This window comes from Poromitra crassiceps (genome assembly GCF_964638095.1).
Source record: "Poromitra crassiceps genome assembly, chromosome: 2".
NCBI classification, from domain to species: Eukaryota; Metazoa; Chordata; class Actinopteri; order Beryciformes; family Melamphaidae; genus Poromitra; species Poromitra crassiceps.
This window is the reverse complement of record NC_139624.1, coordinates 38,370,154-38,431,101: the sequence shown is the minus strand read 5'-3', so window position 1 is coordinate 38,431,101 and position 60,948 is coordinate 38,370,154. Positions and strand designations below refer to the sequence as shown.

The window sequence follows — 60,948 nt, the reverse complement described above, 5'->3', positions numbered from 1 at the left end:
AGCACAGAAAACATCCCAGAAGGGGGAGGGGCCTCACTCACTTGTTAACTAACCAATTAAGACAGAAAATAGCTCAAAAGAGTGGGAATTTAGTACATGGACAATCAGCTGAAATGGAATGTCCATGTGGATCACCTATGTGCCAAATTGGCACAACGTTTGCACTTTCTGCGCAGACTCAGGCTCTTTGGTGTGAGCAAGAAAGTCATGTCCACTTTCTATGATGCAGTGCTAGGTAGCATTATCAGATATGGCATGGCTGCCTGGTTCGGGACACTGTGAGCGGGATTTGAGCTGTCCAGCTCAAATCCAAAATAGTAAAAATGGAAAAAACTGCCATGAAGGTAATTGGTAGAAAAGACTCACCTTCTCTTCAGGTAATTTTTGAGAAAGCAGTGCTCAGCCTGGCAAATAGGGTGCTGTCTGATCCTTCACACATTCTGACTTCAGAGTACGAGCTGCTACCTTCAGGCAGACGCTATAGGGCGATTCGTTGCAAGAGCAACAGGTTTAAGTTTTCTTTTCTTCCAACTTCTATAGGTCTACTGAACAATCATCACATTGTTCATAGCACTTAGTGGAGTGGAGACTTTTATGATGGTTATTGTACATCTGCATTGCTCTTAATTGTGATACTTTTATTACCATACTGGTGATTGTGCACTTATATTCCGGTCCTATGATGTACTATTGTATGGTTACTTGGTGTGACCTGTGATTAGTACTCATGAATATGCTTCTACTTGTATTTATTTTCTAATTTATTGAATTTGCTCCCTACTATGGTTAAGCTGACTCTAGGTCAGCTATACCTACAGTGTGAGTGACTGTTGCTTCAATTGAATGTACAAACGCTGCTATTATGTGTCGTCTGTATCTGTTTTAAAAACGCTCATGTGAACTATTGCACTTTGCCCATGACAAATTTCCCTCGGGACAATAAAGTATATCTCATCTCACAGTCTGACAATCTTTATTGAGCAGCTTCACTGGAACATTAAGGTTAAGTTTATTGGACCAGAGAGCACAGTTGCTCTAATCATTGAGGAAGGGAAAGTAACACTCGGTCACGCTTAGAGAGTATCAGTCATATGCCTGTCTTACCACAGTCTGGAAAACAGCTTCAGTTTTTTTCTCTCTTTTTCTTACAGAAATGTATTCTCAGCTGTGCTTTGCCATGTGAACCAACCAAAAATGTCCAACCTATAGTGTATTTAACTGTGATTCCAGGGGTGATTGAGGATCCTCACTCAGATGCCAAAAATATAAGACATGATCCGACCAACCCCCCCCCATCGGACCACACACACACACACACACACACACACACACACACACACACACACACACACACACACACACACACACACACACACACACACACACACACACACACACACACACACACACACACAGCCATCACCACCACCCGCCCCCTCCCAGTTACTACCTGCATTTCACCCCCTTAGGTCAAGGGTCGTGGTCTCAGTGTTGACAATCTCTCGCGAACACGTCAACTAACCACCACCAAATGGCAAATGGCATTTGTTCAACCACACACATAAACATACACACATACAGGGTATAAACACAGGCTCAATGTACCACAGGGGTTCTCAACCTTTCGTAACTTAAGGCCCACTTCTGATTGTAAAACAAATGATTCCATGGACCACCTTTCCAAATAAACGAGAGAGAAAAACATGACCCAAAAAAAAAAAAAAATTGAAATTGAAATTGAAATTATGTTTTTTATGTGAATTCTTGAGCACATTTAACTCATTGAGTGCCAGCCACTTTTGGAGAACGGACGCTCCCAGTGCCAGAGTTTCAGAGCGTTTTCAGTGATTTCTCAAGGCCCACAGAATATTGTGTGATATTACTATGTAAACACTGAACACGCCCAAAGAACGATGAGACTCTCTTCTATCATCAGCAAAAAAAAGTTTATTGATATCATTTTCCGTTCTTTAGTTATCAGCCGGAGAATATAGGTTGATTTCAGCAAAAACAGACGTTTCCATCTAGAAGCTGAGATAAACAGCCTTTTGTGAAATGAAGCATTTCAAGCAAATCACTGACACTGAAGCTAATATTTTCTGACCTGAAACATCTGAACAGTAATTTCCTTCAATAAAACAGCACCCCCACCCCCCTCAACTCCAAACTCCTCCTCCGTGGGAGTGTCTCTGGTGGCTCTGCTCACTCTGCTGGCTGCTGCGTGTGTCAGGCGAGTCTCTGCTGCCTGCTATGGCAGGCTCTGCTGCCTGCGGATCCATGTTCGGATGGCGGCCGCTCGTCGGGGGAGTCTGGATGGGGCTCGCTGAGTTCGTCTGCGTTTCTGGGGTTTCGGTTGTGAGCTGGGATGAAGCTGCGTCCGATTATAGGCTTTCTGCTGCGCGTTTCAAAGTGCGCTGCACCCAGTCTATTTTCGGAGCGCTCAGCCTTGTGCGCCGGCTCCCAGCGCGACACTGAAAAGCCAAACCATTCTCATGAGAATGGTTTGGCTTTGGTTTTATTTTCTGGTGGCTAATCGTGTGGAGAAACTATGCAGCAGAGACAGAGGGCCTCATTTGTGGGAGCGGATTGGCTGCTGTTCGCAGCTAACGTTAACTCCAGCCAGAGCAATCTGTGCCGCTCTGGCTCATGCATCGGTTTCTCTTTCATCCCGGGGCTTTTTCTGCTGTTTTTCCTCAACTTTCTCTAATCTGGAGAGCACTGTCGCCACCTAATGGGTCCGTAAAATAGGTTATACACCTTCAATAGCTACAATATTTTTACAGGAGATGCAGGAGGCTTTGATCCACGTCCCACCGTCAAAAAACGCATTTGACGCCGATCGACGTCATTGGCACTCTACGTTACTATTCGCTTTGACGCCGATCGACGTCATTGGCACTCAATGAGTTAACCAGCAAAAAACGGTAAATTTAATTTTCTTCCAGTACCACTAAGACAGATTGCCACTTTTGTTCCCATGCAAAAGAAGTACCGTATACAGACTCCACTTATTTTGCCTGTTGCTGATCATTTTTTGTCCTGCACCTGCTAATCAAGTGGATGTGCATGCTTTACTTTTTATTTGCCAGTGCTCCTTTCTGTCATTTGAACCTGTAAAGAGGGTGTTTACAGTAATATAATACATTGTGTATTTATTATGTATATGTGCTCAGTGAAACTTCATGTGCCATTTGTTCTGTAGTTCACAGGCCGATGAAAACACGAGGATGCTGACGTCTGACCTTCCTCTACTCTCTGAAACACATCAATACATCAGCTAATGTTTGATGGAAGCTTATTGAAGAGTCAGGTAGAGAGGCAAACATTTCTGGGAGAAGTGGAGTTATTATTGGGATGATGAAACAGACCCTCTCTTCCCACCCAGGTGTCAAACTATCCTGTCTCCTCACTGCAGGGCAAGAATGTAAGGATTTTGGGTGCTAGACTGATGGCATGTGCAGTAACTACTAGCCTATATGTTAGGCATTTAGGTTGCACTCTATATAGGCTACAAGGACACTTTGAAAGGGACACATGGCAGTCGATGGATCAGACCTGTGGCATTCTGGTCATGGGACAGTCTCACTAAGCATCAGGCCACCAGGGTCCCAGAAGTGAACACTAGAGTTAGACACACAGACAGGTGCTGTGCCCAACATAATCTGTAACAAAATGAGCCACCTGCTCTCTCATAAGACGGTTGCTCATGCTAACATGCTATTTTTATTTCTTAACATGCCTTTTGATGGATGCTGTGATCTAAGGCGAATGACTCTATGGATGTACAAATTAACGCATACAATTGTGTTATGTTATGTTGCCCCAGTGGTTATTGAACCCAGAGGCGGACTGGGATTCTAATTCAGGCCGGGCATTAGATAGCAAGCAGGCCAGGCCGATACGGGCCGTCGCGCGTGCCGGCGTCCGTAGGGCGGCGGCGAAAAATTTGGGCCATTTGAAGCCCAATTTGAGCCGTTTGAAGCCCAATTTGGGCTGTTTGAAGCCAGATTTGAGCTGTTTGAAGCCCGATTTGGGCCGTTTTCCTTTCCTTTCCTTTCCTTTCCTTTCCTTTCCTTTCCTTTCTTTTCTTTTCCTTTCCTTTCCTTTCCTTTCCTTTCCTTTCCTTTCTTTTCCTTTCCTTTCCTTTCCTTTCCTTTCCTTTCCCTTCCTTTCCTTTCCTAGTTGTTTGTTGAAGCCTAAAAAAGTGTCTAGTTAGTCTTATTCAGAAACTCTCTTAATCATCATATAATTTCTAACAGCCTTGTTCCTGCTCACCAGTGAATAAGCCAACCAGTGCATGAAACTATAACTTATTTTCTAAGCTCCCCAATGGCAAGTGTTTGATTGATTGATTGATTGATTGATAACTTTATTGATTCAATAAGAGCAGAATTGTGCAAGACAATACAACAAAAATATTGATCAAAAGGAATAAAACACAATAAAGCCCAAGGGCTTGTTTCCATTGTGGTCCTTTGTGTGGGACAAGTGGAGTGAATATGTGTGCAGGTGTGAGCGCGTGTGTGCGCGGGCAACAAACACAAACAATGAAACATTTAACAACACAACCATACACTCAAAGACTGATTAGTCATTGACTGAATGGTTAATTTCACCAGCTAATTTATGTAGGTTTGTAGCAACCACAGCAGTTTGAGTCTAGCTGCCAATGTGATACATGGAGGTGGCAGACTTACATGTTCTTCAAAAGAAATGTCAAATGAGACTATAGCCTACAGGCCATAGTGTGACTGCTATCTGTTTGCACTGTGTATGTTTTGTGCTTGTGGTTGTACCATGTGAGTCAGGTAGTCTCAAATGTCGCTTTATTACTTTGTTGTTCCTACCTGTTTTGTTCTCTGTTCTGTTATGCATTGTAGATGCTATATAACTTTTTATGTACTTGATTATAGCTTTTTCCACTTGCCTTCTCCATTATTCCCATTATCCAAGTTATTCCCATTATCAGAGTAAATTTCGTATGACACTATAAAATATAAATGCTTTGATAGTGCAGCATAAAAAATAATTCAGAGTAAGTAAATTCCTGTTCCATAACCCTAAACCCTAACCCTCAATCTGCAGGCACCAACATCAACACCAGCTCAATAACAGTCTGAGCTCCACAGACATGGCCTGGCCAAACATTGTGCTACCCTCTGAAGGCAGTGAGTGCACGCTCCATAACTTCACACCCAGGTGTGCCTTCCTCCACTGCTCCAAGTCAAACTTGGCACAGGACGATCATAACAAGACGATTCAGTCCGAGACAAATAACAAAGTGCAGAGTGCATCCATGTCCACAGATCGGCCCCTCTGCCTCTTTCCTCTCGTCTCCTCTGGACTCGTCTCCTAACTGACACTGGATCATGTTTTTGTAAAGGCATTCTCACTTTCACTCTCTTTTCTCCAAAGTTGCTATACCCTTGGATGTGTATTTGCCTTGATCTAGACATTAATCATCACATCAAGGGATCTTGTGGTGAGGCGGCTCCACTGAAGGGATGTCCAGGTACTGTCTTTTTTGTTTCTGCGTTGGGTCAGAGTTTGGGTTGGCCATAGAGAGTTTGTTTTCGGTTGGCAAGGGGTCTAACATCTTAAGGTTATGGTTGGCATAGTTTGAGGACATAAAATCCATGTCAGGATTTCTGGGGTGTTTGTGGTTTATGGTTGGCAAGGTGGACGTGTGTCTAGTTAGGATGGGCAAGATGGAAGAGATGAGTTCACATCATGGTTTTGAGCTCTAGTTTGTGGTTTAGGTTGGCATGGGAAGGACAGTGAGGGAGAGAATGAGGAAGTGAAACCATGCCAGGCTTGACAGATTGGACGGCAGTTGGTGGGACTGTGCTTGAGTCATGAGAGAAAAAAAACTCATGATTCATGTTACAATTGGCAAACAAGAACAGTCTTGTGGGACAGTGGATAGTGAGGATCTCCGATCTCAGATCAGATCTGACAGCTGGGTCTGATGAAGAGCCTGTGAAATGATGTTTGCCCTCTTCGTGGCAGGCTTTTGATGGTGTCCAGCACTGAGGCTGGCACAATAATGCCACGGCTTCAGTGAAAAGACTTGAGAAGCTTTTCCATTATTATTGTGTATTTATTTAAATTTAATTTATTTATATACATGCAAAGTAAAGAAACTATGGTAAAGAGTCAGACATTTAGAAACAACAGCTGTTCGTCACTGTGCCTCTATAGCTTGGGGACATCAGTTAGCTCTATACTATCGTTGCATATCTCTTTATGTTCAGTCAACATTTTATTTTGAATATCTTGAGAGGATCAAATTCCATTGCTCATGGAAGTTTCATTATATTCTTCCTTCCCCAGTGGAAAGGACATTATCTACTGTAGTAGCAATGAAACCTGTTAGCATTTTACAGAGAAATATTGTGTTTGATTGGGGCTGTTTGTTTGTTTGTTTGTTTTTTTCATTCAGTGTCTCTTCAGCCAAGGGAAAGGATGGTTTCAATCCCACAGAAGAGCAGAGGCTGTGTGTTGCTGCTTCTCTCACTTGCCCCATCCCTCCTTACCCATCTGACTCTCTCTCTCTCCTCAGTTCTCATCCTCTCTCTTTGGCCTTCTCTCGCACTTTCTGTCCCGAGTACAATGACCGCTGCCACCGCCCCTCCCATCGGCAACACAACCATATCAACTTTAAACCGTGCACCTACCAGCCCCACCTCTTTCACTACTCCTGCAATCCAAAAATCGTCCACCTTCACACAAACTCCAACCTACACTTCTCTTACTGCCATCTCCCTGACTTCTTCAACAAAAACTTCTGTTACAACTCTATATGCCCCCAAATTGCTACCCGCTACCTCCAAAACATCAGCTTCACTTCTCACAGGTCTTCCCATTACCACACCCACAGCTTCTACAAAAACCCTCACCCCCCCTCGTCTTTGTAAATCAGCCTATCTGTATCCCAACCCAGTCCGTTGTCGCCCCAGACCTCGCCATCCTCCTCGTCCCCCTAAACATGCTCCTCCTCCTCGACACTTCAAACCTTTCTCTCTTAAAACCCCTCTTCAAAAACCCATTTCCCCTCATCCCAACAAGTTGCTGGCCCTTCCTTGCAAATTTATGACTCTACCCCTCAAAACCACGCAAGCGCCCCTGCGCAAAGTCTCCCCATCTCCTCTGTCCAAAATATCACTGTCTCCCTCTACAACTGTTCCTCCTTACCCTGTCAAACCTCCTGAATGCACAGATGCACTTCTGCCTCCTGTTGGCAAAACTTCACCATCTCCTTCCTCATCATCAACTTCACCATTTCCTCCCTCTAGCTCAACCTCACCACCTCCTCTTCCCACAAGCTCGCCGTCTTCCTCTCTACCTCCAACCGCTTCCCCTCAGCCCACGATACCTCCTCAACAAACCCACCGGGTTTCCTCTCCTGCTGCGACATCTCCTCTTCCCACAACGTTGCAGCCTTTCACCTCTGAAACATCACCGCCTCCTCTTGCCAAAACCTCACCTACCGCTCTCCCCAAAACCTCTTCATCGCCGCCTGAAACAACAACCCCTTTTCAGCCCAGACTACCTCCACCTCCTCCTCTCCCCCACACCACAGGTCCGCTGTTTGAGCACCAGCCGTTCTTCGTCAGCTGGAACATCCCTGACCTGGTGTGTAACAGGTACAACATCTCACTGGACACCTCACCCTTCAAAGGAGTGGCCACACCTGCTAAGGTAAGATGAAACAAAGCTTCGGAATGGAGTTTAACCTTCTGTCATCCACAGAATATTTGACTATTTCAGCACCACCCTGCATCACATTCAAATATAGAGACATAGTCAAATGTTAGAGCTGCCCAACACAGCCGTGACTCGCCGCCTCTGGAAACTCTGGAAACCTGTGTGCAAATTTTTAAACTACCATTGCCGATATAAAATGAAGACAGATTCAGCAACTAACTCTATCCCGACCCCATTAGCTGCATTGGATTTGGATTTATCTTTGCTATTTGGGATTACTTTGGAAAACGAAGTACTAATAAAACATTAAAAAAAAAAAAAAAGTAAGTAGAAAATATAGCCGCAAGCGGCGATGGGCGGGGTTCAAGCCTTGCGCAGATGACAAAGCTTCTGATTCTGACTAGGACATCCTCCTTGATATATCTGACAAGTTTTGCGATCATTGGACAAACAGGTGTGGAGTTACAGCCTTTTTTGTGTTAAGCCACGCCCATTTCTGGCGTTTATGGCGCCCCCTTTTGGCCGAATTGCACAAGATTTGACACGCATGGTCTGGGATGGTCTCCGAAGATCCCCAGCAAGTTTCGTGAAGATTCCTTAATCGGTCATAATGTTATGACAATTTAGCTGTGAGGCCACGCCCTCTCACAACTTTAACGATCAATATCTCTGAAACTAAAGGAGATTTCAAAGGTTTCAAAAAGGCAGTTTGTAGAGCTTGCTCCAGAGAGGCTTCCTGGCGATTCTGGTGCAAATCGGTCCAACGGTCTAGGAGGAGATGTCAAAAATGTGTTTTCCAAACTTTTCCAAATATCTCAAAAACTTTCCAGACGGACATTGAGGGTCCTTATGGCAAACTTGTAGAGCAGGTTCACCTGAACATCTGGGAAAAAAAAGTTTGAAAATCGGACCAACGGCGTGGAAGTTATGGCCTTTAACGTAAAACCGTCGATTATAGCGCCACCTTCAGGCCGATTCGAAAAATCTTTCTTGAGCAGCTACCTGCCAACATTATCTGTCATTGGGCCAAATCTCAGGTCTCTGCCATTTACCAACTCACGGGAATTTGCGTCGGGGCAGATGAAAAAGAATAATAATAATAAACCGGCACAAAAACAATAGGGTTTCAGCCCCTTCAGGGCTTGAACCCCTAAATAGTTAAAAAATGATGTCCTCACATAAGGTCACTGGTGCAATTTTTCCGTTAACACAATAAAGTCACCAACTTGTAATACAGTATTTCTCTTTAGTTGAATGCCTATCATGGCTGTGCAAAAATAAAATGTCTGCAGAAAAACATCCTCCAGAGGTTGCCTGTTATCCGATACAGCAATTTTTCAGCTGCTGTCAGATCAACATGCCCTGGAAACACAAAAAACACATAAAAATATGTATGATTTATAGTATTTATTATTTATATTTATAATTGATATGTATTGTTTATATTTATATTTTATACCACACCCAATAACTATTTAGACTCTTGTAAACTATTATAGTGTCTTCCCTTATCTCCCCAAACAATGTTTTCTCACTTACATCTTCAGCTCGGAAAATGGAAATATTAATTAATACACAGGACAAGATGTTACTATCCCTTGTGCCAAAATCCGAGGAAAAACACATTTAGAAGCCCAATCCAGAATAAAACAAGCTAACAGGCTAACAAACTAATAAACAAGACACAAATCACCAGTTACCTACCCTAGCCAACAGCAGTATGAAGCATGTCATTGGGGTTTTCAAGTGGGCACCTTCCTTCACCGACGTTTCGTTAAGTTAGGCCCACGACACCTCAAGAAGGCTTAACGGTGTAATCCAGCGTCCTGGAAACACCCCCCTCCATGCTACCACCGCACAACTGCATATTACCTCACTATCTAAACCTAGCTATCCAGGTCGGTTCGGTATGACATTCCTGACTACACCACCACTGTCAATGATTCAGCCCTGTTGATGCGGACCGTTAATCATGACCAACAACAAATAATCCCTAACTACACCACCACTGTCAATGATTCAGCCCTGTTGATGCGGACCGTTAATCATGACCAACAACAAACAATCCCTAACTACACCACCACCGTCAATGATTCAGCCCTGTTGATGCGGACCGTTAATCATGACCAACAACAAACAATCAATCTAACCTTAGCGAGCTCCCCAGCTAGCATGTTTCCTCCTTATCCACAGCCATTCACTTGCTCGTTCTGCTGCCTGAGACATGTTGCTAACCGCAAGTTTCAGGCTCCGTCCCCGAATGCCCAACTCAGTTAGTAAGGCAATAACGGACTTTGCCACAAAACCACGGCAGCCCACCTCTACAGGCCGCACTCGAGCCCTCCAACCTCGCTGCTCTGCCTCTGCTGCCATTTCAGCATACCTAGCTTTCTTGCGCTCATAAGCCTCCTCAACTCGATCTTCCCACGGGACTGTGAGTTCGATAAAATAAACTCTCTTCTCTACCTCAGACCACAGTAACAAGTCCGGACGTAGCCGGGTGCTAACTATATATGCTGGGATGACTAGCTGTTCATTCAAGTCAACTCTCATTTCCCAGGCTCCACCTACACTTAGCTGCCCTAACTTGTGCCTGACCTTAATTGGTCTAATCTTTTCTCCCTCACGTACAAATTTGATCTGTCTAGTCTCTTTGCTAGCAACTAGAGAATTTACTTCTAGCCGCTTTTCCTCAACTGCAGCTGCCAAACATTTCAACACCTGGTTGTGACGCCAGGTGTATCACCCCTGGGAGAGACTGACCTTACACCCTGACAGTATATGCCTCAATGTACATACACTAGAACACAACGGGCAGGCACCATCCTCGCCCAACCACTGATTTAAGTTCTGGGGAGATGGCAGCACATCATAAGTAGCCCCTAGAATAAATCTAGATTCTAATCTAGAAAGATTAACCCACTGTCCTCGCACAAGTGCTTCAACTTATGAAAGATTAACCCACTGTCCTCGCACAAGTGCTTCAACTTAGGAAAGATTAACCCACCGTCCTCGCACAAGTGCTTCAACTTAGGAAAGATTAACCCACTGTCCTCGCACAAGTGCTTCAACTTTAGCAACACTGTACTTTGTTACTAATGCAAAAAAAAATCAAACCTGCATGCCTTTACAAACTTCAAAGAGTCCTATAAGCATAAATCAACAAGTTTCATCCATACAATTTGATCAGGTTTATTACCTTGGCCATGTTTGTCTCGGGAGTGCTGGTAGCAGGATTTGGTTGATATGCTAGCCATCTTGTATTGACAGGAAGTCGATTTTTCTTCTTCTACTATGACAAAATTGTAGCTTAGGTGTCCCCAAGTTTAGGACAAGGTCTGAGTTCAGCAGAAATAAGTATTATAGTGTAGAAACGCCAAAATGTGATGTCCTCGCAGGAACCCCGGGGGACTTAGGAGGCTATGGCTTATTTCTTGCCTGAAATATTTTCTGAAACACATTTGGGTGAACTATTTTCATAATATAAAAGGTTTGCAAATGAGCCGCCATGTTTCTATTGAAATCCGTGGGGCAGACAGGCCAGCGAGTGACAGTGTCCGCCTAATCAGGTGCAGCAAGGAACCAATATTGAAGCACACCTATCCAACGTCCAATACTGGGAAGCAACATGAACTCTCGCGCCCAAAAATGGCCTTGTGAGAATTTACCATTAGTCTTCTGCTGCTGCATGGCCATTGAGAAGCTCCAGATCAGCAGGTGGTTAAGAGCTTTGATCCTTGGCACCTCAACTGAAGGAAGAAAAAGTGTTCCCCACCTGTATTAATGAAGGATTCTGTTTATCCTGCAAAGAACAAGGAATCTGCTTCTTGTGCACCAATTTCATGCAACAAATTCTCAGGTTGTCGCCTCTTTTGCTTTTGCTTTGTAGTTTCATAGATTCAATCAGTGTCTCGTCATAGACGCGTATTTAATGGATCAGTGTGGGGTAAATTCTCCAGTTCTTCCAATGCAGCAGAGTTAGCATTTAGCTGCTAGCCCAGCCCAGGCAGACAGGATCAGGGATTCAACCCCTGCAGTGAACGCAACATCTGAACAGACGTCTATGTACCTGCTTTTGAATCCCCAATCCTGTAGTGTAGAGCTGCAGCACCGTCCTTTGGTGAGTCAGCCCATTGAGATATATGGGGGGTTTTACCCGTAGTAACATTTTGTGGGCATTCCCACACAGACCGACTGTATCTATTGCTAAGAAGAATATCCTTCAGTTACTCAACAATTTTATTTCTTCCTGAAAGTATCTTTACTATATCCATCTGTAATTGTAAGTTTGATTAACTGCATCATCTTGTTCCCTCTGTAGGTACCAGGCCAGTTCCTGTCTCTGTTCTACACAGACCGCCTGGGTCTTTACCCACATGTAGACCATTCTGGCAGGAAACACTTCTATGGTGGCATCCCTCAGAGAGGTAACCTGAAGGCCAGTATGAACAAGGCTAGAGCAGATATTAACTACTATATTCCATCCAGGTGAGACCCTCGAAAATTCACTTGATTCTTTGTTTGTCATTCTTTTTTCTTTTGGCCTGAGGTGTTTGACGCTGATTTTTAATTTCCTTTTCATCCCTCTTGTCTCCTCCATTCCCTCTTGCCTCTTCTCTTCTTCTCCCCCAGGACCACCCGTGGTCTGGCCGTGATAGACTGGGAGGAGTGGCGCCCCATATGGGACAGAAACTGGGGCACGAAGAGAATCTACCAGGCCTTGTCAGTGGCCCACGCCATGGAGATAGACCACTCCCTCACAGCACAGCAGGCCACAGCAAAAGCCAAGCAGCAGTTCCAGGTCAGAACAGACTGATGAAACTAATTAGTGAGTGACAGCTGTGAAATGTTTGATTGATGATGGACAACTCTCCCCTTCCCTCAACCCACTCCTTTTCCCTTATTTTATTCTTGTCACCTTATTTATGCTTTGCTTGTCAGTTATGCCTTCCTTTCTACCCTACCATCCATCTTTCCTCACTTGTATCTTATTTTCCTTCCTTTGCTTGTAATTTGCTTAGTACCCTCCATCCATCCATCCCTTTCTTTCTTTCTTTCTTTCTTTCTTTCTTTCTTTCTTTCTTTCTTTCTTTCTTTCTTTCTTTCTTCCTTCCTTCCTTCCACGCTAGGTGGCAGCCAGGAGCTTCATGTCGAGGATCTTGGCTCTGGGCAGAGCTATGAGACCCAACTATCTCTGGGGGTTTTACCTGTTCCCTAACTGCTACAACTACGGCTGGCAGGAGCCGGGGTACACAGGCCAGTGTTCCAAGGAGGTGAGGGGGCAGAACGATGAGCTGCTATGGCTGTGGGAGGCCAGCACAGCCCTCTACCCCTCTGTCTACCTGCAGGTAGGGATGTTCATCTACCCTCTGTCTACCTGCAGGTAGGGATGTTCTTCCCTCATCTTTAATATTCAGAGATAAAGCCATTATTACCATGAATACCATTAATTTACAAACACACAATGGAACAGATAAGATAAGATAAGATCAGATAATCCTTTATTTGTCCCACAAGGGGAAATTTCAGTGCTACAGCAGCAAGTGGACAGGGTTAAAAAAGAGACAGCAACATAATAGCACGTATAGTCAACAACAGTAAAAACAGAATATAACAATTACACAAGTAAAAAATGCATTAAAAAGTAAAAAAAATTACATTAAAAATTAGATTAAAAAGTGCTGGATAAAAATGCATTTAGTAGCCAATTGAGCCAAATGAGAGCAGCAATTTAAACCATTGTTCACTCAGGAGAGATAAGGCCATGATAATCTCCGCCCCCCTTCCCCCCCTCACATGCAGTCATCATTTTTCAAGCGTTGGATTTCAGATTATAGTGATGTGTTTCCTGCACCCTTTCACTGTCCCAGGCCTCTCTGGCAGGCAGCCACACTGCTGCCCTATTGGTGAGAAACCGTGTCCAGGAGGCTCTGAGGGTGTCGGCCCTGCCCAGACGCACTGGCACTCCATCAGTGTTTGTTTACACCCGACCCGTCTTCATCGATCAGAACAGACGCTTCCTCAGCCAGGTAAATAAGATGGGCTACAGGTAAATTCATTATTTGAACAGCTATACAATGAATGTGCAAAGGGACAACTTCCTGCTATTGAGTTACTGTACACAATTGTATACTCATTGTATAGCAAATACCAAGTGATTACAAGCATGTGGAGATTTTTTTAGATTCAATAATAGACACAATAAAGCTGTATTCTTAATTAATAAAAAAATATCAAAAAAATCGAATTGCCACAAAACTAAAAAACCTTCTCTGTTTCTCTTTATTTAATAAGATAAATCAATAAGGGATGGATGGCACATGGATTCACTCATCAGTGATAATGATGATATGCTGCATAATGCTATACTGTAAAATGGTATGCCGTATGAATTTTAGACATAGCCATGGAATTGGCAACATTGATGATGGGGAATTTAACACCTAACAACTATCATCACCTCTTGCTGATCTTACTCACATAATCCAAGACTCCAAATGGATTACATCCTTTGACACAAGCATTGATGAACACCCAGCCACTTGACAAGATTAGATTGATCAGGTTACTCCTTCATCTCAGCAGTGAGGGTTTCTATCCTGAGGTCCAATGAGAGGAGTTTGGTTTCTTGATGTAAGAACACCCTGGTCCCTGTGGTTGTATTCCTCACCTGTCGAAGTGACCCTGTCCTCACCCCCTGCCATGTGTGTGTGATGTGTTGATGGGGAGGCAGCGTCTGCACAGTAGGCTATGTGCCCAATGTCCATAATAGCTGTTTGTGTCTATGTATGGTGTTTGTGAATGCCTGTGGTTATTTCTCTGTGCAGGCTTGTGTGTGTGTGTGTGTGTGTGTGTGTGTGTGTGTGTGTGTGTGTGCGTGTGTGTGTGTGTGTGTGTGTGTGTGTGGTTGTGTGTGTGTGTGTGTGTGTGTGTGTGTGTGTGTGCGTGCGTGCGTGCGTGCGTGCGTGCGTGTGTGTGTGTGTGTGTGTGTGTGTGTGTGGATACACTCTTGCAGCATGTATTTACTTTCTTTTATATGTTTTGTTTATACTGTACATATTGTACAAGTGTCAGGAATGTGGAGACGGGCAACCTCTTCCTTTGACACCACATACTGCATGTGTTGTTTAGGCTACAGAAACAAGCTCGGTGTGGGGCGGGAGACAGGCACTTGCGGGAAGAAAAAGTCTGAGACGTGGGGACTGGAGCAAAGACGCATGGCGGCCACCGGGAGCTTCGCGCTGCGTGCTGTTGGGTTGGAGCCGTAGTGGAGGCTGTTGGAGTATAGTAGTGATGGCCGTTGGAGCTGGAACCATGGTGGGAGCTGTTGTGGCAAGAGCTGTCATGACGGCAGATAGACCCTTCTCACGGGGGCCATTTTGTGTCGAAATTGGGCAAAACACTAATGAGCGTTTCCAACTTCCAATCATGGAAATTGGAAACCCTCATTAGTGTGTTGCTTGCACCTGTGTTTACCCTGCCATTACGACACAAAATGGCCCCCGTGAGAAAGGTCTATTGAGCTGCTGCAGTGGTTGGCGACATGTCGTCCTGGTGGAAGCTGAAACCATTGAGGCGAGTGCTGCCGTGGTGGCTTTCAGGGGCGGAACCGGGTGTGATGCCATGTGCAGGCAGCTCTGTTGCACTCTCTTTGTCTCAAAGGAAACATGGTCCGGAGGTGGTGTCGAGTCGAACAGCAACTCACCAGGCAGGACCACTACTGAACTCCAGCTATAATATTCCATAATCCTCTGCCTGCAATTGTGATTCATGTCCACAAGAGTCCGCTATTAGCCCAGTTACTATATTGTACTGGGCGCCAGTACAATATACACATTTTTGTTGTTGTGTGTTGTGCACACCCATGTACGCTATGGAAACAATAATGGTTCTTCTGAGTGTTATGGTCCAGCTCTGAGACGATAGCAAATAAGGGAAGCATACGTGAGGGATATATAATCAATTTCAGAATCCAAACATTTGCGGTTCTCTGGACTGACTCTGTAAAACTGCTGTTTTATGGGTTTTGCATCTCCTATTTCAATATCGTGTTCCATCACGTGTACAAGATGGCACATCTCCAAACAAACTTAGATACTACGTATAAGCTCTACCAACTTTGTGCGCTGTGTTTCAGACAAGTGACCTAGAGCCCTGCATTCTGGCCTGAGCCTGAGGGGGCCCGGGGGCGATTTTCACATCATAGGGCCGGGGCCGGGCCTGCCTGTTTTTAGTTTTTTTTGGTTTGAACTGACACATTGTGGTGTTCAAAGTGTTTTAATGCACTTTTTTTGTATAGTGTTGATTTGATAGGCTATAGGCTATCCGAAAGTGATCAAACACATAAGGTTTGGGGGGAGGGAAGAGAGCCGGGGTCGGGCTCGGGCCCGAAATTCTGACAAGCCGTAGGGCTCGCATGGGGCTCGGGCCCCAACATGTAGGACCCGGGCAGGGCTAGGGCCTAGATTTGAGGCCTGTGCAGGGCTCTAAAGTGACCCACAACACTGTCTAGATCTAGAAGTACCTCAGAATCTTTAAGCCAACCTGAGTATTAACAATGCTGAGTCAATAGGCAAACCATCCTAACAAAATGCTTCACCAGATGGAACTGTGTTACCAACAGACACAGGTGAGGCACAGTCTACAGGTGTGCTCTGCTCCTGAGACCCACAGGCATAATAATGGTTCTAACAGGTTTACATGACACAGTTGGTGATGTTATCAACATTCTGGACAAAGAGATAATCTCTTTGCTGTTTCACTCGGTATATGGCCCCCAGAATTTATCTTGGAATGGTGAACCGACAATAGGCAATAAAGCCTAAACTTGGTTGCCTGGGCTGAAAATACACCGACCAGCTCCATGGTTACAGTATACAGCATAGTCATTTATTTTGCTCCTGTGCAGAAGACACATTTTCCTTCAACTCTGTAGTGGAGTAAAGTTGCTGCCTGAAACGATTTACATAATCAAATTGTGAGGTGGCTCAACCTCTTTCCAGTCATTTTGCACAAACCAATTTGTTTGGATTAAACCCCGTACTCACCTGTGTTACCTCTCTTGCTGCTAGCAATAGCCATGGTAAACTATCCTCCTAAACAGCACTCATTTGCACATGTCAACAACTTCAATGTTTGGGGTGGAAACGTTCCAGCGCCCTTGGCTTTGCGCGTGATACGGAGAGGACTGGTTGTGCTTGACATTGAGCTGTTTTAATACCTGAGCAAACATGAGAGGAAAAATGTGACCCCTGGGCACTCTGGAAGGTTTATGGTCTACTAAAGATGGAGATAAACTGACTGAGAGCGCACACAGCTGACTGCTGTAAGCGTGCGTAATGGATACGCAGCTGGGTATCTGGTGCTCTGACACAACCGCCAACCAATACATCGAACCAGACCTTGACCTAGTGCTCAAATGCCTGGCTAATAGCCGGAACAGGATACAGAGGGGCCACTTTTGAGTTTGATTTGGCTCACTAGTTAGCTGACAGGTGTGGCATGCCTTGATGTAAGTGGCAACGCTTTTCTTAAAGAGTCAAAAGAAATGCCTCAGAATAGGATTGTATGTTTTACCAATACCCATGTGCTCCGACTCATCATGAGAAATGTGAAACACCAAATCACAAAATTATAAATAGGATCTCCAATGAAACCCCGAGGTGGTATCGGTGCCGCTTATTCCGGAGGAATTAACCAGAAACGCACGGCGTGGAAGGAGGGGAAGAGGCAGAAGAGCGGGGCAGAGGAAAAACGAAGCAAGGAGGGAACGTAGAAGATTCAAGCCAAGTCTCCCCTCTCTGATCATGGGCAACGTAAGATCGTTAGCGAATAAGATGGAGGAATTAACAGGTCTGGCGAGGACACAGAGAGAATTTCGGGAGTGCAGCTTAATGTGCTTCACGGAATCCTGGCTAAACAAAGATATCCCGGACTTTAATGCATCAATTGATGGATTCCAGACGATACGAGCAGATCGGGACAGCACCCTGTGTGGTAAGAAGAAAGGAGGTGGGCTTGCCATTCTCGTAAACAACAGATGGTGCAACCCGGCTCATATCAGCATTAAAGAACGCTTGTGCTCACCGGACACTGAGCTTTTAGCTGTAGGACTACGGCCATATTATTTACCAAGGGAGTTCTCTCATGTGATTGTTGTGGCGATTTACATCCCCCCTTCCGCTAATCCGACATCAGCGTGTGACACTATCCACAACGCCATTGCTGGTCTACAGACTAAGCATCCGAGTGCATTGGTACTGATATCGGGGGATTTTAATCACGTGACTATGACAAAGACACTGCCTAACTTTAAACAGTACGTGAGCTGTAGCACTAGGGGCGACAGAACTATAGACTTGATGTATGCTAACGTGAAGGATGCCTACTCCTCGTCACCCCTCCCCCCGCTTGGCCGCTCCGACCACAATCTAGTCTCCCTCAGATCCAGATATACCCAGATGGTGAAAACACTGCCTGTGACCTCTAGGACAGTGAGGGTATGGTCAGAGGAAGGAGCGGAGGCTCTTGGAGCCTGTTTTGAGATAACAGACTGGCAGGCACTCTGTGACCCACATGGGGGGGATATCGATGGGATCTCTGAGTGCATTACGGACTACATTAACTTTTGTGTGGATTGCAACATACCCACAAAGGAAATAAAATGTTTCCCGAATAATAAGCTCTGGGTAACTAAAGACATCAAGGCCATCCTGAACGCCAAGAAAAGGGCATTTAGGTCGGGGGATAGAGATAGGATCAGAGCCATCCAGGGGGAGCTGAAAGCGAGCATTAAAGTGGCTAAAGAGTGCTACAGGTCGAAGCTTGAGGCAAAGCTCCAGCAAAACAGCATGAGGGAGGTGTGGAGAGGTGTGAAAGCCATTACTGGCTTTAACAAAGCGGTGGGTGGGGGGGGTGGAGGGGGGGGGTTGATCGGGCCAACGAATTGAATTTGTTTTTCAATAGATTTGATACGGCTGGCCCGGGGGCCCCCTCCCCCGACTCCCCTGACTGCAGTATACAAACAGCAGCCCCCGCCACACGGCTCCCCCCCCCCTCTCTCTGGCCCCGGCTGATGGCCCACCTCCCCCCCCCCCTCATCCTCCAGGCCATACCCTGTCTCCCAGTGACGAGCCCTCCCCCCCGAAGGGCTTCAGAGCTGATGATGCCACCCCCCCCCCCCCACCCACGCTGACCATCACAGCTGTCCAGGTGAAGAATCAGCTGTTGAGACTACACACAAGGAAAGCAGCCGGCCCGGATGGCGTCAGCCCCATGGTGCTCAAAGCCTGTGCCCCCCAGCTGTGTGATGTGCTACAGCTGATCTTCAACAAGAGCCTGAGTCTCCAAAAGGTCCCCGTGATGTGGAAAATGTCCTGTATCGTTCCTGTACCGAAAAAGCCAAGACCCAGTGGCTCCAACGACTACAGGCCGGTAGCTTTGACGTCCCACATCATGAAGACCCTGGAGAAAATCGTCCTGGAGCAGCTCAGGCCTATGGTCAAACCATCCCTTGACCCCCTCCAGTTCGCCTACCAGCCCCGACTGGGAGTGGAGGATGCTGTCATCTACCTTACCAACCGCGCCTACGCCCACCTTGACAACCCGGCCAGCACTGTGAGAGTCATGTTCTTCGACTTCTGCAGTGCTTTCAACAACATCAGGCCGGCTCTACTGGGTGAGAAGCTGACAGCGATGCGAGTGGATGCCCCCCTGGTGGCCTGGATTGTGGACTACCTGTCTGGCAGACCACAGTATGTGCGCCTGCAGAACTGTGTGTCAGACAGAGTGGTCAGCAATACGGGAGCACCACAGGGGACGGTCTTCTCTCCCTTCTTCTTTACCATCTACACCACAGACTTCACCTACCAGACAGAGTCTTGCCACCTTCAGAAGTTCTCTGATGACTCTGCGATAGTGGGATGTATCAAAGATGGCGACGATGATGAGTATCGGGATGTGGTGGCCAACTTTGTCACATGGTGTGAGCTGAACCACCTGCAGCTCAACGTGTCAAAGACAAAGGAGCTAGTGGTGGACCTGAGGAGGGTCAAGGCTCCGGTGACCCCTGTCTCAATCCACAGGGTCAGTGTTGACATAGTGGAGGATTACAAGTACCTTGGAGTGTACATTGACAATAAACTAGACTGGGCTAAGAACTCTGATGCACTCTACAAGAAGGGGCAAAGCCGTCTCTACTTTCTGAGACGGCTGAGGTCCTTCAACGTCTGCCAGGCCATGCTGAGGATGTTCTATGAGTCGGTAGTGGCTAGTGCCTTCCTGTATGCTATTGTGTGCTGGGGCAGCAGGCTGAAGGCAGCGGATGCCAACAGACTCAACAAACTGATCCGTAAGGCCAGGGACATTGTGGGGCTGGATCTGGGCTCTCTGACTGCGGTGTCAGAGAAGAGAACGTTGTCAAGGCTATGCTCCATCATGAACAATGACTCGCACTCACTCCACGGCGTGCTAGTCAAACACAGGAGTACGTTCAGTGAGAGACTGATTCCACCTAGATGCAATACGGAGAGGCACAGGAAATCATTCCTGCCAGTGGCCATTGGTCTATTTAATGACTCTCTTAAAAGAGCACCTCGGAGACGCTCAGTCTCCCTGAGACTGAGCCAGCCGATAGGTTAACTGTGCCTGGCTGAGCCACGTGTAACGTATAGGGCAAGCCGACTTAATATAAATCACGTGCAATATGTGCAATATGTGCAATATGTGCAATATGTCACGTGCAATAATGATAATTGACACGGAATGTATACTTACTCTACGTATTTTGTATTTTGCTACTTAGACATTCTACTTATTTTTTGCTTCTATCGCATTTACTAGTTATTCTATGCTATGTTGTGTTTTTCTGCTTATTTGCTTAATATTGCATTTACTACGGTTTATTTTATGCTATGTGTGTTCTGTGAGCGAGCTACTGTAACTTGTCCCAATTTCCCCCCGGGGATCATTAAAGTCTTTCTGATTCTGATTCTGATTCTGATGTGGCACGCACTTCCTTAACACATTCAGTGCCAAGGACGTCTGTGCACGTCCTAAAAAAAAGTAACGTTCAGTGCCAAGGACGTCTGTGGACGTCCTAAAATCATAATTCATATTATTCCATAATTCTGCTGTTTAAGGTCGTACCCAGCCAGTGAGCATGAATCCCTTCAAGGGATCACACGGCGCCACCTTAAACATCGTCACAGGAGCTGCTCCACCCACCTCAGATCCTTTACTTTGTACAGGAGACAGCGGAGAAAGCCGTGGAAACCGATGCATGCTTTCTGCCAGAGCCTATATATTGCTCCGTCTACAGCGAGAGTGGGCTCGGCTGCATCCGCGCTCACAACTGAGCTCTTATGCTTCTATCTATCTCCACACGATTTCCTAGAAAGGCAGCATCCGAAGCCGAACGGGCCAAGCCTTTTCGTTCAGTCGCGTTTGCCAGCGCGCATCATTTCCTTGATGCCCATCAAGGAAATGATGCGCGCAGCAAAGCTGGGATCTGTCCGGGGCAAAAACGAGTCGAGAAAGCAAACTGTGCGTGTGGGAGGAGCCCGCAGCTCAGAGGTGGAGAGGGGGGGGGGGGGGGGGAGAGGGGTGTGTGACACACACAGGCTGCACAGAAACCACACCACACGCCACCACATCAGAAAACACCAGCCAGAGTCCACCCGATCTGTGCTCGAAATTAGAGTGCAAAAGGTATTCATAAAAGGGGCTATAACTTGGAAAGAAAAAAAAAACGACAGAAAACCCATGAAAGTGCACTTTTTTGAGAGGCTGTAATTTCATAATGGAACTGTCTAGAAACAAAATTTCTTCTTTGGAAGAAGCAGGAGTGTTCAATCTTTCATTAAAGTCCAGCCCCGTTAATATAGCCATAATAGAAAAAATTCTATAGCTGTTTTCAACTGAATGGAAGTGAATCTGGCACAGGCTCCAGACAATTTTACTGAAGCGCTGTGGCACTGAATGTGTTAACAGTAGGCTACCTCATTTTAAATTAAGTATCCTTGTGCATGATTTTGGAACAGCTTCTCACGCCCATTGTTCAGTGTGGGACCGGCTCTTTGCTCACTCACCAACTCACTATGCGAGACATAAGGGAGTGTTAGACTTAAACTAGTCTGGTAAACCATCCGGTCACGTGAAATCACATTTTGTTTCGTTCTGTGTTTCCGTCTGGCCTCCAGCCCTGGGCGGGCACTTTAAGAAATTACAAAGTTCACTAGCCAATCAGGGACCTGCCTTGTAGTTGACATCATAACCGGCCAATCAGGAACGCTGCTGGCAAAACAGTAATGGCTGCCTCCGTGGGTCTCGGCTCGAGCAGTAACGTCAACGTTCGTCGAGTTTAAACAGCCATAAGTGCAGTTATTGCAGAAATAGACTCAATAACAACAAATAAAGAAGAACAGGAGCAGCGGAGTTTCTCAGTGGAAAAGACGTTGTTTCGCCATTCTCCCGATTGGATTTGGATTTGACTGGATCCAACGCTGTTTGGCTGAAGGACCAGTCCAGACGGGTCCATGAAACGAATGTGAGTTCACGGATCCGGATGAGCAAACAATTCTGTGTCACCATCCCTGCTTTTACACTCTCCAGGGAGCCCTTGAACCACTGGCAATAGCTCTCAGGGGAAACGCAGCCCTGTCTGGTATTGGCAGGGACGGGCAGACTCACAAATTGTCGCTGTATGCCGACGACCTTATACTCTTCTTGTCAGACCCAGGTACCTCTATCCCTATAGCTATGACAACCATTTCTAAATTTGGAGCGATCTCAGGTTATAAAATACATTTTACCAAGAGTCTATTATTTCCAATCAATACGCTAGCACAACAAACGTCGTTTGAGAACTTCCCTTTTAAAGTGACCCAAGATTCATTCACCTACTTAGGTGTCTCTGTGACCCGGGAATATAAAAGTTTATATAAAAATAATTTTAAGCCAGCATTAGACAAAGCCAAAGAGAACCTTACACGTTGGTCCACACTGCCTATATCGCTTGCTGGACGAATTAACTCAGTGAAAATGACCATTATGCCTAGATTTTTGTTTCTGTTTCAGACTGTACCGGTTTTAATCCCATAATCATTTTTTAAGGAATTGGATGCAACCATATCTACTTTCATGGAGTAAGACTGTACCTAGGATTAGGAAAGCATATTTGGAAAGACTGAAAGAAGAGGGCGGCTTGGCATTGCCAAATTTCCTACATTATTACTGGGCGGCGAATATCCAAAAGTTATCCTACTGGGTTTCTAGTCCTCATGAAGAGAACGAGCCAGCGTGGGTTCAGCTAGAATGAAAGAGTGCCTCCCCCGTGTCCCTTTCAGCATTATTGTGTGCTCCCCTGCCCCTTAGTAAGCATAGACACACGAATAACCTGATTGTGACTAGCTCACTGAAGATGTGGTCACAGTTTAGGATTCATTTTAAACACAAACAGGCCCTGCCCTCAATACCTATCACAGCCAACCCTCTCTTCCCTGCCTCCCTTTGGGATACAACTTACAAGACTTGGTCGAGGAAAGGGTTGACTTGTTGTGTTAAAGATTTATTTAAAGATGGCATCTTTGTTTCCTTCCAGAGGTTAAAGAGGGATTATGACATTCCAGAAACAATTTTTTTTAAATATCTACAGGTCCGTAGCTTTGTCAAAAAACACTTTCCCTGCTTCCCATCTTCTCCACCTGATAGCTGGATAGAAGAGTGTGAGCCGGTGATTACTGGCGAAATAATGACCGACAGGTGAATGATTGAGCCCGACGCGCAGCGGAGGGCTTAATCATTCACCTGAAGGTCATTATTTCCAGTAATCACCGGCTCACTATACATTATCCTGCTTAGAACACGGCCTACAACTAAATCATTCAATAATCTGACAAAAATAATTATTCAAATTGATTTTTTAATAGCGTTTTCAACGACAAAGCGGTTTCATTCGTAATTGGCACACAAGACACCACAGCTGCAACTGGTTGGCCTAATTAGTAAGGTAAAGGTAAAGTCCCACTGATTGTCACACAATGTGTGAAATTTGTTCTCCGAATTTGACCCATCCCCTGGGGGAGCGGTGAGCGGCAGCGTGCGCCGCGCTCGGGAATCATATGGTGATCTAACCCCCCAATTCCAACCCTTTGATGCTGAGTGCCAAGCAGGGAGGCAAATGGGTCCCATTTTTATAGTCTTTGGTATGACTCGGCCGGGGATTGAACTCACGACCTCCCAATCTCAGGGCGGACACTCAGACCACAAGGCCACTGAGCTGGTCAGTGCTAGTAGTGTTTGCTGACAAAAGGCTCTTATCAACTGATTAATCCAGGTGTGGCAGAGCAGCGGTCGGTTGTCGAGAAATAATGACCGGTGAATCTTGTTGATTGACCAATCAGAATCGAGTATTCAAGAGAGCCGTGTTCTAAGTTTCGATCCACTAGGCAGAGGCCTTATATCCAGATTATATACCGGTAGTATGATTCAAATGGTAGCTTCGCCCACCCTCGATCATCTGAAAGAGTTATGGGAGCAAGATTTCACAAATGAGATCTCAGACTTTACCTGGCAGTCAGCGATAGGGATGATTCACTCAACATCCATTTGCATCCGACATGGATTATTGCAATTCAAAGTGTTACACAGACTTCATTTATCGAAAAGTAGGCTTGCCAGGATGTACCCCGGCTTTGACCCGACATGTTTTACCTTAAATTGGAGAAACTGAAATACACTATACGTGGTTCGACTCAGAAATTTCTTAGAGTGTAGGGTCCGTTTCTAGATTACTTAGATAAAAATGACCTCTCTCCTCCCAATACTGCCTAACTGACTTTCAGAGATTCAAGTGTTGGCTTTTGTCACGAGTGATTGCCAGAACATATATCCTCAGCACTTAGCGTATCCCCTGCAAAGTGTTTTGTAATTGTTTGTAGCATTTATTTATTTTTATTATTATTATTTTTGAGTCTTGGGTGTCTGTGTCTCCTGTATTATTATTATTATGTTTTGTCCTATTTTGGTGCTACACGCCTTGCTTTTTCTTATGTCTCTGTTTATATGTATTATGTTTGAAATGAAAAACCCAATAAACAAATTTGAATAATAATACACTCTCCAGGGAATCAGAACCCTGACTGTCCCTATTTATGGTGCGTGTCACAGCGCATGCCACAAATCCTTCAGGAAACTTTTTCTTTTTCATCAGGGCCATACCAAGCGGTACTGGGACAACTACCGGCTGGCTGATCAGCCTATGCACACACATCCTCCAGCCACATCATTTCCCAGAATCAGCGTAACACCATCAAGGCAGCGCAGAGCTTACCACCATTTTAACTCCCCCCCCCCCCAAAGCTACTGTGTCATGTAATGGTCAGTGTCACTGGCACCTCATTTTGAAGTAAAAGACAAGTACTGTAGGAACTTCGACAACTACATCAGAAATTGCCACAGCTAATGCCACCGGCTTCACATTGTGTTTGTTGCACGAATTGAGCAAGTCCTGGTAGAGACGCCAGGGGTGTCATGATGGCGTCACTCCGAAGAAACAATTTCGGCACCGTTTGTGTGATATACTGTATGCCGCCCAATGATTGCACGCGAGACTCCGGCTCTTTTAACAGATGTTTACTTTCACTTAAACACCGTAGAACTGAAAATACATACAGACAGAAACAATATCATCAGTTCTTACATTCTTACAAAGCTTACTTGAATTCTTACTGTAAACAATAGACAGAGAAAACAGACTAATAATTACCACTTTGCCTGCTTGTCAACCAATGGCGGGGGTAACTTGGTCCTGGCTAACTTAATCCTCCTGAGAGAACATTCTGTCCAAGATACAGCAGTAAAAACAGTCAGTTACTTCACAGTCTTACAGTTAATATTATGCACTCTTGTAAACACAGTCTTACAGTTACTTACAGTCTTATCTTCAATATACACTCTTATGTGTAATTGTGGTGACTGAAAACGAATGGTAGCAGTCTTTTTTGTCTTCTGTGAGCTGTGCAACACACGCTGGAAGCTAGAGCAGGTGCCGTCAATCAGTTCGTCTGACGATAGTGTCGCAAAATGACGGAGAGAGAGAGAGAGCATTTACTGGAAACGGAAACTTAACCAAAAGTAACGAGTGCGCCCTCACGTGGCCAATGGCTGCAGTTACACTCCCACCATCACGCAACGTGTGATTCTTAATAGTGGTTAACATCTTAACAGTATGACATTGTTATAAACAAATATCCTTTGAAAAACAAACCTACATTGAGGAATTAATCATTTACTCAGCCTCAAGCAATAGTACGGTTTTGTGTATGCACCTTTCCAAATAAATGTACTTCGTTGTGCGTGTGCCTTTATTGTCTAGTGTTGTGTCACTAAGTAGAAGTTTGAGTCTTCGGACTTTCCCGTCAGATCCAAGGAAGACTTCAACTACCTTCGCCATCTTCCACTGATTTCTCGGCGTGGCATCATCTTGAAGCAGGACCTCTTGATATTATGTCCTCCATAATCCTTGTGGTATTGTTGATCTTTCCTCAGACGTTTCTCCAGGCATTTGAGTCGATGTTCTGCACCCGATTTGTTGTTTGGCAGACTTGTCCTCTCTTCCTTGAAAGGCAATGGTATCTCATAGAGCCCATTTGACTTTCGCTTGATGCCTTGTTTTAGCTTAGCCATGAACTTGATGTCTTCTTGTGATATTTGAACTTCTTCACTGGTTTTCTCAGTGAAATCTGACTCAAAGACTTTGATTATGTCTGCCGGAGTGATCGTTTCTTTGACTTGGGTTTTACAAACAAAATGGACTTCAGACTTGAGCTCAAATGAAGGCTTGATAGCTGGCACAACTTGTTTTGTGATGATACGGTGGCTCACACCTATCTCATCTTCATGGTCAAAGCCAGCGCTGTTGTAGCCGACGATGCTCCAACCCAATGCAGACTTGATCGCATATGGCTGGTCTTCAGTGCCAGTGATGACGTCTCTGGGAAGTAAGGCTTGGGGGCAGTTATAGCCGATTAACAATCCCACTTCACAGTCAAGCTCGGGAGACATTTCATCCTCCAGATGTTCCAAGTGAGGCCAGGATTTTGCTGTTCTACTTGTGGGTATATGGGATCTATTTGCTGGTATATAGTCCCTGGTGTAGGTTGTTGGGAGTTTTATTTTAGCGTCAGAGTAGATGCCTCTTACTTGAAGTTCATTCACCTTTTGGCTGGACACAATCTTTGTTTTTGACGTTATGGTAGATACTTTGAGTTTTACTGGCTCTTTCTTGGCATTCAGTGTCTCAGCTGCATCCTTTAAGATGAAGGTAGTGTCGCTCTGAGTGTCAAGTAGAGCATACACTAGAACTTCCTTGTCTGGTTCAGTTGTTGTGGAGACATAGACTGGAACAATTGAAGAGGTATGAGTGCTACTCTTCTCTTGGATTACTCTGTTGGAGGTAGCTTGTGTAAATTCTTGTGTCTCTCTTTTAGACTCTTGGTCTTTGTCTCTGTTGTTTTCGTTTGACCTTTCTTGTTTGGTTCTTGTCCTTTCTTCTTGGTCTTTCTTCTCACGATCTTGATGCAAGCATGTTGGGTGTCGTTTCCCACATGAGTCGCATACACTCCTGGATGTACAGGCTTTGGAGTTATGGCCGGTCTTGAGGCAGCCAAAGCATAACTTCTCCAGTTGTACAAACTTAACTCTTTGTTCGATTGGCTTCTCCATGAGCTGGCGACATCTATGGAGAGTATGGCCTTTCTTCTTACAAAACACACACATGATACTTGTCTTTTCACTTGTATTTGTGGTGAACGTCTTAGCACTGAAGTTACGATTTCGTTGAGGCTTAGGATGTTCTCGTTCGGTTGGCCTTGATCTTTCATGTTCAGTTGACTTTATTGCTTGTAATGATGTGATGGGGTTGCAAGCAATTCGAGCCTCCATGTTGAGAAATCTTATGAAGTATCCGAAGTCAGGGAACATTTTGTGCTCATCTTGATACCTTGTGACTGTTCTATTCCAACCTGAGCTCAACCAATCAGGAAATTTGGCAGCATTCTTTTGGTTTTCTACACAGTCATTGAGCGCTTGTAAGCCTTGAACATAGGGCATGGCTGATTCAACGCTGCTCAGAAAATCTACAAACTCACGAAGATCTTCACTGTCTTTGGGGCCAATTTTATGCCATGAATGTATCTTGTCACGGTATGACTTGCCGATTATGAATGGATTGCCAAATCTATCCTCAAGTATGTCCCAGGCAGCACAGTATGCAGTATCTGTTCCTACAAGGAAATGTCCTTCAATAGCTCTCAAAGCTGGGCCACCAACATACTTGCGTAGAAAAAAGAGCTTTTCTTGAGTTGGCAGGTTCTTGCGATCAATCAGAGTACAGAAAGAAAGCTTCCAATCATTATACTTGAGAGGATCTCCTTTGAAGATAGCAGGTTCAGGGATTGGAATCCGATTGGCTGTGATTGCTTCAGCGAGTGTTCTCACAAGGTCATTGGAAGCTTCATGAGAGTTAGTGAAAGTGGCTGATTGAGTGATAGGAACTTGGCTAAATGGGGCTTGTTGCATGGATAGAGGTTTAGTGGCATGTGGGGTTGAGCATTTGGTGATTGTGGCATGACGTGGGTGATGGATTTGATTGGGCTTGGCTTGTTGAGCAGGGAGCACTTGTGAAGCAGGAAGAGCTTGGGGGAGCGGTGCTTGTTGAGCGGGAAAGAAGGGGTTACTTAAAGGGTTAAGTGTGAGTGGTGGGCGGAGAGAAACTGGGACTCTTGGTTGAGAGGGATAGGCTTCTTGACCCTGTTGAGGGAAAGGAGCTAACAGATGCTCTTCTTCATCACAATGATCAGTTTCTGAATACACTTGCAGCCTTGCTTGTGCTGCATTGTGCTTTTTTAGTTCCTCCAACCGTTCCACTTCTTTCCTTTTCCCTTCCAGCTTCATTCTTCTAGCAGCGCTTTCTGTTATAAACTGAGCTGTTTTTCTTGCCATCTCTGCTTCTGCTGCCCTTTCTTCAGCTTCCTTTTCAGCTGTTAGCATTTGCTCTTCCACCTCAAGTCTTCTAATTTCTTCCTCTTGTTGATGTTGCACATCCATTATCTTGATTACCTCTTGTGTAGCTGCAACTTCAGCTGCTGCTTGTTGTCTTACATTCAGGTTGGAAGATTGCTTGGATCCCTTGGAAGAGGTGTTTGACCTAATGGTTTCAACTGATAAACTGGACACTGTATTGTCAAACACCGAGTCAGCTTTAGGCCATGATGAGACTTCTGAATCACCACCATTGAGGAAGTGTTGAGCCTTTATATTTGCAGTCTTAGTGAGTGCATGACATGTGTCATTCATTCTCCGGATGTCAGGTTCAGGACTTGAGATGTCTCTTATTTTGAGGTACGCATCATCAATGTCAACTTGGATGGTGTTGATTGCACTTAGAACTTCATTAATCAGATCAGCATCATCATTATTCTTAATGGATCGTTTCAAGCCATTGATGTGATACTTCCATCTTCTATACATCTTCACAAAATTCTCGTTAAGACCATTCAATTTGTCATTGAGCATAGCTTTTCCCTTTTCAGTGAGCCTTCGTGTGCGTTCACTTCTTCTAATGTCTGGAAGCAGTTGCGTGTCATCTGCACCAACCTGAGATTGTCCGTCTTGTGCTGTCACTTCAACTTGCTCATCAGTGTCAGCTTGATGTGATGCTGTCACTTCAACTTGCTCATCAGTGTCAGCTTGATGTGATGAGGTAGTCTTCTCTTCATCATCATCTTCTTGAGAGGCTGTCTGGTTGACCTCTTCACTATGCAGAGCAGCATCTTCACCTTTCTCTGACATATTAATGCATGTGGTGCTAAATGTTGTATTGAAATTTAAATGAAATGTATGGTATTCTCCAATTTATGTAAATATGAAATGTCAATATGAAGCCTTTAGTAATATTTAACTTAACCTTTGCATAAATGCACATCAAAAACAACAGTGTTATAATAACACTTAGAATTTAAATTGATTATATTTTATGGCAAATAAACTGAGTAAATTTGGCACAGTCTAAATATGAAAACTTAGTTGCATGAAATTGTTTAGCCTATAGATTTTTTTTTACTTAAAATATCTTAAACTTTAGTCAACTTTACTTATCTATTTATTCAGTCTCTTTGATTACTAGACGATCCACCACGAGGAGAAATGTCTACTGTTGCTTTAAAGAAGCTGCAGATGAAACTTAATGGAGCTTAATGGCAGTCAACAAGTACTTGTGCTACTTCAAATACGCTATCTTGAACGTGCTTGCTTGTGTAGCCTTGTCCACCTGACGACGCCTCTTCTCCACAGCACCCGGTCTGCTCGACTTCTTCCTTGTAGCCTACAGCCAGTCTTCTTCCTCCTGGAGCCTTCACCGATGCAGTGAAGTGTTCTACTATGCCGCCCAATGATTGCACGCGAGACTCCGGCTCTTTTAACAGATGTTTACTTTCACTTAAACACCGTAGAACTGAAAATACATACAGACAGAAACAATATCATCAGTTCTTACATTCTTACAAAGCTTACTTGAATTCTTACTGTAAACAATAGACAGAGAAAACAGACTAATAATTACCACTTTGCCTGCTTGTCAACCAATGGCGGGGGTAACTTGGTCCTGGCTAACTTAATCCTCCTGAGAGAACATTCTGTCCAAGATACAGCAGTAAAAACAGTCAGTTACTTCACAGTCTTACAGTTAATATTATGCACTCTTGTAAACACAGTCTTACAGTTACTTACAGTCTTATCTTCAATATACACTCTTATGTGTAATTGTGGTGACTGAAAACGAATGGTAGCAGTCTTTTTTGTCTTCTGTGAGCTGTGCAACACACGCTGGAAGCTAGAGCAGGTGCCGTCAATCAGTTCGTCTGACGATAGTGTCGCAAAATGACGGAGAGAGAGAGAGAGCATTTACTGGAAACGGAAACTTAACCAAAAGTAACGAGTGCGCCCTCACGTGGCCAATGGCTGCAGTTACATACTGTATATGTATGTGTCTGAGTTTGTGCATTTGTGTGTGTGTGTATAAATGAACATTGTCTAACCATGTGTGTATGTGTCCAGGGGGACTTGGTCAGCACCATAGGGGAGAGTGCAGCGGTGGGAGCGTCTGGTGCTGTGCTGTGGGGGGCCAGCGCTGACTATGATGACAAGGTAACCTCACACCGCAGACCTCCACTGGCCCGCTGAAAGACATGACACTGTACCGATGAAGGACAGAGACTGAGTTCAATTAGACGTTATGGGAGTCTGCTAGTCACTGTGACGGACTGACAATACCTCAGTGACTGAGGAACTGACGGATTGTATTGCCCGGTACTGCACCGACTTTAGTTAGGCCAGGGACGTCAACTGGCCTGATGATACCAAGTTTCTTTTCTTTGTTTTAAATGTTCTGAAAGATACTTTTTAAATACAGGGCTGTCGAATTGTTTTGATGTTCTATTCTCTCTTCCCTCTCTTCCTTTCTTCCATGCCATCTGCTCCCCAGTCCTCTTGTGAATCCCTATCCGCCTACCTCTCCTCCACTCTCAACCCATATATCACCAATGTCACCGCGGCCGCCCAGCTCTGCAGCAACTTCCTCTGCCAAGGGAACGGTCGCTGTGTTCGAAAGAACTATGACTCCAACCACTACCTCCACCTCAGCCCTGGGAATTTCCAGGTCTCACATGTGAAGAACCGCTACCTGGTTCTGGGGAGACCCACCTTCGCAGACCTGAAGGCGTTCAGTAGGAGGTTTACCTGTCAGTGCTACGAAGGACTCTCCTGTACCCCTGCAAAAGACAGAGAGCTAGCCAAGACCCTGATATTTCGTGTGAAGCAAGGGCTGTACAAAACAGCCCAGACTCTGGATAAAGCCATGTTGGATGATATGCAACAGGCCAGTATTGCTAAGGAGACTGTTAAAAAGAACATGAAAGTTTAACCTGCAATCAAACTTTTTGTGTTTAAATTTTACTCACTGAAAAACTGAGCACAGTTGCTGTTTTTTCAGAAGCTGTTTGCTTGCACAGTGCAAGGTCTTGTTTTGCTAAGATGAACACTTTTAGCACTCTTAGCTCAAGAACCTGAGACCCTCGTTACGCAATCTTAGTGAAGCTGGACCTGAGTATGTCCGCTGGATCAGTTGTACAGTAGGTATAGGCCATCAATGTGCCTATTGCGTAATGTGCACCTTGAAGGAGGGGGAAACAATTCTTCTGTCATCAATATGCTAACCTCCAATCACAAATTAGGATATATTTATTTGGTGACTTGGAGATGTGCTGAGCTTAGTTGCTGACCAAAGGCTTTTGAGAAGCCTCAGCTCACTTAGAATCAGTATTAATTACTGAGGAGATTTCAGCCAAGGCCTGCACACTATGTCTAGTATTTCCAAAGAAAAGGGCTGTTTGGGAGCAGTGAGTGTTGACAATGGCGTAAACCTTTGATTAATTTATGTTCCTATTCCACAATTACAAAGGTAATAGACCTGAAACCAATATGGCTTTAAGTTTTAAATAGCCCATAACATTAAGTTATGGGCCTGTAATGCGAATTACTTAGGGTGGCCTTGACAAGGAGAACAATAAAGGGAAATTCCACCCTAAAACTGAATTCACCTCTATTCCCCTGAGGATATGCACTTTGTTAACATGAACAATTCTCCCAAAGCCAAGAGAACCAAGAGAACAAGAACTGCAAGGGACGTTATTCACATTGCAAGTCTGCTTCATTTGAAGTGCAGATTTCTGAGGTTGACGACATTCAACAATACTGTGCTTTTGGTTGAGGAGTGGACCTAACCGTGCATGTTTCCACCATCAGCATTTTACTGCATTTCTACTGGTAACGCAGCTGCCAATTGCCTTTTCAATTAAAGCAGAAAGGGGTATCAAGTAAAATGCCTTCACATACCTTGATTCAATGCATATTTTCCATGTTTGGCATCCTAAATTTGATGGTTAAGGACAATGCCGCTTTACATGACTTGAAAGTTGGACAACAGTGAAATGTAAATAAATATATTTCTCTTAGACATAGGGGGAAAATAATTTATTCTATATTGTCAGTGCATTGTTAATGCAGATTTTTTTTATTGTGGTATTAAGGCCCAAGTCACAAGGAAACTGCAGTTCACCGGTCATTTATGACAATCTCAGACCAAACTCTATAAGGAAACACCAGCAAAGGCTATTTCAAAGAGGAATTGTTTATCATGTGACAATATTGCTTCCACTGGCCATTTGAATATGATTTGACTGTATATGTAAATAAAAGAGACAGAGAGCAACAGCTGTTTCTCTGTTCAACTGGCTTGTCATGCAGAGAATCACTCAAAAATATTACACTTTAGAAGAAAGAAATTATATGCAATTCAACTTTTTAATATTTCTAAAACAGCGGGTCCAGTCTGAAATTATGTTATTTTATCAACCAAGAATTGAATTGACCTACCTAACATTTTCTACTAAATTACATAATAATGTCTCATACTTTGTTTTAATATCAAGAGAAGGTGTAACTTTTTTCCTCAAATGATTGTTCTAATTTAGGAATAAAAGTATTTCAACTGATGATGTGCAAGATTATTTTCTTGATTTTGCTGATAAGTGATCATTGCACTGGTGTTGTGCCCTGTATTGTACAGCAGCCACAGACATGCTTGGATTGACAGCCATATCATCATCAGTATATAAATAGGAGCTAGGGCTCTGTCTGTCTGTTTCTCTGTCTTTCTGTCTGCCCCAATGTGACATCATCAGTGATGTCATAAATCCCAGTAATGTCATAAATCCCACTGTGAGAGCAAAATTATTGATTTGCTTATTAATTGGTTGTTGATCATTATCGACTCTGTTCCATAATGATCTAATCTAATAATGATCAGAGCATTCCTGAAGATAGATAACATGTATTTTGTCTTGTGACCAGACCAAGGTTGTATTGTCTCTTATGAAAGATCAAGGTGGAACTTGTGTAGTTGATGGAAATGTACTGGGCATCAGATGGAACTTCTATGAGCTAATGGAATTTCACAGCAGAGATCAGGGTGGGGAGGGCACCCTACTATCACTATATGAGAAGGTGCAGATGAGAGCTTGGGGCTCTCTTGACTTAAGCGTTTTGACTGTCGGAGAGACTCTGTGCACAGATGAACTTTGTGTTGGAATAAAAATCCTCCTTATATACATTTTAAACGAGCAACTCATTATTGATGGATCAACAAAGCATTTAGACATTTTACGATTACACCACTGTGACATGCCGCGCAGCGACGGAGCTGTGCATGCAAGCTGCAGGCGAGCCCACGTAGCGGACGAGCCTAGGAATCGAGCATGCATAGCGCGCGAGATGCCTAGTAGTAGTTTTAGAAAAGCTTTACGGATTCTGAATGGGTTTCATGAGCTCTTTGGTCATGAATCTTGCAAACACACAAAAAACACACAAATCTGTGAAATTATTGTTCAGAGGATTTTCTGCGTCAGTAGGGAAATTAATCGGAATGGTGCTAAACGTGCTTTAAAGTCATGCATTATTTCACTGTGGGGCGCTTTCAACTTAATGGGAGGCCAGTGTTGAATCTACTACCTTTTTAAGCTTTTTGTAGCAGCAGCAAACACACACACACACACACACACACACACACACACACACACACACACACACACACACACACACACACACACACACACACACACACACACACACACACACACACACACACACACACATTCCCTGTTTCCCTACATTCTGTCACTGGACTGGTGGTGTCTGTCCGACTCAAGCTCTCTTCTTCATCTTTGGTGTTTTATGGCAGTTGGCATCCGTTATGTTGCATTACCTCGCTCTGGATCCCCACCCAACTCGAGATCTTGACATCTATATCATTAATCATCAGTGATGATGTCATCAGTGATGTCATCAGTATGTCACCAGTGATGTCACTTGAGAAATTACAATGTGATTTGTGACACAAATCGTGACATCATCAGTGACATGGACGCATTCTCTCCAGTCTCCACCCTAGAAATTGAGTGCGCACACACACACACACACACACACACACACACACACGGACACACAAACAACTTTTAAACTTTATATGTATATCATATATGCCTTGTATCCAGTAAAAGAAAACATGTTTACATGTGCAGGCACATGCACGCACGGGCGCACACGCACACGCACACGCACACGCACACGCACACGCACACGCACACGCACACGCACACGCACACGCACACACACACACACACACACACACACACACACACACACACACACACACACACACACACACTTGTGCTTTGGGTGGAGTGTGGGACAGAATTACCTTCAGTGTGAACAGGATCCCATAAGCCTGTTCACACTGTGCTTTCACAGTGCTGCTCCATGACAAAGCTATTCCTGGAAGAGATGAGTAAGCAGTGTGTAAGACAATCAACTGTTGGCTGAAGAGTGACAGCAAATGGATACTTAAAGGTCCCAATTCGTGCAGCTGTAACCTCTTAAAAACGTGTGTCTCTGGTCCATAAAACATGATTCTGGATTAATTTGTCGAAACTATAGCAACCCCGTTCGTTCTGACGGAGTTGTCACTTCCTCATCTCGTCGCTTCCCAAGAATGGTCTGTTTCTATAATATATTCAGAACTAACAGTTCCCATTGGCCGCTGAGGGAGAGCCCGCCCCAGGCTCCCAGCGGCCAATCAGGACCCGAGTGACATCACATTAACCCGTCTGGGGGAACAGAGTGTAAGGGGCGTGGCTTGAAGGAGACTGCAGGGGGAAGCTGGATAGGGACAAATCCAACTCTGGCAGTTCTGAGGTTGTGACCACTCATTACAGGGAGGGATGACAGCAGTATATATGCATTTACAAGTAAAAACAGCTTTTGCACGGAATGGGACCTTTAAGAACACACACACACATGCACGCATGCATGCACTGTAGAGACATGTCTCAGACTATATTTCAATAATGAAGACTCCCCTAACCAATGCCTGATCAACCATCCCCTTCATTGATTTGCACGCCCCACAATTACCACACCCCTCTGCAGTCAACGCCCTGCTCAGGTTATATCACTCATTCATTGATATGTACGACCCTTCATTCCTTGTCCAATCACAGTCTTCCACGCTGGCCTGCTGGCCATTCACTTAACCGGAGTAGTATATCAGATCCCATGTATCTTACTTGTTTAATTCACCGTGTCCTGTTACCCCTCAGTGCTGATCTTCGCTGATGTAGTTGTTTCGCCCCACCTCCTCCCCTGAACACCACCAATGTCATGACTCCTGAAGAATTCCCTATGGAGAGATTCTCTATCCTATAAATCACTGACGTCCTCACGTCTCAGGAGGAGCATCATCATATCATGGAGTCACATGCCAAATCTAATTTGTTTATTGTATCATTAAAGTTTATTGTACTTTCTTCTAGTCTCTCATTATTTAAATGGGTATATGCTCATGTTTTTCAAATGGTGAAGCTGTTGAAATCAACAGGTCCAAAGGGATTGTGTCAAAGTTTTGTGCCTCACCTTCTATTTCATGGACATGAACAGCATATTTGCATGTTTGTACATGGCAGTGGTTCTGTTTGAGTCTGCTAATGAGGCTTTATGAGGCGGCTAGGGCATGTTGTTCCCACACGAGCGTTGTCAGCAGATACTGTGGGTCATTGTATTCACTGTGTCCTCTGGGTGTTAAATGTGTGTGTGTGTGTGTGTGTGTGTGTGTGTGTGTGTGTGTGTGTGTGTGTGTGTGTGTGTGTGTGCGTGTGTGTGTGTGTGTGTGTGTGTGTGTGTGTGTGTGTGTGCATGCATGCGTGCGTGCGTGCGTGTGTGTGTATGTTTGATGAAAGCTATAAAAAATGGTCCCAAGGTGGCAGTTCAGCCAATCTGACAGAGAGCGAGTGAGAGAGATACAGTAGGCTAGTTGTCTCATTTGTTGATTTTGTACCTTAGTTGAATCACTGGTTGGTTGTTGATTGATTGAGATTCACCACCGTTCAACAATTTCTTATTATCATTGCTATACTATTGATTAGGACACAATATTGAAGATGCAGTAGAGTAATTGACAAAATCATGGACCAGTGGCATAGGTCTTCACAATACAAAATTATATCTACAGTAGTACTCAGTTCTTAGGGGTTTAAGTAGCAGCATCTCTGCCAATGATAGCAGACAGTACTTTGCAAGCCTTTTAGCCACCATCCCAGCCACCCCCCCCCCCCCCACACACACACACACACACACACACACACACACACACACACCCACACCCACTCTCTCTCTCTCTCTCTCTCTCTCTCTCTCTCTCACATGTTGCCTTTATTTTTTTTTATCATGACCTAGATCTTCACTGAAAAAGCATGCAGGAACAAGATACCACAACAGTTTCCTAAATGTGTAGCAGCTGAGAGAGACCAGACAGTTTGCAGGCGTACGGCAGTATATCACCCTTCATGTCTGAGCAGTCACCTGTGTGACCATGCAGACTTTGGCTGTGAGGTGGAGTTTACTGTCGACTGTATAAGTCATATACGGTAAGTGCACACACATATAAATGAGCTTAAAAAGCTCCACAACAGCTATAGGCCTATTTATCAAGCGTGAGAAGAAGGCGGACCGTCCAGTATCAGAGTCCATAATCTGATCCATCGTAAAACCGGTTTGTTTTGTTTGACTATTGGGTTGCGCCTCCTCACTGCACAATCATCTTTCAATTGTCTGAAGGCTTAAAAATCAATCTTCACCCGTTGTTTATCACCCCTTTGTAACTGTGTAACTGATTTAGTAGGTGAAATAATATGAGCTCCTAGCTTTTACCTGACTCGCCTGGTCAGTTGCATGTACCGGTACCGGTAATATGTTGTACACCTATAACTTAATACAACAACAAAATGAAGGCAAGTCATCTCACAGGAATCAGATTTAATGAAGTTGTAAGTCATACATACTGTACAGTACAACCTCTCGGAATTCAGACACTCAATTCATTTTTGACTTTAATCAGCATTTCAGTCCAACCTTTCATCCGCTGATAAAAAGCAGTTCTGTCTCTTTATTTGGTGAATAAAACCACAAAAGTAAAGTGTGATTAGGATACAGTTATTCGGCCATTGAAAAGGTCAAAGTGACTCTGACAAAGATTGCAAATAATGAGTGAGACATACAGTAGGCTATCATGTACCTTATTAGCTGCCAAGTTAGTACCTAGAACCAGGAAACAAAATACACCAGCCACAGCCAGGGCTAGGTAGCACTGGATAGTCTGATATCTTTTGATACTTTAAAAATTTACAATATTTGTAATGTATTTTAACAAAAATCTGTATGGTACATATGTGTTTTTCATTACCTAGCCCTAGTCACAAAGTGTCCAGCAGCTCCATCAATAAATGGTGACCAAGATGTACATATTTTCAGTGCATAATGGACTGATTTAATAATAACAATAATATTAATGATGATAACAATGTTCACAAATATTCAATATCATTCCAACAGCACACAAAGGCATTGTAAACCAGAGTATCTACTGTACATAAAGCAGTAGATTTGTTAGTAATTCCAAAATATTTGAACCTACTTTTGCCCTGTATTTAAGCATAGCATTTGTTATCGAACTCTTACAATGTATCCTCAAGGCAACCAAGAGCAGAACACATTTTAAATGTACTCAAACATAATGCTTGTTCAACAAACCAGAAATTAAACTAGAGATTCAGAAAAAGCAACTCTTATGTTTCGTAGCACTTACATTAATAGAATTTGGGGTTTGAATTAGAACAGAAATAAGGAGTTGCACACAACAGTTTGACAACTTTTGTTGCTCTTCTCCAACTCCAAATGGTGGCTGGTAGCAATGTTACCTAAATTGACCAGAACTTGTATGCTCACAGTGCAATGTATCAGATTGGCTGCCATTCTTTGGCCCAGAAAAGATGTAGAACCACTGTTTTACTGTGAGTGTTTCTCATAAGGCATAATAAGAACATGAGTCCATTCTAGTGTCAGAACATGATATAATATGCTATAATAAACATATGCAAAAATGCACAGATTTTCTAGGGCAATGTCTTACTAATAACCATTTCCTTTGCCCCCATGTGCTTGTAATACAATTTTGCTACAATGCTTCAATTCAAGACTTCAAGACTTGATTCTGGAATTTAAATTTAATTACGCTTTATTTGAGGCTGAAAGGCCCATTGGGCAAGTTTTACTCTCCTTGCATATTATTTATTTATGAAACGATTTGCTCAGATAAATGTTATTTAGAAATAAATTTGACTTGACGAGACTTGACTCAGCAAAGGTTCAGCAACATGTGGGACAAGAATTACTGTATTTTTGCTGGGACAAGCTGAGGATTAGCAGTAGCACAGGGTGACAGCATGGAGCACCTGATTAGGACTAACTTTCTAGTCTTGGTCCCTCCCATGTCTTGGTTCCATGTTTACATCAACAAAACCTGCCCCCTTCCCCTCCATAGTCCTTCTTCACTGCATATGAAGAGCAAAACAGGCAGTCCACTAGTTCAATTCAACCTTCAGTTTTTCTACTTGCTCTCTAAATGTGTCAGCACCCTCAGAAACCACATCCTGAAACCCGTTTATTTTCTACCACCAAAGACACTTGAAACCCTGTGTCAGTTAGGAGGGGATGGGTATTAAAGGGTATAATTTTAGCAGATTTTAAGTTTGTTGGTGTTGGACACAACAATTAGTACATTTGATCAGCTTTAGTTTAATGTTTTGAATATTATATTTGGTTAAGTATTTTGATTAACATGGGTTATTTTATGACATTTTCTCAGTGGAAATCACCATTAGAAGAAGAAACTTTCTAGTCTAGTGCTAGGTTTAAAATGTGTGAGAAACCGCCACATCAGTCAGTCGAGATGTGTCCACTGGAAAACTGTCTTTACAGCGCTGGATTCTTGTTCACACAGTTTCTAACAGAAAGGATTCGGCCTCACACGACAGAGTGCTGGAAGTTAAAACATGTTTATAACAACTTTTAGCCAAACAGTGCTGTGCTTCAAATGTTCACATGGGTTTCATCCGCTTCCCACAAGCAGTATCTTCAGCACTACTAGATACAGGAGTCCAGTGGACACAGACCCTTGGTTTCTTTGAGTGCAGCTGCCTCGGTTTGCACAAGAAGGCACTCACGCACAGTAAGGTTTGGTTCATAAAAGATTCACAGTAAAATCTCACCTGGCTTGTCATATCCATTATCTTGCTACATATGTTACTGGGTTATTTTCTACTCTAATAGTCACCATGCATTATTCAAGGGTCAGTACAATCATTTAAGTGAGTGCTTGAGTGAAAAGGGGGAGTTTTTTCCATAATGTAATATCAACCAATATCAACAGAATAAGCTTAATAAGCTTAACATCTTTGCTCACAAAATCCTTTTTGAAGATTATGCCATTTGTGTCTTGAAAATACTGACTTTATGAATTTCTGCCAGCAACTTTTTTCTGAAATGGATATATCACATTTTGGAACTAAAACCTTCCAATTAGTTTGCTTATCATGCAGATAATGAGCTTAAGTAAAAGCATGCCGATGCATATGTGAATGACAAAATAGATCTGACCTAGTTGTGCAACAATGCATGCAATGTATGGTTATCCTGCCATTGTATTAATTTAAAAAGTTAATCATATTCACACTTCCAAAATAATGAGGACAAATAAAACTGGTAATATCACAAAAATTACAGTATATATTTGACACCAGATGGATAAAAACGGCAGTTTTTACAGAATCAGTTAGGTTAGGTACAGAATCAGGGTTCTGTTTTTAACTCTCACTGCAGTGTTATCAGGCTTAATTATCAGGCTTTGTGCGGCGGAAGGTCAGTCAGTGCATTCAGGACAAGTGCCTGGCTGCTGGGAGGACAGTGGACAGAGGACAGTGTCGCCAGCACAACCTGGACTGCGGTGCTGAAAATCTGAACTGCATACGCGCTGACCCCCCCATCTCATGCCAACACTGTGCTCTCCTCACATCACAACTGATTCATTTGTCATGAATACTTCCATCTATGGGTAAATACTTCTTTGAGCTAGATCCTGAGCTAGGGCAACTGAAGCAGCGCTATTATTAAACCATTATTCCATGTTAAAGGCCAACCTGATCCTGGATTAGCTTGTTAAATACCAGAGCTGGATTTACCCAAACCATCTTCTTGCTAAAACATCCTTGTTTGCATGTAAGCCATTACACCAGGGACTTTTAAACATATCCAGGCTGGGATCCAAAGACAAATAGTAAGCCCATAACTTTAAGGGACCTCCTAAACCATCAACTCAATTTTGGGACCCGACCAGGCAAATAAACAAAGATGATGTTAGGATAAGACACATTTGGGAAACCAGGTCTTCAGTTTAGTAAACTGCAGAGAATCACAGATAAAAAAGCTGTTCATACAGAAATATTCCAGAGGAAGTGGACACTTTACTTTTAAAGTGTTTATCATCAACCCACTTTTCATGGTCATGATAAAGCCCTCTTTTATGATTTCACTAGATGTGTTCTTAATAATCCTATAAACTTTATTATTATTAATTTGATTTAAATTATTTGATATATAGGCTATCCACTTTATAATTCTGAATAAAAATGCCTTCTTTGTGTTTTCTTCATTTGTTGCATGTCTTAGCACAGTGATACTCAACTGGCCCGCGGGCCGCCCCTGTGTGGCCTGCAATGGAATTGCAAAAAAAAAAAAAAAATTACAGTGCACCTGAACGCAACATGCATAATTCTGGCCAGTACTCACACTTCTGTTATAGCATTTCCGTCTGGAATATGGAATATCTTTCAATAATCTATGATTTAGCTGCTAAATTGTCAAATACATGAAAGTGGCCCCCGGGCAAAGCAAGTTGAGTATCCCTGTCTTAGCATGATAATGAACTTCTCAAAACTGGCATAAAATAAATAATTAAATAATATTAATTCTGTTTTTCTCTTGACTCCAGCTGTCCATTGACCCCTGCACCCTGCTCGTCTCCATTCTCCCCACTCAAACCATTCCCATCTTTGGTACACCTGATTCTTAGCAGGACGTTAGACAGAACGTCCTGGTACAGACTCAAGCACACCCACCCGGGCAGGTAGAGCAGGGTGATGAGCCCCATGAAGTTGTGCGAATAGTGGGAGTAGTCCCAGGAGCAGGCGTCGAACTGCCGGAGGGCCAGGCCCCAGCACAGCTCCCAGGTGTAGATGAAGCAGACGTAGAGGGGCAGCCGCCGCAGCGTGCTCCAGCCTCGGCTGAAGTGCAGGTATAGGTAGAGTCTCTCCACCACGAAGCTGCAGCTGCCGTACATAAGGAAGGACCACAGAGACGTGTATCCGCTGAGGCTCCGGTCCCAGCTCTCCACCAGGTTGAACACGGAGGTGAAAACAACCTCGTCCAGAAGGCCGTGCATGCCGAAGAACAGGAACCGCACCAGGCCGGGAAGGGCACAAGGAGCCCCCCGGTGAGAAGCATCCTCCGGGGAGGGTTTGACCGGGAGGTCGCCGGAGGGCTGGTACTGGAGCAACGACACCCCCCTATGGAACACCTGGGCGAAATAGAGAGCCAGGATGTAGTGCACCGCCAGCTGTGTCCCCGACACCACCCTCACCTGCAATGAGAAATTATGCAACAGCCAATTGTTTATGCTCCCAAAGGCTAAAACTGGTAACACTTTACAGTAAGGGTACATTAATTAACAGTTAGTTAATGCGTAATCATACTTAATTAACTAACACTTAGTAAATGCTTATTAACTAAACCTTGGGGGTTAGCTAACCCTAACCATTAACTATAGTCTATAATGTAAATGTTTACTTATAGTTAACATGTTATGTCATGAACACCATTAGTAAATGATTACTTTAGTAAATGGCACCTTAAGTATGTATTGCTGCTGTTGTTATTGGTGGTGGTGTTATTTTATTTTCCCCTTTTTTTTCTTTCATTAGGCTAATTGCTATGTGCTGTATATGTGTGGAGCCCAGGGAGAAGTGGCAGTTCACGCAGCAGCTGATGGCGATCCAATTAAACCAATAATAAACCAACCTGCTCCGTCAAAGTGTTGATATTCCCGATCAGGATCTGCAGGCCGATGTAGATGGACGGGTAGAAGACGAGATGAAACACCACAGGCCGACCTCGGAAACACCTCTTCTGAGAGTAGACCTTTTCCAGTGCCAAGTGGGTGAGAGAGTGCATGATGCAGAGATAGGGAGAGGAGAAGCCCACCAGTTTGGGGTCCCGGTGGTTTAAAAAACCCTGTAGCGATGACAGCAGCACGTCCAGAGTCACGCCGTGCATCCCGTACAAATAAAGCCGCATCCATCGCGGCAGCTCCCGCACTGATTCCGCCGCGTCCTCGGTCTCTCTGGACGGCTCTTGTTGCCGGGGCATTCTCACCGTCTTTAGTCCGCTGGCGGGGTCGCGGACACGAGGGCCGTCTCTCCACCTGCTCGCCATCATCGGTCGCTTTGTCTGGAGAGATTCAATTAGCAGGTATTATTAATCCTTTCTAAACATTCTGCTTTCTATGACTTTCCACTGCAGAGAGAGGCGAGCTGCGGATGCATGCAGTGAGTGATCTGTCTCGTCTCCTGCACCTGGCAGGAGGCAGCGAGACGTTGCTGCCTTCAGGAGCCCCCCGTAAACTCCTTTTTAGAGAATACGTCCAGAGAGATACGTTTTGCTGTGAACGTAGAAAAATTTGCAAACGAATAAATAAATAAATAAATAAATAAATAAATAAATAAATAAATAAATAAATAAATAAATAAATAAATAAATAAATAAATAAATAAATAAACCACTTATAGGCCAATAGAATACCAAAGCAACAGCAAGGGCAGCCACAACAACAACAACAACAACAACAACAACAGCAACAACAACAACAACAACAACAACAACAACAACAACAACAACAATAATAATGATAAAGCATATTATGTTTATGATTAACATCCATGCTTTCCACGTCCAAAATCCAAGTAGGCTATACAATTCTCAATTTTAATATTTAGCATATCATTTAACTCATAGCCCTTAAAGGACACTTAAAGGCAGCATTTTTGTTTTATGTAGGCCTAGGTGGTTTGTTCAAATTCAATAAAGGTTCATAGAGTGCTGCAGGAATGAGTCCGGAACCTGTATGTTAGCACTTCCCGTTCCTACGTGTAAAAGTCAATGGGATTTTTGTATGTTTTTTTTGGTTAAATGCTTGAAATAAGTAGCCTGCTATTCAGACTGAATTGTCAACTTGTACACTCATTTCAAGAGCAGCCAATCTCAACTCTGTAGAGTTGGCAGATTTGAAGGTCTGGACCCAGGCAATGAAATAAGGTCTGTGGTGGTTAACAAAAGTTTATGAAACAGCAAACTTTCTGTTCAGCAAGATAATCTTAACAAATTATGACCACTTTTATGATTTTACTTAAACATGATTTTCAGAAAACGCTTCAGAACACTTTTAATAATAATATACATGGACTTATATAGCGCTTTTCAAGGAATCAAAGATACTTTACACTATACACTAATACTAAGGCAACGACGATAGTGCAACAGACAATTGACAAACATGACACAGACACAGGGATAGGCGGGAGGAACTTAGGCTGGCTTTACACGGTGAAACTTGCACGCAACTTTAGTTGCATGAAACTTAGGTGAAACCAAGTTGCAAATTAATTGCATGGTATAAATCCTTCTGCAACTCACTTGAAACTTCTGTGAAACTCAGCCGCGACAGTTGCAAAGCTCTCAACTTTGTGGAACTAGTTTCATGCAACAGCCAATCAAAATGCTGATAACCAGTCAGCTGATCACGTAGGCTCTGGCTGTCTGAATCAGTGCACAGTCTCAACAAACACACACAAGTACATGCCATGGCAGGACGGGACAGGCAGCGAAAATGCACCAAATAAAACCGAAGACGGTCTCTTGAAAAACCGATACAACACCTCCGAGTCCGAATTGATATTTTCCAGCGAGAAAACGATATGAAATACGATACAAAGATGCAGAATGACAATTCTCACTTGAAAAAAGAAGAAAACGATACAATAGATGAAAAATGACCAATCTAGCTAGCTAGTTTTGCTGGAAGAAACTGCCAAGTTGCACGAGACTTGATTATTTTTTAATTGCTTTGTGTAACTGTGAAGTTGCATGGAAATTGGGTTGCATGCAACTTGCAACCTGCAACTAGTTGCATGAAAGTTTCACCGTGTAAAGCCAGCCTGAGAAGGCAGAGGAGAAGAGATGGGTCTTGAGGCGGGGTTGAAACACTGTGAGGGACTCTGATTCTCTGATGTCAGGGGGGGGGGGGATTCCAGAGCCTGGGAGCTGCCATGGAGAACACTCTGTCACCGAAACTGCGGAGGTTTGGACTTGGGGGGGAGAGACGGCCGGCTGAGGTGGATCTGACGGACTGGGAGGGTTGGTAGGAGGAGAGGAGGTCGGTGAGATATGAAGGGGGCGGGGGGGGATTAGGGATGTATTACCGAACGGGCCCAGGGGCCCAAGAGCTCAGGGGGCCCATAACCCAGAGCCTCTTCACAGGGCCACCGCGTCCCTTGCCCAGGGCTGGGATTAACTGATCCCTTAACACCATTGATATGGTATTCAAAATAGTTGTCCAAGTCTAGATGAGGATAAAAACCCACCTATCTTGTCTCCATACTTTGTATCTCTCTTCCACTCTTTTCCTCATTATCTCTCTCATGATTAAAGATGAGGTGAACCCAACGGAACCCAAGTGGCGCATGGGTCGGATACGTTTCAGACTGAAAACAAATCTTGTCTGAGATGACAGAGGGTTGAGATGCGAGCCATAGCGTTCGATGATTTGATTTGACAATTCTGGGGACTGGATTTGCCGTTGGCCAATCCTGGCGTGTTCCGCCACCAAATCGTCTGGGATTCAGCGTGTTGTGTTGTGTTGTGTGTGTGTGTGTGTGTGTGTGTGTGTGTGTGTTGTGGAGCGGAGCGGACAATCTGATGCATGAGTGCTGCCTGCCCGCCTGGAATCTCCCCTCATGTTAACGTTATCCTGGAATGCGAGTTTAACGAGCCAGTTACGTTTCTTTGCATTCTTAGACATTGTTTGCTTTATTTTGTATGTTACATATAAATTGGCCAAGTTATTAGTTAGTTTATGGGCTAGAAATTCTGCCAGGTTACAAGCACTAGGCAGCCATTTTCTCCTGAGAATTCTCTCCTCTAAATTAACATTGATTGACAGCTGCCATGTCGTGATATGATTGGTTTAAATTTGATAGTGCAATGTGACGTCAGCAAACTGTAGATTACTGTTATGAATGAAATCTTGAAAAATGAACTTTTGATGTGAAAAAGTCTGAAAAACTAAATAAATTTGATTTTTGCGATTTATTTTGCAACATTATTAAATAGGTGCACTGGATACCCAGGTATTTTAACTAAAATAAAATAAAAATCATTTTTGGGTTCAGCTCGTCTTTAAAGTCCTAAATTTCCACATCGCCCTGGTGTAAATTACCCATGTTTAATACATTGTTGAAACCTGTGGTGCAAAAGAAAATGTGAGAGGGGGTACAGTAGGAAGGAGAGGGTGGTAGCAAAGGCAAGTATGAACGGACGGGGGGAGAGTTTCAAGCAGAAGTCTTAAAATTTGAAAGAAGAAGGGTGGGAAGTAACAAAGAAAGGAGATTGTTGTGACACTTTGGGGCCTCTTCTCCTTTCTCTATCTGCTTCTGATCATCCCCAGGATATTTTGACACACACTACCTGCCTGCGTGCACAGATAGCACATGGAGACACACACACACACACACACACGCACACGCACACACACAAGCACACGCACACGCACACGCACACACGCACACACACACACACACACACACACACACACACACACACACACACACACACACACACACACACACACACACACACACACACACACACACACAGACAGTCAGTCAGTCTCAACTCTCAAGAGTCTCCATATCATAGTTTCAGTTGGCTAGGTCTCACCCTGGCACACAACCAGGCAGTAAGACAAATCCACCCAGAAACTGTGTCTGACTGTGTCTTAATGGTCACCTTGTATTCAATAGTGACAAGGCATTACACAGGAAGTTGAATGGTTAAATAGCTACATAAGATTGCTTTATGTAGAGGAGAGCAGGGCATGTGGTAACACTTTTCATTCATTGGTGTATTTCTCACTAGTGCCTTACTACTAAGAAACAATATTTTTCAGGAACACTTTATAATAAGGGGAGGAGGTAGAGAGGATCTCCTGTTTTAAGTTCCTAGGGACCCAGATCACAGAAGACCTCAAATGGGAAGTCAACACAACTGCCATGATTAAAAAGGAACAACAGCGGCTCTACCTTTTACAGACACTGAAAAAAACCAACCTGTCTGCTGAGCTGCTCAAGGCCTTCTACCACTGCTCCATTGAGAGTATTTTAACATACTGCATCACAGCATGGTACGCAAACTGCACAGAGGCCAACAGGCAGTCCATCCAACAAGTCATCAGAACATCACAGAAAATTATCGGTCTCCCCTTGTCCACACTCGAGGACATCTTCAGGACCCGCTGCCTCCGAGGAGCAAACAAAATCCTGAAGGATGTGACCCACCAACACATCTTCTCTGTGCTCCCGTCCGGCAGGCGCTACAGGGCCTTCAAAGCCTGCACTTCCAGGCTGAAAAACAACTTCTTTCCCAGGGCCATCATAGAGCTGAACAAACACTCCCCCCCTACGGCCACCACATCATCTAATTAGATGGACTATGCAGACTGTATATTTTATTTATTTTAGTATGGTTTTTATATTATGTAGGCTATAGTTTTATATTTTTGGTTTTATATTTTTCTATTGGGACTGATGGACTATGCGTACTCATGCAATAGTCTGGCTCTGGAAGCCATGATGTGTGTGTGTGTGTGTGTGTGTGTGTGTGTGTGTGTGTGTGTGTGTGTGCGCGTGCGTGCGTGCGTGCGTGTGGGTATTGTTTTTAAGAGATGCACTTTACATTTCGTTACTGGTTGTACAATGACAATACAACTTTCTGATTGTGATTCTGATTGTGATTCTGATAACTGTGCCTACACTGCGAAACACTAAATAGCCTACTTAGTTATTCAATATACTGATGTGTGGATGGACATTCCTTTCTTTACTTTGATGGGGGGGGGGGGGGGGGGGGGGTGAAGGCGTGGATGAGTATTTCAGCAGCAGGATGTGCTGCAATAGAGCTCTCCCTTTTAAGGTAAAGTCCACTCTAAGACTGCCACTTAGTGGCAGTTGTATACAATTTACCACTTCGCTGTGTTGTGCAGTCATGTCATTGTAATAGCCGACAATATTTCCAACGGCACGTGAAGGCAGCATGAGGAGAACTGAAAGAGGAGTCGTGATGATAGGCTAGCCACTGTGTCAGTGAAGGAAACGAGACGCTTTGGCTCTGACGCAGTTATTAATTGAGCTCACGTCCCCCTGTGACGTCCTGACGTTGTCTAATTAAGATCCATTAAAGATAATTACAGGAGGCTATTCTGCTGGTATGATAGGCTCACACATCTTGACTATGACTCCATTCTAAAAGATGTCTAGTGAAATAATCATGGAAAACCATAGAGCCCTGGATAGATAGATATAGATAGATAGATAGATAGATAGATAGATAGATAGATAGATAGATAGATAGATAGATAGATAGATAGATAGATAGAGTAGCTGGAAGATAGATGGATGGATGGATGGATGGATGGATGGAGTAGATTTCCATTAATCTTTTTTAAACAAAATAACTTAAATAAGAGTTGTGGCCTACCAGTTGATGCAGGCAACAGTCCTGCGGCCGGTTCCCCCTGGATCAGTTTAACTCGGGCCGTGTGCAAGCAGCTTTCCTCTCATTGTTTCCAAGGTAACAGCCATACTTCCTACAGCCCACAGTGTGAGCAGCCCAGCTCTGTGGTAATGTCTCTCTCTTTGAGTTCAGTACAAAATAAAAATTACTCTTCTAAAACACATTAAAAATTCCACTCACATTAAAGTTGAAAAGTAAGTGCTTAAATGCACTTACACTTTAGTTACTACACATTCTTTTTGACATTCTTCTATTTCACATCTTGGGAATAGCTATTCAGTCCATGATGTATTATTAAGGTATTTGCTGAAGCAGCTTGCAGGCGGTGGAGCCATAACAGCTCTCACTGCTTGCCCTTGCAGTTGGCTGGGTTTCACTTTGCAATTGTAGCAGTCTCATTAACCTTTGATATGTTTGCATTAAAAGCTTTTTACTTGAGTGCAACTATGTGAAATATATAAGACATAAACTCTTAAAATTGGGACATTCAAGCACACTTACATCTCATAGTTTCCAATCATCAATGAGCTTTTATTCCATTGAACCATGACTAATACTGTAAATTTTGTATATATGCATTAGATAACAATATCTTTCTCCAGATATATTCAACATTGAATGATGTTTGTTTTGCTGAGTTTAGTATGGTGGCATATTGACAACTTGTATTTCACAGTAGCTAGGATGGTAAGGACTTCACAGATTGTACACCAGTCTTTCTCAAAGTGGGGTCTGGGGACCCCCAGGGGTCCTTCAGGTGGTTCACCAGCAAAAATGTGAATAATTTATTTTCATTATAATTCCATCCATATATAACACAATGACAGAATGTATGACTATTTTGGTCATGGGTCTCATAGACTTTCTGTAATAATAAAATTATCTAAAAGCAAAATCCTCATGAGATGGGGGACCCCGGAACAAAATATTATTAAATGGGGCATCGTGGTCTATTCTGTGTCAGTTTAGGAGTCCTGACGTAAAAAAGTTTGAGAACCACTGCTGTACGCAACATGCCTGGATGACCACAAGGTGGTGCTGATGAGAGTGTAATGAAAACAGAAAGGGGAGGATGAGGCAGACTCACCATGGGAACCTGGCAGGTTGTGATGTGAGCCCAGAAAGGCAGTGTGACACGTGTCAGTATAGTTTAGTATGTTTGAAAGGCAGTGTGACACATGTGTCAGTATAGTTTAATGTGTTTGAAAGGCAGTATGACACGTGTCAGTATAGTTTAGTGTGTTTGAAAGGCAGTGTGACACATGTGTCAGTATAGTTTAATGTGTTTGAAAGGCAGTATGACACGTGTCAGTATAGTTTAGTGTGTTTGAAAGGCAGTGTGACACGTGTCAGTATAGTTTAGTGTGTTTGAAAGGCAGTGTGACACGTGTCAGTATAGTTTAGTGTGTTTGAAAGGCAGTGTGACACGTGTCAGTATAGTTTAGTGTGTTTGAAAGGCAGTGTGACACGTGTCAGTATAGTTTAGTGTGTTTGAAAGGCAGTGTGACACGTGTCAGTATAGTTTAGTGTGTTTGAAAGGCAGTGTGACACGTGTCAGTATAGTTTAGTGTGTTTGAAAGGCAGTGTGACACGTGTCAGTATAGTTTAGTGTGTTTGAAAGGCAGTGTGACACGTGTCAGTATAGTTTAGTGTGTTTGAAAGGCAGTGTGACATGTGTCAGTATAGTTTAGTGTGTTTGAAAGGCAGTGTGACACGTGTCAGTATAGTTTAGTGTGTTTGAAAGGCAGTGTGACATGTGTCAGTATAGTTTAGTGTGTTTGAAAGGCAGTGTGACACGTGTCAGTATAGTTTAGTGTGTTTGAAAGGCAGTGTGACACGTGTGTCAGTAGTTTAGTGTGTTTGAAAGGCAGTGTGACACGTGTCAGTATAGTTTAGTGTGTTTGAAAGGCAGTGTGACACGTGTCAGTATAGTTTAGTGTGTTTGAAAGGCAGTGTGACACGTGTCAGTATAGTTTAGTGTGTTTGAAAGGCAGTGTGACACGTGTGTCAGTAGTTTAGTGTGTTTGAAAGGCAGTGTGACACGTGTCAGTATAGTTGAGTGTGTTTGAAAGGCAGTGTGACACATGTCAGTAGTTTAGTGTGTTTGAAAGGCAGTGTGACACGTGTCAGTATAGTTTAGTATGTTTGAAAGGCAGTGTGACATGTGTCAGTATAGTTTAATGTGTTTGAAAGGCAGTGTGACACATGTGTCAGTAGTTTAGTGTGTTTGAAAGGCAGTGTGACACGTGTCAGTATAGTTTAGTGTGTTTGAAAGGCAGTGTGACACGTGTCAGTATAGTTTAATGTGTTTGAAAGGCAGTGTGACACGTGTCAGTATAGTTTAGTGTGTTTGAAAGGCAGTGTGACACGTGTCAGTATAGTTTAGTGTGTTTGAAAGGCAGTGTGACACGTGTCAGTATAGTTTAATGTGTTTGAAAGGCAGTGTGACACGTGTCAGTATAGTTTAGTGTGTTTGAAAGGCAGTGTGACACGTGTCAGTATAGTTTAATGTGTTTGAAAGGCAGTGTGACACGTGTCAGTATAGTTTAGTGTGTTTGAAAGGCAGTGTGACACGTGTCAGTATAGTTTAGTGTGTTTGAAAGGCAGTGTGACACGTGTCAGTATAGTTTAATGTGTTTGAAAGGCAGTGTGACACGTGTCAGTATAGTTTAGTGTGTTTGAAAGGCAGTGTGACACGTGTCAGTAGTTTAGTGTGTTTGAAAGGCAGTGTGACACGTGTCAGTATGTTTACACTGTGGACTGCTGTTCTTTCAGTGCAAACTGAGTTAACGAGTTAAAAGCTTTCACAGTTTCTTGCAATGGCAGATGGAACACATAAATTATAAAGCCTGATTGGGGGGAAAATCACTTTCAATACAATATGTTTATCCTCTTCAGTAAAGCAAAAAGAGAAAACCTTTGAAGAGGCAACATCCTCTTTCCAACAGGAATCAACAGATTTTTACGTCAAAACAGAGTTTTATGTCATGTATTTGAGGCTTGACTTCAGGGTTCGGGGTCAATCACTGTGTTTCAGCTCTCCAAGCCTTAATGAATTGCCACTGGTTGAGCAGTGATCCAAACCCACTCAGCCTTGAGACAGACAGAGCAGTGCTGAAAGAAGGATGTGCAGAGTTGCATGGGTTTAAATCTGGGTCACAACCTTATAGTTTGTTGCATATTCCCCTGTCTCTCCTGCGTTTCCTGTCTTTGTAGCCTATACTGTCAAATGCAGCAGATTTTTTTTACTGATACTGTATATGATAATAACATTCAAGGCTAAAATTACATGACAATCAATCACTAGTTGAGATGATGTCAAAATTGACACCCACCAATTGTGTTGTTGGTACAGAATTGGACGATATAGAGTTTAGCAGAATGTATAGTAAATATGAAATCTAAACATGATGTGCACTGCCACTACAGTGTATTTGTTCAGGCCCCACTCAGCACTAAGATAGACCCGGCGATGGTGAATCAGACAGATGAATGCGTCTCCTCCTAGCAGATAATCTTTAGGCTTTCTGGCATCATTCACTGTTTCTGCCCAGTAAAGCCTTCACAAATACCCACAGGCTGCTCATCCCCGCTCAACACCCAGTCAAATCTGAGTCAGCGATAGAGACGCAAGAAGTCAAACTCATAGATTGGCTTTTTGTATTATTATTATTATTATTATTAGACATTAGCATTTCTATAATTAGCATAATGTTGATGCATATTGTGTATATATAGCCACCAAATACATGTTTCTTCTCAAAATAGCTGGTAATTAACACATCTAATATCTACTATAAATAAATAAATTAATATAATTTCATCTATTATGTATTTTTTTTTAATCAGACATTGATTCTATATGGAAAAATGGGTAAAAATAGAACATTTCATGTCACACTAGTGTTATTTTGACAAATCCCTCTGTAAATCACCTATTTATTCATCGGACTGATACAGATTGATGTCTTGGATGAGATGAGGCAAAACATTTTTTAAACTAATATAGCCTACAAATGTGCATATTTTGACAGAAATATATGACAAAACAGTGTTTTGTTTATTTGTTTATTAAAAAGGATCCCCATTAGCTGATGCCTGCAGGACAGCTAGTCTATGGGGCTGGTGAGTAAAGTGATTATCATCATGCCATTCAATGTAATCATGCAACATTTCCTCACACCTTTCTTCCCTCTGGAGAGACCTTGGACATATTTGGTACATAAACATGGCCTTCATTGAAACATCTGATTGTCATAGCCTAGGTTTAATGAGGCTCCATGTTCAACAGACAAAACACTGCAGACCTTGAGTTTATGTCCTACACTGAGTAAGTCTGTTCCCTTTATCTCCCTGAGAGTCTGCACATCTTAATGTGTTGCAGGGGATCTGAGCCAGCTAAGGATTACAGACAATGGAAATGGGGAGAAAACTAGGACAATTCCTAGTTGTCAAAACAGAAGATTTGTTACATCAACAGAAAACTAGATGATCTTATTTACTGCAGCCCATAGAGTCCATTCAAATAAGTCCATTCTGCTCCCAGTTCACCCACACCCAGAACCCATATTCAAATAAAAATGAAAGTCATATCTTCTTCACCATACCTATTAACACACCTATTAACAAGTTTTCTATGCTCTGTCTCATGACTGAAAACATGTCATCATTAATTTTATGGTAGACCTCCACAACAATTAAAGACAGCAAATTAGCAATATCCACGGATTAATCTTTCATGAATGCCCAATAAAACAATTTGTCGTGGCACAGGCAGCATTGCATTGATATAATCATATCTCTATGGATATAACATGCACAGTTTTTTAAAATCAAGCTTTCAGCACAGCACAGCAAACATATTGCATGAAGCACAAAGTAGGCCTACAGTGTCTAGTCAGTAAAGATAAGAGTATGAAAAGTGATATTGCCTGGAACAGGGGATTATGATTGGCAACTGGCACCAAATCTAAGTGGATAAAAATCCCATTTGGTTGTTCCTTTAGGCAAATTTACCCTTCCATATTGTCTCCAAATATTGTGTATGCTGGTCTAAACAGGAGAGGGCAGCAGTGTGACATAGGTTTTTGTGGCTTGGGTGGGCCCTCTGATGCTGAAATGCTGTTTTCACTCACATAAGCATGATAACAATATTGTTGCATCAAGTGAGATTCATACATGATTGAAATGCACAGTGATTGATTACATTCAGTTATCTGTGCATCAAGACTAAAAATGTTTTTATGCACCGGCTAAAATGACTTATGGAATCTAAAGTGTTGTGGTAAGAGATTTTTAGGATAGATAATGGTTTCAAAATGATAATTGGTCACCTGGGCACAGACTTTTAACAAGTCAGAAATGACAGCAGCTGATGTTAATTTCCCTCCCTGAATAGCCACATTGTAGTGTAGATATACTGTGGCTTTGCGCTCCTTTGTGCTCGGTTGCTTGGAATTGGAATGTAAGTTTATTCTCCTACTGCACTCATTGTAAGCCATTCTAGACAGGAGTGCTGCCTGGATTAGGCTGTCCTCAGATGAGCCCAACCAGATTTTTCTCCATTGTTAGGCGTTACAATGCTATGTGAGGACTGAGTGCCGCCTAAAAGACTGAAATTTGACTACAGTATATGTCCAATTAGATTCTGAAGTGTATTTCTAGCCTGTAGATGTAAATGCAGATATACGCTAAATTAGGTGTTTGACAGTGTAACCGCCAAAGCATTCAAAAACATTTTCTCATCAGATTTGTCCTGTTAGGCTCATTGCAGGTTGTGAATGGCTGCGAGATGAAGCTATGCAATGTTTGATTGATGTGATGCTTGACTGAGTCCCACAGGAAATGAATCTGAATCTCCAGTCAGGCACTTAAAATGAGAAGCTCTGAAATGACATTTCCTCCGATTTGAGCCATTATTGTCGACCGCTGGCCCTATGCATTGTCTCTTATGGTAGGTCTGGGTATAGGGTAATGTGTGTATCGTGTGTGTCTGTGTGTGTAGTCTGTGTGTGTGTGCCTAGGTTCTCACTTTGTATTTGTATGTATGCATGCATGTGTGTATGTCCCTATTGCTTTTGGTTCATACTTTTTTAAAGAACGCTTCCATTGTGTCTTGTGCCCCTGTACAGTGTCACACATAAGAGTGCCTGTGTGTCTGTGTGTGTGTGTGTGTGTGTGTGTGTGTGTGTGTGTGTGTGTGTGTGTGTGTGTGAGAGAGAGAGAGAGAGAGAGAGAGAGAGAGAGAGAACGCGAGAGAGAGTTTGTGCTTTCTCCAGGGGCAGGAGGAGGATGAGGGGCGGGGGACGGGGAGGCATAGAGATCAGTCTTCCCGATACGAGCTTTGCAGTATTCCCGGGTGTGGATCCTCCTGGCTCCTGTTTGCAGTTCCTTCCTCATTAGGAATTCTGTTCCACCCTGGAACCCTGCAGGGCGCACCGGGTCACACGGCAAGACTGCACCCTGCCTCACCCTCTCGCCTCTCTCACCCCTCCTCTCTCTTTACCTCCCCTCCTCTCTGTCACCCCTCGTCTCGTGTCTCTCCCTCCTGTCCTCCTCTCTCTCACCCCTCCTCATCTCTCTCACCCGTCCCCTCCTCTCTCACCCCCCTCATCTGCTCTCTCTCACCCTCCCCTCTCTCACACCCCTCCCCATCTCTCACCCTCCTCTCCTCTCTCTCACCCCTCCTCATCTCTCTCATCCCTCCTCTATCTTACACCCCTCCTCAACTCTCTCTCACCCCTCCTCATCGCTCTCACCCCTCTATCTTACACCCCTCGTCATCTCTCTCACCCCTCCTCTCTCCATCCTTTCCCCATATCTTCTCTTAGAACTTTCCTAACAACCCAGTTGCCAGAATAAAATGCTGGCATTTTATTTTTCTGCAAAACCACGGATGTGTTGTGAACCAAACGTTGCATATGAATGAATTTCAACAAGTCCTCCAACCACAGGAACATTTCTAACGTAAATTTGAAAACATTACAAAAATTATATACACAACTTGGGGGTTGGCAACTAAAACAAGCTTAAACTCATGTTTTAAGATGTATATAAAATACTCTAATTTGAATAATAATTTGTGTCTGATGCGGTTTTGCGGTTAATCGTTAAAATCCTTAAACTGACTTCCCCTTCTCCCTCATATTTTTTTTTAGAATATGTAAATATGAAGATATTGCTGATTTCTAAATTTGGACAATGAAGATGTACATTGTTTGTTTTAACTATTGTAGTAGAAATGTACTTTACTTCATAAATTAAAACCTGTCTATAAGTATCCAAGAAGCTCCTTTTTTCTCTTTTCTGATTCATTTTTGGCCTGCTGAGCTTCCTTGTGCCACATTTTTGCTTTTTCCTAAATTTGGACTGCTCAATACTGGACAGGAATTGACTCAAAATATTTGTGATGTCACAAATCTGACAAGATGGCTGCCATTCCCCCAGGTCTCATGCACAAATGTGCTTATAACACTTGTGCACTACTTCAAAAAAGCATGACATTTCTCACATTTTACTTAATTTTATGTCCTTTACATGACCGCTAGAGGATAGGATATAACATTACATTGAGATGTAACTTATCTGTGATTTGCAGAAACATAACATGCCACCATTTTATTCTAGCAACTCGGTTGTTCCTAACTCTCCCCTCGTTCCCCCGGCTTCACCCTCTCTCTCCTCTCCGGTCTACCCTTCCTAACCCTTCTCCTTACCAAAGGCTGGTATTGTAATTCACTTAGGCTATGTCTGACTCACCCAGCATCTCTTATCCACTCATCCCTCTTTCTCCTCCCCTGTAATTTTATAAACCCTATTTTCTCGAACTCTGATGGCAATATTTTAATATATAATGTAATATATTCATATAATAGCATGACATAATATTTTTGTCGGACTCTCAGCCCTCCTCGCCCTTGTCCTCTCTTCTCATATTTATAACTCTCACCTATCCTCACCTCACCCATCCTCATCTTACATCTTGCTTTGTTTCATTTCCAATTCTGTCTTCTCTCCTGTGGTAAGCCCCAGTGGATCTACTAGTATAATTAATCTGCGCCTGAATCAACCTTTACCCCACCCTCACCCATCTCTTCCTGCTGCTTATCCTCTCCTCTTCTCTCGTTTCATCTCCTCTCCTCCCTTCTCCTCTCCTCTCCTCTCCTCCCTTCTCCTTTCCCCCCGTCTCCTCTCCTCCCTTCTCCTCTCCTCTCCTCCCTTCTCCTCTCCTCTCTTCTCCTCTCATCTCCTCCCCTCCCCTCTCTTCTCTTCTCTTATCTTCTCTTCTCTTCTCTTCTCTTCTCCTCTCCTCTCCTCTCCTCTCCTCTCCTCTCCTCTCCTCCCTTCTCCTCCACTCTCTCCTCCTCTCCTCTCTTCTCTTCTCCGCTCCTCTCCTCCCCTCTCTACGTAGGTCAGCCTCCTCTTGACCTTGTCATCTGTAAATCATCTCTTCACTGCCACTTCCTCCCTTTAACATCTAACCTCATTCTAAACTTCATTTGACCTCTTTTCTACCTCTTACCCCATTTCATTCGCAGCCCCTAACAAAACCTGTATATAGCCTATAAAAAAATCTCATTTTCTGCACACAATTACAAATGCGCCCACCCAACCTGACTCTGTTGACTTTTGAAAATGAACCCCTCCCTCATTGGTGCTACGACCTGTCAGTCATTCAATTGCCCCCCCCCCTCAAAACAGTAGCGAGGGCTGTGAAGTGGCACTCATTTATGATATGCGGAGCGCGGTGATTCGCTGTCATATTTGAGTCTGGGGGGAGAGACTAGGGTGAGACTAGCACCCCCTGGCCGGTTACACTGTATTTCCCAAGTCGTACTGGAGCACGCTCCCCAGGGAGTGCTTGACCTCTGCCTGAACCCACAGCTGTGCGCTGGTCCCGGGAGCGCGTTCCATAAACGTACCACAAAACGAAAAAGGCTTCCCACGGCTCCATGCTTTGCATTCCATAAAGCATTCCATAAAACGAGAACGTTTTCCCAAAGCGGTCATGGACACCGCTAAAGGCTCTTGACAAAGCGTGGCTCTTGTACGAGTTGGGCAGTGAGAACGTGTTGCCTCTTCCTATTGGTTGTATTCTGTTGCTGTGTGACAAATTTTAATGAGTTGAAGGCGCATAAGCCTAAAGGCTGTTACACACCAAGAGCGATGCGAATATACAGCACGAAATTGCAATGCGAATTTTGACCCACCTGTCAATTACAGCAACAGATGTGTACACGTCGGACACACATTTCTGAAAAATTGACCGTGGTCTGAAAAAATAAACACCGCAATAATGTGAAACTTCACTGTTGGTATGCACGGTTGCATTAACTGTTATAGGTTCAAAAATATTATTGACGTGCAAATTAATCGCACGGGGGGGAAATGGCTCCCTGTGTATAAGGATCTTAAGGATAAGCTTCTGCATTTCCACCCAGGTAATTTTATGTGAATTTAGATGTGTCAAATTAGAATTTTTATGAATATTTTGACAGTATTGTAAAACGTTTCTGTTTGCTTGAGGTGAAAAAGTTCTTTGTTGCTAAAGTAATGATGCGATAAATGCATCTGTCGAAATAATGATGTAGCGTCTTTCCATTCCTCTCGTGGATTGCTTTGTGACGTATTGCTTACCTTCTGCATTCAGGAGGCCTATTTGTTTGTGTCAAACCAGCTGACGGAGACACACGGAATTCGCATTATATTTTTTTGTGACATTTCAAAAGTTCCCTCAAAATTCGTTGACAGTTGGATAGAAACATAGCACTCGGCAGTCATTAAAAACATGTTACATTTACTTCTCATCCTTCTCCTCCCAGCTTCAACTGTGCAAGCTCCTTTTCTGAACCTAATTTAAACCTTCCTATTCTGTCCATCTTAATCCTCCACACCTGTATCCACCCTTTCTGCTCCGCCTCTTACCCTTTCACCCCTCCCTTCTTCTCCTCCTGTTGACTCATACTGCTTTTAGATCAAAAAGCCTGCTTATAGTGCCACATACAGTTCGCTCTCATTCTTAAATAAACCAGTAGATTGTCGTGACATTGTTTCCAATACATAAACTGTGACAGTGCAAAAATTACTTCACAGTGGATAAACAGTTAATCAATGTATAGAAATTGATCTAAATTGATGTGCAATGCTGGCAGCAACTGAAACTCGGGAAAAATGTAAAATTCATTGCAGGGTTTGTAATACCAATAGCCTATTTTAGTGCATTTTTTGCTATTAACATTAGAAATGCCATGGGCTGGCATTGAACTACATTTCTGAAAATAGGAAATACTACAGGAGGTCCTGTCTCATCCTTGAGGAGAGAGGAGGAGAGGAGATAGTTTGTTCACCCCCCGTTGCCATATTCCACCACTTGGGTTCTGTTGGACACGATATAAAGACAATTTATAGTAATCAGCCATTAAGAAACTAGCTACATTTCAGCCTGTGGGAAACACTGACGTCCTTTCTCAAGGAGCGAACATTAGCATGCCCACCGGCTGTGCTATTTATATTGCCTCCTGATCAGAGCAAATCTGATCAAAAGCCGTGCCTACTGCAGAGTCATTTGACCCGTTAGTCAATTGCCCCTTTTTTAATTTTTTTTGGCCAATCTAAAAGGGGCTTTAGTGGCGCAATTAGGTGTCTTCCTCAACCCCTACCTCGCCCTCCTGCATTCTCCCCCACACCCATCTCTCCCTCCCCTCCTCTGCATCTTTAGCCCCAAGTCAACCTTAGGTAACTGTCACACCCATAACCCATCTCTCCCTCCCCTCCTCTGCAGCTTTAGCTCCATGTCAACCTAATTAGGGAACTGTCTCTCCCTCCCCTCGTCTGCATTTTTAGCTCCAAGTCAACCTAGTTAGGGAACTGTCTCTCCCTCCCCTCCTCTGCATGTTTAGCTCCAAGTCAACCTAGTTAGTGGACTGTATCTCCCTACCCTCCTCTGCATGTTTAGCTCCAATTCAACCTAGTTAGGGAACTGTCTCTCCCTCCCCTCCTCTGCATGTTTAGCTCCAAGTCAACCTAGTTAGGAAACTGTCTCTCCCTCCCCTCCTCTGCAGCTTTAGCTCCAAGTCAACCTAGTTAGGGAACTGTCTCTCCCTACCCTCCTCTGCATGTTTAGCTCCAAGTCAACCTAGTTAGTGGACTGTCTCTCCCTCCCCTCCTCTGCATGTTTAGCTCCAAGTCAACCTAGTTAGGGAACTGTCTCTCCCTCCCCTCCTCTGCAGCTTTAGCTCCAAGTCAACCTAGTTAGGGAACTGTCTCTCCCTCCCCTCCTCTGCATGTTTAGCTCCAAGTCAACCTAGTTAGGGAACTGTCTCTCCCTCCCCTCCTCTGCAGCTTTAGCTCCAAGTCAACCTAGTTAGGGAACTGTCCTCTCCCTCCCCTCCTCTGCATGTTTAGCTCCAAGTCAACCTAGTTAGGGAACTGTCTTTCTCTCCCCTCCTCTGCATGTTTAGCTCCAAGTCAACCTAGTTAGGGAACTGTCTCTCCCTCCCCTCCTCTGCAGCTTTAGCTCCAAGTCAACCTAGTTAGGGAACTGTCCTCTCCCTCCCCTCCTCTGCATGTTTAGCTCCAAGTCAACCTAGTTAGGGAACTGTCCTCTCCCTCCCCTCCTCTGCATGTTTAGCTCCAAGTCAACCTAGTTAGGGAACTGTCATCTCCCTCCCCTCCTCTGCATGTTTAGCTCCAAGTCAACCTAGTTAGGGAACTGTCCTCTCCCTCCCCTCGTCTGCATGTTTAGCTCCAAGTCAACCTAGTTAGGGAACTGTCTCTCCCTCCCCTCCTCTGCATGTTTAGCTCCAAGTCAACCTAGTTAGTGGACTGTATCTCCCTACCCTCCTCTGCATGTTTAGCTCCAATTCAACCTAGTTAGGGAACTGTCTCTCCCTCCCCTCCTCTGCATGTTTAGCTCCAAGTCAACCTAGTTAGGAAACTGTCTCTCCCTCCCCTCCTCTGCAGTTTTAGCTCCAAGTCAACCTAGTTAGGGAACTGTCTCTCCCTACCCTCCTCTGCATGTTTAGCTCCAAGTCAACCTAGTTAGTGGACTGTCTCTCCCTCCCCTCCTCTGCATGTTTAGCTCCAAGTCAACCTAGTTAGGGAACTGTCTCTCCCTCCCCTCCTCTGCAGCTTTAGCTCCAAGTCAACCTAGTTAGGGAACTGTCTCTCCCTCCCCTCCTCTGCATGTTTAGCTCCAAGTCAACCTAGTTAGGGAACTGTCTCTCCCTCCCCTCCTCTGCAGCTTTAGCTCCAAGTCAACCTAGTTAGGGAACTGTCCTCTCCCTC

The 60,948-nt window shown here is 43.7% G+C and overlaps 2 protein-coding genes across 2 annotated transcripts; one reads left to right on the top strand and one right to left on the bottom strand.

Annotated features, from left to right (window-relative positions):
• Positions 1 to 338: 338 nt before the first annotated feature.
• spam1 (sperm adhesion molecule 1) lies at positions 339 to 31,684 on the top strand (the record flags this gene model as incomplete). Its single annotated transcript, XM_083662052.1, has 9 exons — positions 339 to 344; positions 7,296 to 7,395; positions 7,583 to 7,701; positions 12,029 to 12,195; positions 12,340 to 12,508; positions 12,837 to 13,055; positions 13,578 to 13,736; positions 30,820 to 30,909; positions 31,247 to 31,684. 9 exons carry the CDS (start codon positions 339 to 341, stop codon positions 31,682 to 31,684), a joined length of 1,467 nt encoding a protein of 488 aa, XP_083518178.1.
• Positions 31,685 to 41,206: 9,522 nt separating this feature from the next.
• tmem229a (transmembrane protein 229A) lies at positions 41,207 to 43,228 on the bottom strand. Its single transcript, XM_083651141.1, has 2 exons — positions 42,841 to 43,228; positions 41,207 to 42,403 (listed from the first exon to the last, which is right to left on the bottom strand). Exons 1-2 carry the CDS (start codon positions 43,186 to 43,188, stop codon positions 41,729 to 41,731), a joined length of 1,023 nt encoding a protein of 340 aa, XP_083507267.1. The 5' UTR covers positions 43,189 to 43,228; the 3' UTR covers positions 41,207 to 41,728.
• Between the last annotated feature and the right edge of the window lie 17,720 nt (positions 43,229 to 60,948).

Bases quoted from the DNA above. Each gene is read 5' to 3' on its own strand.
- tmem229a (XM_083651141.1), bottom strand. From the start codon at position 43,188: ATGCCCCGGCAACAAGAGCCGTCCAGAGAGACCGAGGACGCGGCGGAA. The intron at 42,404-42,840 runs GTTGGTTTATTA...TTCTCATTGCAG, and splicing joins TCAACACTTTGACGGAGCAG to GTGAGGGTGGTGTCGGGGAC.